Raw genomic sequence first — 72,089 nt, forward strand, 5'->3', positions numbered from 1 at the left:
TTGTTGTTGTTGTTGTTGTTGTTGTTGTTGTTGTTGTTGTTGTTGTTGTTGTTGTTGTTGTTGTTGTTGTTGTTGTTGTTGTTGTTGTTGTTGTTTGTTGTTGTTGTTGTTGTTGTTGTTGTTGTTGTTGTTGTTGTTGTTGTTGTTGTTGTTGTTGTTGTTGTTGTTGTTGTTGTTGTTGTTGTTGTTGTTGTTGTTGTTGTTGTTGTTGTTGTTGTTGTTGTTGTTGTTGTTGTTGTTGTTGTTGTTGTTGTTGTTGTTGTTGTTGTTGTTGTTGTTGTTGTTGTTGTTGTTGTTGTTGTTGTTGTTGTTGTTGTTTGTTGTTGTTGTTGTTGTTGTTGTTGTTGTTGTTGTTGTTGTTGTTGTTGTTGTTGTTGTTGTTGTTGTTGTTGTTGTTGTTGTTGTTGTTGTTGTTGTTGTTGTTGTTGTTGTTGTTGTTGTTGTTGTTGTTGTTGTTGTTGTTGTTGTTGTTGTTGTTGTTGTTGTTGTTGTTGTTGTTGTTGTTGTTGTTGTTGTTGTTGTTGTTGTTGTTGTTGTTGTTGTTGCAGGCCCATCATCAATGGGCTCATTATGGTAAATGTGTCACACATTCTTTAGAGAAAATATTTCAAACGAAACGACTTAGATACTCATCAACTGTAGTATATTTAACATCGGGATAAAGCTCCGAAGCCTCCACTCCGAATGATGGTTCAATCTCAAAGTTTGTTTGATCGCCCTTTACAAAGACCGTGTGCGAGATTGACATGATTAAGCTGTGTGGAAGAGGAGATTCTGCAAGATAATGAACAAATAGTTTATGTATATTCAACCTCCATAGATTAACCGAAAAGGTAGGATATTTTGTTGTTGTATTCATCCAACTTACCCTCTATGTTTTTCAATACTTGATCTTCAGATAGATAGACCTTCTCCAATGTTTTGCCAATCTTTTTCTCCCACAACGACACGAGTTCGTTGAACGAGTATATGTTACCCGGAGGGTTTATGTAGACACTTTTGTTGACGGTTCTTGGGTCATCAACGGTTTTAATGGTGTAGGTTGCAATGTCATGTTCCTCATTGAAAACAGCTACAATATAAAACATTAATTAGAAACATTCCCAAAATAAAAACGACACATGATCATAATGCTCGAATACTCAATAACTAAAGAAATAATGGATTTTAATAATCCAAAATATTAGCCGCTGGCCGGCAACGGTCCCAAATTCAAAAATAACCAGCGGTGGTCCCACCTTTTCACATATATTGTAAACTAATGGATCTTTATTAATAGAACCTTAATTTCTTTTTGTCCCCTTATCTTTTTCGGTTTAGTAAAAGTCCATTGGTTTACAATATATGAAAAGGTGGGACCACCACCGGTTATTTTTGAAGTTAGGACCATTGAAGGCCAACTACTAATAGTTAGAATTATTAAAATCCATTATTCCATAACTAAATAAACTGCAATAGTGTTTACCTTTCGCGTTTCCATCACCTAAGCTAACGACTTTGTCCCTTGGGGGAGCGGTGACCCCAGACTGAGCCAATGTTGGAAGCAAATAACCCGCAAAACAGTTGGAACTAATATATGTATAAGGTATGTTTTCAGCCTCAATGGCTCGGCGAACCTGAGCCTTGGTTGCGAATAACGTTTTGGCAGGTTCCACGGCGTGTGAACGATCCGCATCGTTTCCAAACTCGGATGGATAAAATTTCTAGATGAGCATGATAAGTTAGAACTCATAGCTACTTTTACACTCTTTAATTTGTTCATTGATATGGTTTATCTCTGTAACTAAATACCTTGATATTACCAGATTCTTTTATGGCAGCAATGATTTTGACTTGATCAGCAAGTTGTGTTTGACTCACTCCTACTGCCGAGATCACCACATCTACCTGCTTTATCGCCGTGGTCAGCCTCTCGTGATCATGCAAATCGCCCTAACATAATTACACCAAATATGAACAACGTTATGATATTAGTAAACTGCTAAAGAACAACAGATAGAGTAGATTGATTATTACTGACAGTGATGATATTAACGCCGGCTTTCTTAAAACAGTCGATCACTGAAGATTTGGAAGGATCGGAGAGCGTGGATTCCCTAACGAGGACGAAAGTAGGATGACCCATGTTAGCGCTGGCTTCGACTATGAATTTACCGATGTAGCCGGTTCCTCCGATGATCAGAATCTTACTCTTCTCCGCCATGTTCTGTGTAGAATGATGATTTTCCGGTGATTATATAAAAAGAGTCAACGAAAGCTAATTGTCAAGTGCTATGAGAGTGTTGTAGAAGAGTAAGCTTATGAGCCTGGTCAATTTATAGCTTGTCCACTTTCTATTATAAAAACGATGTTGGTATTGGTACCGGTACTTTTTCTGTATTTGTGGTACCGAAAATCTGGTACTGATGCCGGTAATGAAACGATCATTCGGTACAATATTTGATGTCCACTTCTCCTCGAACTTGGTATTGGTATTTTCACTATTCATACTAATACGATACGAGTATAATACCAATCTCATTCCTACTTTTGACCCTGTCAAATTTTGTAGGTGATCTAAAAATTATAAAAATTATAGTCTACGCTTAATGATGCAATTTTTATGATTAAAAACAAGAGGTAATAAACCTACCATAACAATTAATAATTATTTAAATGACTTTTAGTTTTACAACAATAAAATAGATGTCAACTAACGATTATCATTTTACACTCTTGATAGGTACATTTAACCTTCTAATTTTTTTATTAGATAATTGAATATATATGCAGGTGAAGGTTCATTAAGGGAACCTTAAAAATAGAAAACTAACGAACTAACTTTGGATTAAAATTTTCTACGACTAACATGCGATGATATCGTGATTTCTTTTTTAGGTTAAAAATATACAGAGGGGCAAAAGTGAAAAAAAAATAATAAAATAAAATACCTTCTTAACCTTCCATGTCTCTCTCTCAACAAATATGGAATCTATTAATTTTCAACCAAACACTAACACGTCATAGAAAAGATGACTTATTGGGGTATTGTATCGTAAATCGTCCGGCTAAACCCAGGTTAAAGGCGAAATCATGAGATGGCCCGACCAAGGGGTTCGGATGCTTTACAATACGCTAAACCCAGGTTAAAGGCCAACGTTTTCGTATTTTATTTTAGAGACCAACAATTCCAGCATTTTCGTTAACAAATAAACAAAAAACTTTATAAAATAAGGATGTTTAGCTTCATCTGATGAAGGAAAAAAAATGTAGGTATCGAACGGAACCAAACCATTTTTAGTTCATCTAATGGTGGTTTGTCGTTATCGGTTGCACTTTCATGTTATTTATAGACTAAAAATCTGGCAAATTTCCCTTTACCCAAAAAAAAAAAAAAATCTGGCAAATTATCAACGAACAGTCATTGATGAACAGGCTACCAACGCCAACAACTGAAAAGCCTGAGTGGACTCAACTTTTAAAAACTTGGCAACTGAATTTTGGACATATCCCCTGCCGAATATGTCATCGTTAACGGTATTTGTAGGCATAAAGGTATTTGTAGGCATAACCACCAACTTTTAAAAACTTGACAACTGAATTTTCGTTCCACAAAAAGCTAAGGAAAATAAAAGCTTCCTGCTACACCACCCATTGATAATCCGTTGGTATTTGTAGGCATAACCACCAAAAGGATATATGTCGATAATTAGTCAGAAATTGCCGAAAAATTACCAAGAACATGTTGACATGCAACTTTTTTATATATAATATTTAGTTGCTAATCAACTATTTATGGCGGTAGGCAACTAGCCTTCGGTGATACTCCTTTTTCAAGTAGTGGGAGTTGTGGTGGGCATGGCAGGGATGGTGGTGGCGCGGGGTGGATAAGGTGTGTTGGCAACGACGATGACGGGACAGAGACTAAGACGACGAGGGAGTCGGAGATTACGATTTCTTTGATTAAATTCCTTCATAATTAGGAATGTTAGGCTTCCTTTACATGATTAAAGTGTATTGAATTTAATTCAAATCTACTTCCATCGTTATACTTGGAATTCAATGTAACACCTCAATCCAGATGGGTCGATGTGTCACTATAACAGGGGATCAGAACAAAAGTTATAATTCCATTAATTAAATCAAATTTGGAAATACATAACAAAAGTTAGAGTAAGCCCGAATGTCTAATACAGATTATTTAGAATCATAAATTTAACAACATCTTCAAATTATTCCTAAGCATTATTCTTCTCTCACCTGATCCCGCCAAGGTATCCTATGAACCTGAGGTATACAAAAAGTTTACAAAATGAGCCAAATGCCCAGTACAGAATAATAGGCTCAAGTAGCAAATACGTTATCAACTAAAATGATATCACTTTATTTCGTAATGTAAACTTACACGAAGCAAAACAAAGCAAAGAATAACATATATCTAAACTGAACCATATCATACAGATATAACCATAAGCTAAACATAGGTGATAACCACAAAGTCTGTCACATGAGACGGTGCCGGTTACCCTACCTGTCATCCATCTCCAGAAACATTCCTAGGATATATCCATAGCCTCCTAGTCATTATGTACCACACTTTTACCTAGGGACGTCGTGAACTGATAACTCCTTCATGGGAGGAGCCAGAGAACTTAGGGTAACAGATATCAGATAATCAGAACTAAATATAACACTAACATTAACAGATATTATAAGTATCAGAACATGCGATAATGAGCACAATATATCATAAACTTATCGCATGTTGTCAAACCGAGTAACAATTGTAATCAAAGTAACAAACGAACGGACAATCAATTGAATCGATGCTTAAAGACGTTAGTTTTCAAAAATAATATATATATATATATATATATATATATATATATATATATATATATTGGACTACTAGACCATCATTTTAGACTAGTACGCCCATGGCTTTATAACCTAGTGGCATCTTAAGGGTGAGATCAAGCTTTGGGACCAAAATGTATTGGGTTCAATTCCCACAAAAGGGGGTTTTCCCATATTTATTGAGTTTCCCCCTAAATTGGTGTGTAGGCATTATGCCTAGTGGAGATGGGTATGATCGGGTGGTTCCACTGGTGGCACGATGATACTCCAGTGGTCCTTCAGTGATACAAATTTTCCGTTCAAAAAAAGTATACTATATGTTTTACTTTTCCCTTAAACCCCTTGGGTCTTATTGTGCATATAGTTTTGACTTTTGATTATTTATGAAAGATAGGTTATTACCTTGGAGTACTCTCCGGGCTCGAGAAAGTAAGTTGTATTAAAAATTATATATGATTAATACATACTTAAAATCATGCAAAAATAACGACATATTAAATGTGTTGGGTATAAAAGACTTATAAACTTTTTATAAACGTAACTATTTTTTATGATTAATCACTAGAAAAAATAAATTTTAAAATGAACTTGAAACTGAATTATGATTGAGATCATATTATTTACTTTTTATATTTTCTTTTAATCCTATGACAAATAGAATAAGTGTTTTGTGAGTAAAAGGATATTTGATTGAGCTATGTTTATAAAAATAAATAGAGTATAAATGATAACTGCTATTTCGACTATCAATATAGGTTTGGGCACGAAAATAAAACTAAGAAAGCACTACAACGCGACATGTGTGCCACATTTTTTTCATTTATTATCTCTATAATAATAGATAATAGATATGAGATAATTAGTTTTATGAAAGATATGACAATTAAATAAAAAATATAAAGGAATATCTCACACTAATATTAGGCTATAAGATGTGGTCATAACTTTTATGATCACTATGACCCTCATGACTAGTATAACCCTTTATGTCAGCACCATATCACTCTACTTTTATCCGTTATCCAAAACCACCACGCTATATATGGTGTAGTCATGACCCAAGCCACTCTCCCCCACCCCTAATTTATTTTTCAAAGTATCAAAAAATCTTACGAACATGGAAAAGGTTGACATGGTTTAATCCACGCGAACCACGGTAGATGAGGCAAGGGGGCCGTGTGGCGACCAAACCACCATCCGAGATGGTAATTTGCTGTCCAACCCACACCCCACACCCTTCGGCCTTAACATGTTCAAACAAAATTGGGTTGTTCGAAAGCAGCATGTTCAATCAGAATTGAACTATATGTTACATTCTGACGGCGCACATTGATTAAGAGACCAAGTTCTTCATTTCTAGATTATAATAAACCAAATTATTACTCAACCACAATACATTTGTTATGTAGCCATTCTCTAAATATGCACATTTTGGTATGCAGAAGGAATGTACTTGTGTTATGGCTAAAAACCAAATCAAGCTAAATCAAGTCGAGCTGGGTTAACTCAGAATTTTATTCGAGTTGAGCTCAAGCCTCAAAATAGCTCGATTTTGAGCTCGAGCTAAGCCAACTCGGTTTGAATTCGAGCTAAGTGTTTTTTGAGGTCGAGAACAATGCCACACAACTAAATGCCGAGTTTAGTTGGATCAACTAGAATAAAATCCGAGTTTGGTTGTGATCCCTTGTTGACATCCGTTTTCTTCTTTGTTGTTCTTTATTTATTCGATTGTAACACTTTCATAATTCTTTTTTCATTTCGTATTGTAATTTGTTTTGTTTATTTTGTACGTATCCGTACAAGATTTTACAGAATTTATAAACATTTAGATAATAATAAGCGATGACTATAAAATTGATTGGAGCTTGTATGAAGTACGAAAAATCAAATGATGCCACATGCTAATGCCATAATAAATTGTGCAATGGGAACGGTAAGCATGAAGTTTGGGAACCGGGAATTAAATTTAAATGTTTTTCCAAATTTCACTAACCCGCTCGGTGAGGATAAGTGTCCTAAAAAGGACATTAATCCTAACAAAAAGGTGTGTGCTATGGTTGGTAGGTTTGGAGAAATAAGGAAGAAAACGGTCAAGAAAAAGAAGGCGAAAAAGTCACCTCTAGAAAAGAAGAAGGAAGAGGAGGTGAGAAAGTTTGGACCGTTTGGCAACAAATGGTATACCGGTGGGTGATTTCGAGGAGTTTGTAGGCGGAAAGCATGTCATTCGACCACCATGAGGTGGTAAGGTAATTGTTGTTGTATATTTTATTTTGCATTTCGTTTTAGTTTTTATCCGTAGTTTAGTCAGTATTGTTGTTGTATAATTTTGTTATTTCATTTTAGTAGTTAAATGAACGTTGTGGGTGTGTTCCCTATATAACCCTCACGAGACCTACTCGTCCTCCCAAGCTATTGAGAGGTTTAAAAGTGCTTGTTACATACGCTAAATGCAACCGTGATTCCTACGAAAGTGAGTTAGGTTGTTATTATTGTAAAGAATTTTTCCACAGAAATCAAGGTAAATTAACGCATGATTTGGTAACACTTTCATAAAAATTGTAGAACTAAGTAGCTAACAAATTCCAATGGTTGTGAGAAGCATGCTTCTACACAAGGGTTAAGATTTGTAGGTACATTGTAACGTCCCAAAACCCAAATATTTAACTTACGCATGTGTTTCCTTGTTTTATGGCATGAAGTGGGTTAACCGGTTTTAAATAACTTAGTTAAAGTATGAGTTAAATGGTGAGGAAGGAAGTTTGTGACAAATAAGAAAAATGGCAAACTTGAGGGACTAAACTTGGTGGAATGGAATTAAGTTTATATAAAAAAAAAGAGAAAGAGCTAGAATGTGCATATGTGTGTGCGTGAAGTGTCTAGAGAAAGAAAGAGAGGAGAAAACCCTCTTACAAGAACAAGTATGCAATTCCAACTCAAATCAATGTCAATTGGATGTGAAATCAATGCATTAAAGAAGAATCCTTACCATCTAGACAAGATAAACATGTTGTAAGTTGTAATTTGTGATTTGGTGATCTTGTATGAAGTGGGTTTGTGATCAATCCTGAAATTTCTTGAAATTGAGCATGGATATGTGTTAGAATGACCAAATAGAACTTGTTTTATGTATGATATCAATTAATTTGATGTTTGAAGGTGAAACCCACTTGGGTTAGTGAAAATGGCGACATGGGTATAACACCCATGTCCAATCCGTGTTCAAAATTTGATGTAGTATGTTGTATGTGATGAATACTTGTTAGATAGGTTGAGTATGGTATGGAATTAGGTTGATTTTAGTTGTATTTGATGGATGAAGGAAATGAGTAGGAAGATGAGCATAAGATGCTTGTACAATGTGCTAAGAAAGTAGTATGCACACCAAGTGTTTGTTGAAACGCCTAGTTGAGATTAATAGATGAAATGGTATGCAAGTAATGGATGAAATCGTATAATATGGGGATATGATGTATTTGATGATAAATAAACATGAGAAATCTATTTTTAGATGGAATTCATGTAGGATTTGGTTGGCCATGTTATTTGGTAAAAATATGCATTAGAATAGTGTACTCTATGTTGGAGTGGTATGATGTTTACTACATGTTTGAATAATTGCTTAATCAAAATTGATAAGTAAAAGTACACTAAATGTGACGCATATGAGATCATTAGAACAAGATGAAGTTAGAATGATGTTGGGTTGTTAAGCATAGGTCATGGTGTTAGTTGTAGAATTATGTTACTAGAATGAACGGAATTAAATATGTTTGGTATGTGCATATAACTAGATGATCATGTAGTTGTATGCTTATTACATCGTGAGTATGAAATGTATATAGTGTCATTAGTATAGTCTACTATAATGACATGGATGTATGAGGTTAAGTCGAAAGTTCATATGATAAATTGTTGACTTTTTGAAAGTCAACTGTGCATAAGTAGCAATGTTAGACTTCTGTCACAATTGTGATAATATAGAAAGTCATATGATGCGTGTTATATCCATATGTGTTATATGTGATGACATGATGAATTATATGAGTTTGAAAGATTGACTTGTGGAAATATGCCTTATGCTTGTTAGAATTGACTAATGAAAGTCAAATGTGAAACATGAATTTGATATGATTGTTAATATGTACAATCATGTATGCTAACAAGAATGTGAATGCGATGACATGAAAGTATAGGGATCATGTCAAGATGGTGGATGGAAGCATGGAAGGTTAACGGGTCAAAAAGAGGCGAGGAAACGGATGCGAATACGAACACTTAAGGTAAGTGATTTCTGAAATCACTTCTTATTTATAAATGAAGTTTAGTATGTGGTATATAGGGAAACCAAGTAAGAATTTACAGGTAAGGGTAAGTACCAAGGTAAGTTCATATGAACTTCGTCTATCCTTAATGTAAATTAAGATGATAGTTTCATCATGTTAATGGAATGTGCATGATATTGCTGAATGTTCATTGTGTTAATGGAATGTGCATTATGTTGCTGAATGTTCATCGTGTTAATAGAATGCTCATTATGTTGCTGAATGTTCACCGTGTTAATGGAATGTTCATTATGTTGCTGAATGTTCACCGTGTTAATAGAATGTTCATTATGTTGCTGAATGTTCATCGTGTTAATAGAATGTTCATTATGTTGCTGAATGTTCACCGTGTTAATGGAATGTTCATCATGTTTGTTGGAAGTTAGTCGGTTATGTTTGTTTGTAATTGCATTGATTTATGTTGATATGTTTATAGATAAGGCTCAACTTACAATAAGTGAATGTGACATGTATGTAAGTACGTATGTGAAGACGTAATCATGTATGTATGTAAGTAAATGCGTATGTATGTATGTACGTAGTTATGTATGTATTGTATACGTGGTTTCAATACATTTAAGTATTGACCTTATTAACAGTGTGCCTCGAGAATGAAATGTAATGCAGGTACATTATTGGAGTTTCACCAAGGATTAGACACCCGGATGGAATGATTAAATCTAGAAAGATAACGGGATGGGAAGTATATGTGGATAGAACGTAACGAGACTACATGATTGAGAATCTTGTTTGTATATAATGTATGCTAATGTTGCGAATGTATGTGGTGGGTGCAGGTTGTACGAATCACAGATTATCATCACGAGGAGTAGCGATCAAAGACCGAGTCACAAGATAGATTGTACGGGAATGCTTGAGTATGTAATTTGATAAACATAAGTTATGCTTTTATTTTATTAAATGAGTACGAAGGATGCATATATTGTAAAAGAGTTATTTTAAAATGAACTTTCAAGTAAGTCAAAAAGTTTATAATGAAAGAAATTTTATGGTGCGTATTTCCGCTACGTCTTTTCAGTTAAAGCGTGTTAGGGTCTTACATACATCATGTTCGAGGGATGACCGTTTTGTGAAGAGAAGAAGAAGATTTAAGCATCTAGCGAGAAAAATCAGGTGCATGCGTTTACTTTTACCTTGATTCTTAGTTAGCGAATAAGTAGATTGTATTTGTATGTTATTTTCTGGGGTGGAATTTTTGGGAAGTTAGTCGTGTCACATCCCTTGTGCGTTTAATACTCTAGTTCTTACACATTGAGGAAAATGTTTACCTCAAGTGTGGGAATGGGGGAGTAGTAAAAGTTTTCGATTTTGACCCATTTCCATTTTACACCATTTTTATATCCTTACCCAAAAATTTATCCCTTAGTAGCCAATTTTGAGCCTAATCCTTTCGTTTGACCACCCTATAGCCCATAACCTTAAACCTTTTTCTTTTAAACCCGTGTGATGGAAATTCGATTATAGGAATCAAGTTTGTATAGTCGTGAATTGTTTGTGTGCATATATAAAAAAAGAGTAAAATCAGGGAAATGTTATGAAAAAGAATAGAAAATTGTCGAGAAAAGAATAAAAATATGTGTTTTTAGCTTGAGAAATAAAAGGCGAAAAATTGTTGCCTTCTAGTTTGATTTTGGTAGTTAGTCGTATTTAGAATAGTTGTTTTGTAATAAAAATCAAATTTTCATCACCTTAGCCACTTTAAAATACCTTATTTCCTACCCTTAGCCTAGCCCCGTTACAACCCGTATAAAGACCTTATGACTTGTGCTTAGTATTCGTGATCGGTGGTGGAGAATGATTGAGTTGCAAGCTTATGCGGGTACGTGTTCTAATCGGTTTTGAGCGATTATTCTTTGAAGTGCTAATACATTATGAAAATTAGCCAATTTATAAACCGAGTGGAGAGAACATTGTGAGGGATGTGCATGAATTATTGGATTCACGGGCGGGTTAATCTTGGATAACCATTGTGTATGTGAATGCACTTTACCGTTAAATATGTTGAAAATTGTAAAGAATTTGAACTTTAGTATGACAATTGACCTTAACCTTCGTCTCGGGAATGGGGAGTGTATTCTTTGTTCGACCCACGTGAAAGTGAAAAACAGATTTGCTTGAGGGCAAGAAAAAGACAAGTGTGGGGATGTGATACGTGGTTGAAAACCGGTGTTCATAATCGTGTAACTTGATGTTTTTACATAAGTTTTAATTCCGAATAGCCTACTCTTAATTAAAAATGTGTTTTGCAGGTTTGATGGAGTTTAAGGAGATTTTTGGGAGCTTTACGAGTCACTGGGACGAAAACCGGACAACCGGGAGGCGTTACGGATCAGCCGGGAGCGCAAAGTGAAGAAAATGAAGAACTGGAGTTGGAGAGGCCGTCGCCGATGGGCTCTAGGCCGTCAGGGACGGGCTCTAGAAACACCCGTCAGGTAACATTGGCCGTATCCAGTCAAACAAGGCGTCGACTGAATTTCAGCTTTTGAGAGGGCGTCGCCGACGGGGTCAGGGCCGTCGGCGACGGGCTCCCGTTTGTTCAATCGCGAATTTTCGTTTCTTGTGATTCTTGGACGAGTTTAAACGGTTCTTGGGCCATTAATTCGTAAGTTACACTCTAATTGGAGTTTGAATAGAGTTCTTGGAGCCATATTCACCTACCATTCCATTCCAATTCATCTCTAATCACCCAATCAACCGAATCATCAAGAAGATCATCATCATCATTCACAATCTTAACTCCATTCATAAACCCTAATATCCATTCATCCATTGATCCTTTCACTATTACAAACCCTATACCTCATCATTCCATCCTTCAAGCTTCGAGATGACTTCATTCAAGTTACAAGCATCCGGTGATCAAGTTTCATCAACCATGAGCGGCTAATCACCTTAGTTTCACCCCGGTGTAGGTAGTTGTTTAATTTAGGGCTTTGAATTGTTCTTGATTCAACTTTGTGACAATTTGTATTGATTTTTGAAACCTTTGACAATAGTTTACATTTGTTTCGTATTCGTAAATTGTCAAGCGATTATAAAGCTATGACTTTGTGAAATGGTTATGTGTAGTTATGCATTGTCTTGGTTAGGTTTTACTTGTGTTGATTACAAAGTGCATTCTTGTCCGTTTTTCGAAACGTTGATAGTTATTGGCACCTAAGTCACTGTACGCTAAATCCGCTAATCGTATACAATTGAGTTGAATCTAAAACTTATAGAAATCCTAGGTTGGCAATTACCGAAACCGGGTGTGAATCCTTTTTCTCATTATCGTTTATTAAATCAAGTTTTCGTGCAATCATTAATTCGTAGTCATTAATCAATTAAATCAATTCTTTTAGTCTAATTCATATTTTTCAACCAAACAAAAATACAAAAAGATATCATAGCAAGCTTCATAATTCGTGACACCTTTTAATAATTCAATCGAATCCACTCGCAAACCACATACTTTTCGTGGTTGGACCCCTTGCTACCACTAGCTATTTGTTAAGGGTAAATAAGGCATATAAATTTTATCTTTGATCGGAGCGCGACACTCCGATCAGTTACCCATTAAAACAACAAAAAAAAGCATCCTGCCTCACCACCCATTGGAAATTCGTCGATATTTGTAGGCTAACCACCGTAATGATATCTGTCAATAATTAGTAGGTAATTTCCGAAAAAATACCAACAACTGCTTAACATGATTTTCTTTTTATATTTTTTAGTTGGCCATCACCAACGAATTATGGGGTAGGCAATAGCCATCAATGATACTCCTTTTTCAAGTAGCGGGAGCCGTGGTGGTAGTGGCGTAGCTTAGTGGGAACCGTGGGTTGCATCCGTCCCTAATTATTTTGTCTGAATATATATACAATATATAAATTGGGTCCCTGACTTTTCACCCCCAAAACTTTTGGTAAAGCTCCGCCACTGCGTGGTGGGGCATGGCAGTGACGGTGCGGGGTGGGTAAGGTGTGGTGGCAGTGGCACTGAAGGTGGCGGTGCGGGGTGGGTAGGTTGTGGTGGCAGTGGCAATGACGGTGGCAAAGACTAAGACGATGAAGGAGACAGAGATTTCAATTCATTTAATTGAATTCTTTTCGAGCTTGGAAAGAATGATGGCTTCCTTTACATTAATCAATTTTATTCCAAATCCAGTTCCATTGTTATAAATGAATTTTGTAAACCAAGCACGTTATAAATGAATTTTATATCTCAATTCCATTGAGTTATATAAAATAATCGCACCTGAAGTCTTTTCAATTCGACATGATGACGAGTTTTGATTGCAATATATTTCTTGTACATATGCATCAGTTTAGTCTCGATGGAAAGAATATAGAATAATGATATACAAATAAAAACGATCCCAACGAAAATGTAGAAAATGGGATTCACATTTGCTAGTCTTTCCTTTTTTTAACGTCAAATTTCATGTAATCCCTGTCGTTTATAGAATTTTAACCCAAGACTTCTCTCTCTCAAACCTAGATGTTTAAAGTTTTGCCTTTACCAATAGACCACCATCCCATTGCTTTGTCCATCGTCTTGATATATTAGATATCTTATCAATTTTTTGGATAGTTCAGATTGAAATTTAGATCAACAATATTATAAATAAAACAATGTCTTTCCGTTCTCAAAATTTTGACGACATGGTAAGCAAACCAAAAGGTCTAAAAAGCCAAACAAACACACACAACAAAAAACAACATTATTAAGTATTATTATTGTTATTTTTATTGTCGGTTTATTACCAACAGCCATACTATAGTCACCGTGCTAGCACATTCTTAAGAGGAAATCTTACAACCATACGCAAAATATGATTACAACCACCAAAATTATATACAATCCACCAAAGCACCATCTAAACATTCCACCTTTAGCGCTTCCATTTCTCCCAGCTGATTGACTTCAGTGATGTCGGATCCAAAGTTGGCCAAGTACTTTCACCTCTTCAAAAATTGAACCGATCTCTTCTGAAACACAAATTGATAAATTAAAGGATTTTACAGATAAAACAATATTGTTGAATTCAATAAAGAATCTAGTGAAGTTTATTAAGTGAGATATAAAATCAAAGTAAAATAAATTTTATAAAAAAATGGAACATACATATAAACACCAATAGCACACACTCAAACATGTATGTCTCCAAGTGATAAGAAGTTAAAGTAGAGACATCCATTTTGTGAGGTTTATTGTAATATTTTCCAATTATAGAAGTTTTAACTAGGTTTACAAACCCTACAACTAATTTCATAAAATCTATTATGTTTAATATATCTAAGAAATAGATACACGGATCAGATTGTAACTATACCAAGTGTCGATATCCTAATCAATCAGATCGGTATGGATTGAATTTCCGCCTCAAGACACGGGAAAATTCAACTTGTTACATACAAACATAAACTGATATCAATGAAAAGGTAGAATAATTGGGATTTCAAGTAATACTCCTATTATACAATATTATACAATATTACACAATATTATTGTTGTTGTTGTTGCAGGCCCATCATCAATGGGCTCATTATGGTAAATGTGTCACACATTCTTAAGAGAAAATATTTCAAACGAAACGACTTAGATACTCATCAACTGTAGTATATTTAACATCGGGATAAAGCTCCGAAGCCTCCACTCCGAATGATGGTTCAATCTCAAAGTTTGTTTGATCGCCCTTTACAAAGACCGTGTGCGAGATTGACATGATTAAGCTGTGTGGAAGAGGAGATTCTGCAAGATAATGAACAAATAGTTTATATATATTCAACCTCCATAGATTAACTGAAAAGGTAGGATATTTTGTTGTTGTATTCATCCAACTTACCCTCTATGTTTTTCAATACTTGATCTTCAGATAGATAGACCTTCTCCAATGTTTTGCCAATCTTTTTCTCCCACAACGACACGAGTTCGTTGAACGAGTATATGTTACCCGGAGGGTTTATGTAGACACTTTTGTTGACGGTTCTTGGGTCATCAACGGTTTTAATGGTGTAGGTTGCAATGTCATGTTCCTCATTGAAAACAGCTACAATATAAAACATTAATTAGAAACATTCCCAAAATAAAAACGACACATGATCATAATGCTCGAATACTCAATAACTAAAGGAATAATGGATTTTAATAATCCAAAATATTAGCCGCTGGCCGGCAACGGTCCCAAATTCAAAAATAACCAGCGGTGGTCCCACCTTTTCACATATATTGTAAACGAATGGACCTTTATTAATAGAACCTTAATTTCTTTTTGTCCCCTTATCTTTTTCGGTTTAGTAAAAGTCCATTGGTTTACAATATATGAAAAGGTGGGACCTCCACCGGTTATTTTTGAAGTTAGGACCATTGAAGGCCAACTGCTAATAGTTAGAATTATTAAAATCCATTATTCCATAACTAAATAAACTGCAATAGTGTTTACCTTTCGCGTTTCCATCACCTAAGCTAACGACTTTGTCCCTTGGGGGAGCGGTGACCCCAGACTGAGCCAATGTTGGAAGCAAATAACCCGCAAAACAGTTGGAACTAATATATGTATAAGGTATGTTTTCAGCCTCAATGGCTCGGCGAACCTGAGCCTTGGTTGCGAATAACGTTTTGGCAGGTTCCACGGCGTGTGAACGATCCGCATCGTTTCCAAACTCGGATGGATAAAATTTCTAGATGAGCATGATAAGTTAGAACTCATAGCTACTTTTACACTCTTTAATTTGTTCATTGATATGGTTTATCTCTGTAACTAAATACCTTGATATTACCAGCTTCTTTTATGGCAGCAATGATTTTGACTTGATCAGCAAGTTGTGTTTGACTCACTCCTACTGCCGAGATCACCACATCTACCTGCTTTATCGCCGTGATCAGCCTCTCGTGATCATGCAAATCGCCCTAACATAATTACACCAAATATGAACAACGTTATGATATTAGTAAACTGCTAAAGAACAACAGATAGAGTAGATTGATTATTACTGACAGTGATGATATTAACGCCGGCTTTCTTAAAACAGTCGATCACTGAAGATTTGGAAGGATCGGAGAGCGTGGATTCCCTAACGAGGACGAAAGTAGGATGACCCATGTTAGCGCTGGCTTCGACTATGAATTTACCGATGTAGCCGGTTCCTCCGATGATCAGAATCTTACTCTTCTCCGCCATGTTCTGTGTAGAATGATGATTTTCCGGTGATTATATAAAAAGAGTCAACGAAAGCTAATTGTCAAGTGCTATGAGAGTGTTGTAGAAGAGTAAGCTTATGAGCCTGGTCAATTTATAGGTTTGTCCACTTTCTATTATAAAAACGATGTTGGTATTGGTACCGGTACTTTTTCTGTATTTGTGGTTCCGAAAATCTGGTACTGATGCCGGTAATGAAACGATCAATTCGGTACGATATTTGATGTCCACTTCTCCTCGAATTTGGTATTGGTATTTTCACTATTCATACTAATACGATACGAGTATAATACCAATCTCATTCCTACTTTTGACCCAGTCAAATTTTGTAGGTGATCTAAAAATTATAAAAATTATAGTCTACGCTTAATGATGCAATCTTTATGATTAAAAACAAGAGGTAATAAACCTACCATAACAATTAATAATTATATAAATGACTTTTAGTTTTACAATAATAAAATAGATGTCAACTAACGATTATCATTCTACATCATTAAATAGTTTTATCTTTAATAACGAATTATATTAAATTTGTAACTTATTTTTAAGATATATATATTTTTCACAAAAAAAATAAAAATAAAAATTTATTTATAGTGTAGGATAAATACGAGGCGTGTAGAATAAATTACGAGTTGTGTAGGATAAATTTCAATATGTGTAGGATAAATTTCGAAATGTGTAGAATAACTTTTGATGTGTGTAGGCAAAAATGTTTAGTGTGAAGGATTATAGTCTTAATGACTAATTAATTAGTCAAACATAATAATAAATGAGATGAGAAAAAAAAATATTTAATGTTTTACAATTGTACCCTTTTATTCTTTTTCTTCTCAATAAAATTTTCTTCTCAAATGACACTTCCCCTATATATATATATATATATATATATATATATATATATGTGATGGTTCATTGAGGGAACCTTAAAAAATTAGAAAACCGAGAAACTAACTATGGATTAAAAAATTCTAAGACTGAGATGTGATGATATCATGATTTATTTTTTAGGTTAAAAATATACGAAGTGGCAAAAGTAAAAAAAAAAAAAAGAAAAAAAAAACCCTAACCTTCCTTCATGTCTCTCTCTCAACAAATATGAAATCTATTACTTTTCAACCAAACACTAACACGTCATAGAAAAGATGACTTATTGAGGTATTGTATCGTAAATGTCCGGCTAAACCCAGGTTAAAGGCGAAATCATGAGATGGCCTGACCAAGGGGTTCGGATGCTTTACAATACGCTAAACACAGGTTAAAGGCCAACGTTTTCGTATTTTATTTTAGAGACCCACAATTACAACATTTTAGTTAACAAATTAACAAAAAAAACTTTATAAAATAAGGAGGTTTAGCTTCATCTGATGAAGGAAAAAAATGTAGGTATCGAACAGAACCAAACCATTTTTAGTTCGTTTAATGGTGGTTTGTCGTTATCGGTTGCACTTTCGTGTTATTTATAGACTAAAAATCTGGCAAATTATCGACGAACAGTCATTGACGAACATGCTACCAACGCCAACAACTGAAAAGCCTGAGTGGACTTGGCAACTGATTTTTGGACATATCCCCTGACGGATATGTCATCGTTAACGGTATTTGTAGGCATAAAGGTATTAGTAGGCATAACCACCAACTATTAAAAACTTGACAACTGAATTTTCGTTCCACAAAAAGCTAAGGAAAATAAAAGCTTCCTGCTACACCACCCATTGATAATCCGTTGGTATTTGTAGGCATAACCAACAAAATGATATATGTCGATAATTAGTCAGTAATTGCCGAAAATTTACCAAGAACATGTTGACATGCAATTTTTTAGATAAAATATTCAGTTGCTAATCATCAACTATTTATGGCGGTAGGCAACTAGCCTTCGGTGATACTCCTTTTTCAAGTAGTGGGAGCTATGGTGGGGCATGGCAGGGATGGTGGTGGCGCGGGGTGGATAGGGTGTGTTGGCAACAACGATGACGGCGGTAGAGGCTAAGAGGACGAGGGAGTCGGAGATTACGATTTCTTTGATTAAATTCCTTCATAATTAGGAATGTTAGGCTCAGGGTCGTCCCCGAGAATGATAAAATACTTTTGGGCCCCGTGCGAAACAAAAAAAATTGGGCCCCTCCCTATAATATAAACTCGCCAATCATATATCAAAAAACCACAATACGACTATATTTGCTATAAAATAAACAAAACAAAAGTAGCGTAGCAAAAAGAACTGAGTATATCTAAACATACCCAAATTAGTTTGGCAACACGAACCTTTTCATATAAAAAAAATGGAACTAGATACTGAGTTCTTTTAAGTTTATATTGTAAATGGTTAAATGAGAAATAAAAAGCCTACAAGAAAACATGTAAAGTTTGTTACGTAAATGATTAAATGAGAAGAAAAAATGAATGAACTTGCAAATTTGTGGATGTCACACCCCAACCGATGGCGGAATCATCGGGGCATGGCACTGAGCGAAACAGATTGTCCAGAAGTTTCCACAACAACTATTAATACTATTCAGTTAAATGATACGTCCCATACCGTATCCCAAATAATACAATATATTATTACAGATAACAACTAGGCAAATTTTAACACCCATTCTTATAAATTAAGGTTTAACGTATCATTTATGAAAAACAATCATGTAATTAAGATTACATATGCATTGGAAATTAGGGGTTTATTAAAACTTTTTACAATTTAAAAGTATACAACATATCATGTGTACGTTTGTCGTTTAACATAATAACGATACATAGTGCGGAAGCTTAATTCGTGATTGTGTTCGGTTCTTGCTCGTCGCTTGATCTTCATCCGGGCACTCTTGGCGATCACCTATAACCAAAACCAACTTAAAAGTTAGTTTTGATAGTCAAATATTAAGTTCAAACAAGTACAGGGGTTAAAATGACATAAATTAAAAATTTTCCGGAGTTAGGGGCGTCGCGTGACGCCAAGGGGCGTCGCGTCACGCTAGGCCCCCTTTTTCACAGACTGTCAGTTGTTGCTGTACATTCCCAGCCCAACCCGATTTCACGGAAACGACCATAACTTCTTCGTTATTGATACGTTTTACGCGATTCTTTTTCCTACGTGTCCGTAATTTAATTCTCCATCATATGGAGTTAAAATCCAACATCCAACATAATAAATTTTGAGACTTCTAAGCCTTCAACTCGTTCCCCTTTTACCGAATTTTAACCCGTTTATGCTTTTTATCAAACAAACCTATTTATTTGATTCCTATATCTCATACACTTCTTCTAATTAATGTTACCTACTATATTAGGTTCTAATCATAGGTTTATTACACAATTTAAACCCGTTTTCGCTCGTATGCTTATTTTGACCCGTTAAGGGTATTTTAAGCACCTTAAATCTTGAAATCGCTTTCATTCATTTCTAGCATCTTATTCCTACATTTCTTATCAAGTAATCTTCAACTACAACTCTTTGTGTGTTGGATTACAATGTGTATATCTATATGTTCTGAGTTTTGCACTTCGGATTGTTATTTTACGGCAAGACTCAAATAGAGCTAATTGACTAACATATTACATCTTTCAACTTCTATACTTATTCTAAGTATCTATCTAATCATGAAATTCGTTTCCTAACAACCCTTAAGGGTTGTTTGTTCAATTTAGCCTACAAGGGTGTTTTGGTCGACTTTGGTCCTTCTTTTACGACGAAGGACTCTCACCAATTATTCGACCAAAATAACACTTTTAACTACAACATAATTATGCGTACCTGGCTCGGATCAACATATTGACCTGTTTTAATACCTTTCGCTATTAATATCTAGATAATAGCAATGCTAACCATGTGTTCATTCCTGTGATCATAAACTCAACAAGCAACCATCAAATGAAGTTGTCAAATGGTGTTAACAACACCATTTGACCCATTTAGCCTAATCGACCATTTATCCGTATGAGATGGTATTTAGTTACCATTTCATCCCTTTAAACCTATCCCGATTTTCCTTTAAACCCGTTTTTCTCAAAACCATTTTTATTTGTTCGTCATTAGATGACTTATTTACCTTTTTACCCCTGTTACCATAATTCATGATTTCCTACCTTCTTATTCTTTCCGACTTGCATTGTATCATGCCGGATCATCGTATTTCAATTACTTAACATTAATCACGATCAATTTTCGCTAGTAAGTGTATAGTAATTAAAAAAGGGTGTAAGTTTAACTTACCTTGTATCCAAGTCACGCCTTTTCTTCTTTCTTGTTTCGTTTGACCCGCTTCCTCCCAAGCCTCCATCTAGCTTGTCCTGAGTCAAACTATCATCATAATCCGTAAGACAGTTAGTTTAGTCATTATTAGCTACGACTATTCCATCTTACAAATTTTATGTCGAATCTACCATTCGACTTCATTATTGGTTAGTTTAACTTTCTAAAAGTTAACTACCGTTATCCATATGACAAATACCATTTGACTTAAATCAACATCATGATTAGAATTCATATTACCCCATATCATACGGGACAAATCGAGTTTGGCAATCACGTATTTCATTTACAATTTCAGCACTTTAGTTTTCATTTAGGCATTTTAACAAACACCTAGTGTGCATAATTTTACATATTTACCAACTAGTTCATAACTAGTTATCTTTACCATGGTTGACATCAATTTGGCAATTTCACATCAATTTTAACATCAACAAAACCTGAAATTGCTTTATAGAGTTCAAATTACATTAGTACAACTATCATAATCCTAGTGTTTTCATACTTCTACATCACCCACTTAACACCTTCAATGGTGATTATGGAATTTTCAAGTATTGAGCATAATTTCAACAATCTAATGGCCAGGGTTTATTCCTAGACACTATTTTATTCTAATTTCATCCAAACAACATTCATGCAAGCCAAAATTTCGATTTCATATGTTTCATCAAAATTTCGAGATGCAACTAGGAGATGAAATTTGACATACCTTGTGATCCTTTCACTGAGGTGATCACTAATCTAAACTTAGATTTCGATTTGGAGTCGATTTGGCTTCTCAATTGCTTGATTTTTGCTAGTTAGGGTTTGAGCATGGAGTTCCCTGGCTCCTCTGTAATTTGCGACCAGAACATACACTTAGAGTGTGTGTTTTGGTGTTTGAATGTTTTATTTAATACAAACTTGTTTCAAGTTTGTCACCTTTGGTCCCTATACTTTACCAAGTTATTTAAAAGGGTATTTTAACCATATTTGCTCTATTATGTCAAGACACTAACTAACTAGGTTAATATTCCTAGTTACTTGGTGGGTCCCGGGAGTTATAACCCGTTTTATTTTAAGTTCCGTTAACTCGGGCCTTTTATCCATTTCATCTCTTGAACGTTCTTATCCGGTTTTTAATAAATATTAGGATTATTTATTTAAACCCTAATATTTTCCGGGTTACTTTTACCACTAACGGTACTTTACCCGTCTTTTAGTATTAACGGGGTTTGATTACCAAACCCGTTTTCGGGGTGTTACACAAATATTCTGTTCCGACAACTCAGATTTAAATAAATAACATAAATATTTTTCAAATGCTCCTAAAGACCCAGCCTGACAAGATCTACAGACAACTATGCTCTAGTTGCTCGTCCCTGACAGACAACTATTTGTTGGGGGCCTCTAGAGCTTTATTCTAGCCTCGCTTTCCTAGCAAGCAAACATCTTAAACACCTGTCACATACGTTAAAATAAAGTCAATACATGTAATGTAAAGGTGAGCATACAAGTTTGATAATAGCATATAGAGTTCGAAATAGTTTACGCATAACCAGCACGTACACAGAGGAAAACGAAGCATGTTAATTATCGACATGGATCTATCGATACCAATGACTGCGGGTTGACTGTCCGAGACAGTTCGCAATACATGATTACCACCGTAACCCATGCAAGTAATTATCCTTAACAACCCCCGTGAGAACGGGTGCTGAGTCTAAACTATAGTACTATGTCGTTAAGGCAGGTAGACAGCATTCCACGTGTAAACACAATCAACAAGCATTCATTTAGTCACGTAATACATGCATATTGGTTAGCGTTCAAATAGTTTGAGTAGTGTGATCGATTGTGTTTTGATATAAGTAACGTATGTAACACCCAAAAGTGCTAAAAGCAAAAAGGGATCGAGTATACTCACTGCGATTGATTGATGGATTGAAGGGAGCGCTTGAGAGTAGGGTTAGCCTGAATAGTTCGATAGCATAATGTTAGGAAACTTTATTTGTAAGTATTGAAGAAAATCTCAATCAACTGGATCTCTGAAGAAGATAACAGTCCTGAAGAACACAACAAGATGAAGAAAATCAGTTGGGACAACTGAAAAGCAAAGTATCTACTACAAAGAATCTCAAGTTGATAAAGAGTTGATTTGGATTATCAGAGAAGGTCGTTTCTTATGATCAGAAATATCATCAGTTTCTGACAAATTCTGATCATCAAACTTTCTGATGATTTGTTCACTAGAATTTCTGATGAAGTGGCTTATCAGAATTTCTGATGAAAGACCCACTTGTCTAAAAATCACAACTCTATCATGCCACCCATGACCGAAGCATGACATTATTGGTTTTCATGATTACAAATGCAACTTGAACGATGGATTCAATGAATATGTCAAATTGCTACTTTACGCAGGACTTATTGCATGAATAAACAATTGTTTATTCATGTCCACAGCCGTCTATAAATAGAAGGCTCGAGAGGCAGAAGATACTTGAGTTTGAAGCTTAGCATTCACATACAAACACTCAAACCCCAGTGCTCTTCTCACCCACAGAAATCAAGATTCATTTGTATTAGATAATAATCTTACAATCACCTTGTTAAACTAATTTGTTTCAAAGTGATATAAACTTGATAATTCTGTAGTCTTGTTTCTTGAAAGTCTGATTTCCATTTCCGCACATCTTTTTCACATATACTGAAATCACTTGCCATATTACGTAAAAAGAAGTTGTTAAGGCCATACTGGGTCCAACAATTGGTATTAGAGCAGATTGAATAAATTATTTTCGAACGATCAATCGCTCTTCTTCTTTTTTCTCAATATGGCCAGCTTTCAAACCTGGAAAAATTCTTTCAATATTGGTTCTATGTCAAAACCTCCGACCCTGGTCAGGGAGGAATACCCCCAATGGAAAAACAGGATGGTCAATTTCCTTAATGGTCATGATCGAGCTCTGTTTAGATCCATTGAAAGGGGTCCACATATACCAATGACTGAAATACCTGCAATTCCAGCAACTGACCAACTACCTGCTATCCCTGCCTCCCGAGCTCCCAAAAGTGAAATACTTTGGAGTGAGGAAGACAAGGAACTGGTAGCAGGGGATGAAAGAGCAAAATCACTCTTAATAATGGCCATCCCCAATGACATATTTTCACAAGTTGATGCTTGTGCATCAGCCAAGGAAATATGGGATCAGTTGGAAAATCTTTGTGAAGGAGGAGAAAGGATGAAGAGAAACAAGAGAACAAACAACGTCTCATCCTATGAAAGGTTTAAAGTTTACCTAATGAAAAGTTAAATGACACATATCAAAGGTTCACAAAACTTTTAAACGAGCTAAAGAAATTTGGAATAACTAAATCAAATGATGAAAGAAACATAAAATTTCGTGATGCTTTGCCTAGAGAATGGAGAAGTCTTACAATGACTTTGTCCTCAACCTTAGAACTAGGAAACATGAGTCTTCATGACTTATATAGCATCTTGATCCCTAGAGAGGAAGAAATATTTGAAGAAACCATTCAAAGAGGGGGATCTTTAGCTCTTATCTCAAATTTACAAAGACAAACAACTTCCAGTGATCCACAACCATCAAACAGCCAGGCCTTTGAAACTTCTGATTCATCATCAGATTTTTCAGCCTTTGCTGATGCAATAGCACTGCTCACCAAAACATTTGAGCAAAGGTTGAGGGGAGGAGGCCAGAGGTACCAGAGGAGTGATAGAAGGAGGATGGATGATAGATCTAAAGAAGATGTTAGATCTAATGATAAAGGAAAGGCTGAGGTGGTGTGTTACAAGTGCAAGCAAAAAGGTCATTATGCATCTGAGTGTAAGACCAAGAAGCTGAAAGATGTTGCTTACTATGAAAAGAAGCTTGAGGAAGCTAAGAAGCAACAACAACAAGTCAGCTTAATTGCTGGAACAGATACATGGCTATCTGATGATTCTTCTTCTTCTTCTGAAGAAGAAGAAGAAGAAGAAGAAGAAGAAGAAGAAATGGCCAACTTCTGTCTCATGGCACTTTCTGATGACATACCAGAGACTTCAGGACAACAGGTAAGTTTAGACAATCTTGATCTTGAACACAAGCTAAATGAGCTCATGTCAGATTTTTTAAACTTGCAAGTTAAACATCAATCAGATGGTAAAAAATATGATGAGTTGCAGAGGACCTTGAGTAAAATTGAGTTCTATGAAAATGAAAGAAGAGATCTTTACAAGAAAATAAATGATAAAGAAATTAATGTAAGAGGTTTTCAAGAAGCAAAAGAATTCATAAATTTCATAGAGTCCACTCCAAAGAACAAAGGAGAAAGATTGGGTTATGTAAGAACAAACAATAACAAACCTACTGTCTTTGTAAAAGCTACTCAACAGACTTCTAATAAATACTTATCAGAATCTGATTCTGAAACTTGCAAATCAACATGTTCTGAATACTCCTTTGACAAACCAAATTTTGAACCAAAAAGAAGTGAAAGCAGTCAAGAGTTTGTAAAAACTCCAGAAGCAGTTCCCTCATCTTTTCAAAACTATCCCTTCATTCCATCACAAGAAGGAAAATCAGAAATTTCTGATGATTCCTGTATGTGTGTTGAAATACTTGTCACACCCCCAAATTCCACCCGCGGATAACACCCGCTTCGAGGGCGTGACTGACCAGGATCCAGCCACCAATTATACTAAGCATTGGTTAATGTTAAAGTAATACTTACTAACCATAAGATTAGCAAATATCAAGTTCAGAGTTTTAAGTTCAGAGTAAATGTAGCGGAAGCATAATTAACAGTTTTAAACATTGTTCGCAAGGTAAACATAATAAACGCCCAACACACGGGCAGACGACCACTACACATCCCAAGCAGCTGTTCCAGTCACTGGCCACCTGCAAAGCATGCAGTAAGGGGTCAACAATAATGCTGAGTGAGTTCACTAGTTGTCCAGTTTTAATTACCAAAAACTCGTTTCACCAGTTAATTTATCCGTTTATACATGCCATGGGGAGCTACCCCAAAAGTTAGCGACTAAACTGTTTTTCCAATACCGAACACTAGGTAACCGAATGCGTTTCCGCAGGATGCCCCGATGTCAATGTTCTATCATCATTGACGGATGCCTGAGTACATTAGTTCACGACCGATCCCATACCATGGCACGGTGTGAGGCTGGTAAGACCTAAATAGCGCTATCAACTAATAACCCGTTCGCCTGGCACCGGCGACTAATCGGTATTATGTAGTAGGGACTTGAGTGATAGAGTTGCGTTTAGTGCCGTTAGTTGCATTCCGTATAAACAGTAATTAACTAAAAAGGGTTTCCCAATACAAGGGAAGATAAAGTAAGTTTGTTTCCCAATAACTAGGGAAGGAATGTAGACGGTATCCCCTTTACAAGGGGATAGGGTTGTTTCAGTCTCGTGTCCCAAACCACCGGGACGCATGCTTTTAAGTTGTGAACTCACCTTGGGTTGCTCGGTATGATACGTTACTTGGTTAAGTATGTTGGTCACCACGTCCTAGCATGGTTACCAAGTATGGGTCAAGTCGGGTACAAGTAGACACGTATAAGACACACTTAACATAAACGCAAATAGCCATAGTAGCAGGTATATATGCAGCCCAGTCAACAGAAAGTCCAACACACAACAGTGGGGTTATTGGGCCTAAACAGTTACACAAGCAATCCAGATAGCAGACAATCCAACAAGTACATTGGCCCAATAACAGCCCAGTCGAGACGGGGGTGACTCGCAACCAAGGTTGCGACTCGCAACCGAGGTCTCGGTTCGTCATGCTTTGGTTGCGACTCGCAATCAGAGATTCCGACTCGCAACCGGCGGTTCCGACAAAGCAGCTGTGGTTACGACTCGCAATCGGATCGATACGCGTTGATTGCGACTCGCAACCGGGAGGTCTCGACAAATCCTGCTGTGGTTTCGAGTAGCAACCAAAGGTTGCGACTCGCAACCGTGATTACGTGTGCATGAAGACCTTCTAGAACCTGTCATTTTGTACGAACCAATAAAAATGCATTTTCATGAAAATTATGTACCATTTCCACTAAAACATGTTTGTTTGTCTGATCATTAGCCAAAACAGATCAAATATACACATTTCAAAAATATTTCAAAGGCATTCAAATTGTTCTTCATGTTCATCATCATCATTTTACATAATATTTAAGCAATAATCATAACCAATCCTCCAAATAAGCTGAAATTCATTCAAACAAGACATACTACTAAAAACCCAAAACCGTGCACTTAAATCTCATAATCAAGCCCTTGATATGATCATTCAAGCAATTAGCACATATCCGAAACATACTTTTATAATGACCACAATCTATCTAAACTTCCTAACAAACCGAGATGCACACAAACCGGGATCAACAATAATTTGCAAAACAGGAAGCATCTTTTCAATCATCAACATCAACAAGCACAAACCAACAATCATGCTATCTAACATACCACTAATAATAATCAAGAACCATATTAATCAACAAAACACTAACCGGTTAGAGATTTAAGGTGTGTGGGTTCGATGAATGAGCTTCCGGTTGGTGGTTCCGAGCTAAAGCCGAGTATGTTCTTGATTTGGTTGAACCCGAGAAGAAGAAGAGGGATTGTAGTGTTGTGCTAGGGTTTTAGGGTTTAGTGAAGAAGATGAGAGGAGAGTGTGAGAAGAGAGTGTGTAAAATGATTAAGGGAGGTAGGGTTGGGTTTATATAATGTTCCGAATGGGCTTAGGGGTTTCCGGGTTGGGTTTCTTGGCTACAAGGCCTTAACCGGCCCAAGTGCTTCACTGCTCACTCGAGACCGTGGTCTCGAGTCGGGTCTCGGGGTTGGTTCACATATATATAACACTTATATATATATATACATACACATAAGTAAATCGGCACATAACACATAATAACAAATAGTTTCTCATACATTTTTACTGTTAGTCGGTTACGTACACGTTTGTTACATCGAAAGGTTATCCGGAAAGATCCGAGGTGTCACATTATCCCCAAGTTTTAGGAACTTTCGTCCCGAAAGTTAAGGCAGCCACTGTCAAGCTAGTGTGAGTGAAAGCGTTTCAACGGGGTGTCACATCATTCCCTCGTTAGTTTGGAATTTCGTCCCGAAATTCGTTCGTAGCTTCAGTGCTGGGATTTTCGTTAGGGAACAGCTGGGGATATTTGTGCTTCATCTGGTCTTCCCGCTCCCAGGTATACTCTGGGCCACGTCGCGAGTTCCAACGAACTCGTACAAGAGGTATCTGGCTACGTTTGAGGGTTTTGGTCACTCGATCAGTGATCTCAATCGGTTCCTCAGTAAAGTGTAGCTGTTCGTCAATCGTTAGTTCCTTAAAAGGAATCACAAGTGTTTCATCCGACAAGCACTTCTTCAGGTTGGATATGTGAAAAACGTTGTGTACCGCACTCAGTTCTTCAGGCAGGTTCAATCTATAAGCGACCTTACCGATCTTCTCGGTAATTTCGAATGGTCCGATATATCGCGGATTAAGCTTGCCCCGTTTGCCAAAGCGAACCACACCCTTCCAGGGTGAGACTTTAAGTAGAACCCGGTCACCGACCTGGAATTCCAATGGTTTCCTACGCTTATCAGCGTAACTCTTCTGACGGTCACGAGCTGCCGCCATGCGCTGTCTGATCTGGGCAATCTTTTCCGTTGTATCTACCACCATCTCTGGGCCCGTGATTTGACTATCACCGATTTCCGCCCAGCAGAGAGGTGACCGGCATTTACGACCGTACAATGCCTCAAAAGGTGCTGCCTGAATACTGGTGTGGTAGCTGTTGTTGTATGAGAACTCTACTAACGGTAGATGCTTCTCCCAGTTCTTGCCAAAATCGATCACACACGCTCTAAGCATGTCTTCTAGAGTTTGGATGGTACGTTCGGACTGTCCATCCGTTTGCGGGTGATAAGCAGTGCTCATATCCAAACGTGAGCCAAAGCATTTGTGCATAGCTTGCCACAATTCCGAAGTAAATCGAGCGTCTCGGTCGGAAATAATCGAGGTTGGCACTCCATGCCTCGAAACTACTTCCTTTAAATAAATCTCCGCCAGGGTAGAAAACTTGTCTGTTTCCTTAATAGCCAGAAAGTGTGCGGACTTGGTCAATCGATCTACTATTACCCAAATAGCATCATTTCCGCGTTGAGATCTAGGTAACCCTGTAACAAAATCCATGGAAATTTGCTCCCATTTCCATTTCGGGATTTCTGGTTGTTGAAGTAGACCCGCTGGCTTCTGGTATTCTGTCTTGACTCTCGCGCAAGTCAAACATTTGCTGACGTATGTTGCTATGTGGGCCTTCATACCAGGCCACCAATACGTAGTCTTCAAGTCATGGTACATCTTGTCCGAACCAGGATGTACTGAGTAACGGGACTTGTGGGCTTCGTCCATCACGAGTTCACGTAAACCTCCAAAGAGAGGAACCCAAATGCGTCCTGTTACATAGTAAGCACCATCTTCTTTCTGTTCTAGTTGCTGTCTCGACCCTCGCAGAGACTCAGCCCTGATGTTTTCCGGCTTCAATGCTTCAACTTGAGCATTTCGAACCTGGGTAGGGAGGTTAGACTGGATGGTAAGTTGTAGTGCTCGCACGCGCTTTGGTATAGTGTCCTTTCGGCTGAGGGCGTCTGCCACGACATTGGCTTTGCCCGGATGGTATTTGATGGCGCATTCGTAGTCATTCAAGAGTTCGACCCATCGACGTTGTCTCATGTTCAATTCCTTTTGCCTAAAGATATACTCGAGACTCCTGTGATCGGTGTAAATAGTGCACTTGGTACCGTACAGGTAATGTCTCCATATCTTAAGAGCAAAAACCACTGCTCCTAGTTCCAAGTCGTGAGTCGTGTAGTTCTTTTCATGCGTCTTGAGTTGTCGAGAGGCGTAGGCAATAACTTTCTCGCGTTGCATTAGCACGCAACCGAGCCCATGAATAGACGCATCGCAGTAAACCACAAAGTCGTCAGTGCCTTCAGGTAACGAGAGAATAGGAGCGCTACAGAGGTTATCCTTAAGCCTCTGAAAAGCAGATTCCTGTGCTGCATTCCACTTGTAGGCGACGCCTTTCTGAGTGAGTGTTGTGAGAGGTTGTGCAATCTTCGAGAATCCCTGAATGAATCTGCGGTAGTAGCCTGCTAAACCCAAGAATTGGCGAACTTCAGTGGGGGTCTTAGGTGTAGGCCAGTTCTTTATCGATTCGATCTTAGCGGGGTCGACGTGAATTCCGTTCTTATTAACTACATGGCCGAGGAAATGGACTTCTCGAAGCCAGAAGTCACATTTAGAGAATTTGGCGTACAGTTGCTCGTTACGAAGGAGTTCGAGGATAAGGCGTAGGTGCTGTTCATGCTCTTCTCGACTCTTCGAGTAAATCAAGATGTCGTCGATAAACACAATCACGAATTTATCGAGGTAAGGCTTACATACACGGTTCATAAGATCCATGAACACTGCCGGCGCATTGGTCATTCCAAAAGGCATGACGAGGAACTCGTAATGACCATAACGAGTCCTGAATGCAGTCTTAGAGATGTCTTCGTCACGTACTCTCAACTGATGGTAGCCTGATCGCAGGTCAATCTTAGAATAGTAACTCGATCCTTGCAATTGATCAAACAAATCGTCGATGCGCGGGAGAGGGTAACGATTCTTGGTGGTAACCTTGTTCAGTTCACGATAGTCGATGCACATGCGGAATGTGCCATCCTTCTTCTTGACAAAGAGTACTGGGGCTCCCCAGGGTGATGAACTAGGACGGATAAATCCTTTATCCAATAGTTCTTGTAGTTGCGTAGAGAGTTCCTTCAGTTCTGCAGGGGCTAAACGGTACGGTGCACGAGCTATAGGTGCTGCTCCGGGAGCTAGCTCGATTTGGAATTCGACCTGACGGTGGGGAGGGAGTCCAGGTAGTTCCTCAGGAAATACCTCGGGATAATCGCGTACTACAGGAAAATCTTCAATCCTCTTTTCCTTATCGTGGGTGTTGGTGACAAGTGCTAAGATAGCGGTGTGCCCTTTCTGTAAACACTTCTGGGCTTTTAGGAGCGAGATAATGCCTGTGACTTCTCCACCTTTGTTGCCTTTAACGATGAGGGGTTGACCAGAACGACGAGGTATACGGACTGCTTTCTCTTGACAGAGAATCTCAGCGCGGTGTTTGGATAACCAATCCATACCAATGACGACGTCGAAGCTTCCAAGTTTGACAGGGAAAAGATCGATACTAAACGTGTGGCCAGACAATTCTAAGGTGCAGTCGTGGATCATGTGCGTGGCCTCGATGTTCTTACCATTAGCTATCTCGACGATGTGCTTAGAACTTAATAATGCAGGCGAGTGCTTAAGTTTCTTACTAATGCGAAGGGATACATAACTGGCATCGGCACCGGAATCAAATAACACAGAAACATAACGATCATCAAGTAGGAACTTACCCGCCACGACGTTGGGATCGTTCCTCGCTTCACCAGCTCCAATCACGAAAGCTCTGCCCCTCGCATTCCCAGCATTGTTGTTCTGCTCATTGTTCCCAGCTCCCTGATTGTTGTTGCGATTCTGATTCAGCTCAGGGCAATCCTTTCGCATGTGCCCTGTTGCCCCACATTTAAAACATGCTCTGTTGTTTCCCTGCTGCTGTTGCTGTTGGGGTTGTTGCTGATTCTGCCTCGCCGGGAACTGACTTCTACAATCCTTTGCTTCGTGCCCCATCTTGTGGCATCGCTGACACTGACCCTTGTTGCATGCCCCATTGTGGTGCCTGTTACACTTGTTGCACTTAGGGTAGTTTCCCCGGTAGCCACCCTGTTGCTGAGTGCCTTTGTTGTTGTCAGTCTTCCTTTGCTGAGCTGGGGCTTGAGTAGGGTTAGCATCCTTGCCCTGATTTCCATCCCACTTTCGTTTGCCATCACCAGAAGTTCCTTCCGCAGCACTGATCCTTTTGGGCAACCTGCCCTCTTCCACAGCCTGATCCGTGAGTTTGTGAGCAAGTCGAACGATCGGCTGAATGGTAGTGTGGTTAGCTGAAGTTACATGGCTTCGAATTTCTGGAGCCAGACCCTTGATGTACAGTTCGATCCTTCGATACATAGGTCGAGACATGTTTGGACAAAGAGCAGCATAGTCGTTGGACAGCTTGGTGTAGGTCTCAATCTCTGACCCAACCATCTTGAGTTCATAGTACTCATTCTCCAGCTTGTGGATGTCATCCCTGTGACAGTACTCTTCCTTGATCATCTCCTTGAAATCTTCCCACGCAGTAGCGTTTGCAGTCTCCAAACCAAGCATTTGAATTTGCGCTTTCCACCATGAAAGTGCGCTTCCCTCCAGAGTACCAGTAGCAAACTTCACCCAATTAGCAGGGGGACACTCGCAGACAGCGAAAACAGCTTCGACCTTCTCGATCCAGTGCAGGAGTCCTATGGCACCCTCAGTGCCACTGAACGGAAGAGGCTTGCAATCCATGAAGGTCTTGAAGGTACAGACACGCGGTTGCACAGGTGCAGGCTGACCTGTTGTGAGGAGCGAAATAGGTTTAGAGGCGAAAAGACGCTGTGGCGGTAGGATCTAAACATCCTAAAACAACGAGTTTACCTATCGGGTGAGCTGCGAAAGCTGCAGCCACAGTGTTGAGCAGGCTAGTGAACTGAGCCTGAGTCATGTTGATGTTTCCTCGTCCGCGTCCACTCATTGTCTTCATAACCAGAAAACATAGTATGAGTGCGTGATAGCGAGAATAAGATAGAAGAGAGAAGATGTATCTATCTAATCAGGCAAACTAGTACGTATAGCAAAACGGAAAGCATAAAACAACCAAGCAAGTAAATATGGGTCCGAGCTATGAGGTCAGATAAGTCGAGCCTTGTACTTGGAGTGTAGTGTCGTCACGAGTCACGGGTTATAGTCTGGTTTTTCTCAAAAAGATTTTTCCCTTTTTAAAACCAAGTTCACTATAACCAATGGCTCTGATACCAATCTGTCACACCCCCAAATTCCACCCGCGGATAACACCCGCTTCGAGGGCGTGACTGACCAGGATCCAGCCACCAATTATACTAAGCATTGGTTAATGTTAAAGTAATACTTACTAACCATAAGATTAGCAAATATCAAGTTCAGAGTTTTAAGTTCAGAGTAAATGTAGCGGAAGCATAATTAACAGTTTTAAACATTGTTCGCAAGGTAAACATAATAAACGCCCAACACACGGGCAGACGACCACTACACATCCCAAGCAGCTGTTCCAGTCACTGGCCACCTGCAAAGCATGCAGTAAGGGGTCAACAATAATGCTGAGTGAGTTCACTAGTTGTCCAGTTTTAATTACCAAAAACTCGTTTCACCAGTTAATTTATCCGTTTATACATGCCATGGGGAGCTACCCCAAAAGTTAGCGACTAAACTGTTTTTCCAATACCGAACACTAGGTAACCGAATGCGTTTCCGCAGGATGCCCCGATGTCAATGTTCTATCATCATTGACGGATGCCTGAGTACATTAGTTCACGACCGATCCCATACCATGGCACGGTGTGAGGCTGGTAAGACCTAAATAGCGCTATCAACTAATAACCCGTTCGCCTGGCACCGGCGACTAATCGGTATTATGTAGTAGGGACTTGAGTGATAGAGTTGCGTTTAGTGCCGTTAGTTGCATTCCGTATAAACAGTAATTAACTAAAAAGGGTTTCCCAATACAAGGGAAGATAAAGTAAGTTTGTTTCCCAATAACTAGGGAAGGAATGTAGACGGTATCCCCTTTACAAGGGGATAGGGTTGTTTCAGTCTCGTGTCCCAAACCACCGGGACGCATGCTTTTAAGTTGTGAACTCACCTTGGGTTGCTCGGTATGATACGTTACTTGGTTAAGTATGTTGGTCACCACGTCCTAGCATGGTTACCAAGTATGGGTCAAGTCGGGTACAAGTAGACACGTATAAGACACACTTAACATAAACGCAAATAGCCATAGTAGCAGGTATATATGCAGCCCAGTCAACAGAAAGTCCAACACACAACAGTGGGGTTATTGGGCCTAAACAGTTACACAAGCAATCCAGATAGCAGACAATCCAACAAGTACATTGGCCCAATAACAGCCCAGTCGAGACGGGGGTGACTCGCAACCAAGGTTGCGACTCGCAACCGAGGTCTCGGTTCGTCATGCTTTGGTTGCGACTCGCAATCAGAGATTCCGACTCGCAACCGGCGGTTCCGACAAAGCAGCTGTGGTTACGACTCGCAATCGGATCGATACGCGTTGATTGCGACTCGCAACCGGGAGGTCTCGACAAATCCTGCTGTGGTTTCGAGTAGCAACCAAAGGTTGCGACTCGCAACCGTGATTACGTGTGCATGAAGACCTTCTAGAACCTGTCATTTTGTACGAACCAATAAAAATGCATTTTCATGAAAATTATGTACCATTTCCACTAAAACATGTTTGTTTGTCTGATCATTAGCCAAAACAGATCAAATATACACATTTCAAAAATATTTCAAAGGCATTCAAATTGTTCTTCATGTTCATCATCATCATTTTACATAATATTCAAGCAATAATCATAACCAATCCTCCAAATAAGCTGAAATTCATTCAAACAAGACATACTACTAAAAACCCAAAACCGTGCACTTAAATCTCATAATCAAGCCCTTGATATGATCATTCAAGCAATTAGCACATATCCGAAACATACTTTTATAATGACCACAATCTATCTAAACTTCCTAACAAACCGAGATGCACACAAACCGGGATCAACAATAATTTGCAAAACAGGAAGCATCTTTTCAATCATCAACATCAACAAGCACAAACCAACAATCATGCTATCTAACATACCACTAATAATAATCAAGAACCATATTAATCAACAAAACACTAACCGGTTAGAGATTTAAGGTGTGTGGGTTCGATGAATGAGCTTCCGGTTGGTGGTTCCGAGCTAAAGCCGAGTATGTTCTTGATTTGGTTGAACCCGAGAAGAAGAAGAGGGATTGTAGTGTTGTGCTAGGGTTTTAGGGTTTAGTGAAGAAGATGAGAGGAGAGTGTGAGAAGAGAGTGTGTAAAATGATTAAGGGAGGTAGGGTTGGGTTTATATAATGTTCCGAATGGGCTTAGGGGTTTCCGGGTTGGGTTTCTTGGCTACAAGGCCTTAACCGGCCCAAGTGCTTCACTGCTCACTCGAGACCGTGGTCTCGAGTCGGGTCTCGGGGTTGGTTCACATATATATAACACTTATATATATATATACATACACATAAGTAAATCGGCACATAACACATAATAACAAATAGTTTCTCATACATTTTTACTGTTAGTCGGTTACGTACACGTTTGTTACATCGAAAGGTTATCCGGAAAGATCCGAGGTGTCACAATACTGAAGCTTGTTCAACACCATCTCCAAAAGAAAAACAAAAATTCTGTTAATGGTTCAGCATTTAACAGAAATTCTGATGAAAGGTCATCTAGAAGAAATAATAGAACCAGAATATCATCAGAAAGTGTACCCAAGCATGCCTGGGTACCTAAAACCCTCTAATCATTTCATTTCAGGACCATCATGTGCAGCAGATCTAGTACTGCGACTCTGGAAGCTCCAAGCACATGACTGGAGATAGGAGCTTACTCAGCAACTTTGTCTCAAAGCTGGGTAAAATGGTGAACTTTGGAAACAGAGTGAAAGGAAGGATAATGGGATACGGATGTATCAGGTATGGATGTTTGACCATTGAAAGAGTAGCTTATGTTGAAGGCTTAAAGTATAATTTGCTGAGCTGTGGTCAATTCTGTGACAAAGGTTTTCAGGTAACATTTTTACCAGAAAAATGCTTGCTAATAGGAATGGATGATAATAAAATATATTTGAGTGGGAAAAGGATAAGACAATCAATCTATTACTTTGACTTCAAAGAAGAAAATGAACATCCTAAACTATGTTTATTTTCAAAAATTAACAAAGGAAGTAGTTGGTTGTGGCATAAAAGATTGGCTCACTTAAATTTCAAAAACCTAAACAAATTAGCAAGTAAAGGTCTGGTAAAAGGGTTACCTTTCATATCCTCTAAAAAGGATAAAATTTGTGATGCTTGTGAGATGGGAAAGTCAAAAAGAAGCTCTCACAAGTCAATTTCTGAATCTTCCATTACACAAAATTTGGAACTTTTACACATGGATTTGTGTGGACCCATAGGTACAGAAAGTTTTTCTGGAAAGAAATATATACTAGTAATAGTTGATGATTTTTCCAGATATACATGGGTTGAATTTTTGAGAAAGAAAAGTGAAACACCTGATTTGATCATTAATTTTATAAAGAAAGTTGAAAATCTGTTAAAAATAACAGTAAGAAGGATCAGATCAGACAATGGGACAAAATTCAAAAATTCAAAAATTGAAAGCTTTCTTATAAACAAAGGAATCTCTCATGATTTTTCTGCTCCCAGAACCCCTCAACAAAATGGGCTTGTTGAAAGAAAAAATAGAACCTTAGTAGAAGCTGCCAGAACAATGCTTGCATATGCCAAAATGCCCTCTCACTTTTGGGCAGAAGCAATTGCAAATGCATGTTTTACTCAAAACAGGACTCTCATCAACAAAAGGCTAAACAAAACACCCTACAACATTATAAATAATAGAATTCCAAGTGTAAAATTTTTACACACATTTGGCTGTAGATGTTTTGCTTTCAATGATTTTGAAAGCCTTGAAAATTTTGACAGAAAAGCAGAAAAAGGTATTTTTCTTGGATATTCTTTGTCCTCAAAAGCTTATAGAATTTTTATTCTAAATACAAGGACAATCAGAGAAAGTTTATATGTCTCATTTGATGACTCATCAGAGACTGAAGTTTCTGATGAATACATGAAAGAAATAAACTTTTCTGAAAAACAAGAAAATTATGAGCATCTCTTTGAAATGATATTAGAAGATTTTTTAGAACATGATAAAGCTTGTACATTTAAATCATCAGAAATATCATGTACTAACCCTGAAGAACAAGTAAATAGCACAACAGAAAATCAAAATTTTGGTGCTTTACATGAAACAGAGGTAACTGAACAGGGGGAAACTTCAAATCCGTCAGAACCAACAATTGTTCAAAACAGGTTAAGATGGATCAAAGGGCATGTTCATTCTGATATCATTGGCAATCCAGCTGATGGTGTGAGAACAAGATCTGCAACTGCACATGAATGTGCATATGCTGGGTTCTTAAGCATAATAGAACCCAAATCTGCCAAAGAAGCTCTGAATGATCCAGATTGGATACAAGCTATGCAAGAAGAGCTAGATCAATTCGAAAAGAGCAAGGTATGGGATCTGGTACCCAAGCCCAAAGACAAATCTGTCATAGGCTCAAAATGGGTATACAGGAATAAATCTGATGAAAATAGCATAATCACAAGGAACAAAGCAAGGTTAGTAGTCAAAGGTTACTGTCAACAAGAAGGTATTGATTATGATGAAACCTTTGCACCAGTAGCTAGATTAGAAGTTGTAAGAATTTTTCTTGCTTATGCTGCATCCAAGGATTTCAAAGTTTATCAAATGGATGTAAAATCAGCTTTCCTAAATGGTAAAATTGAAGAAGAAGTTTATGTGCAACAACCTGAAGGCTTTGTTGATCCAAAATTTAAAAATCATGTTTATAGATTAAACAAATCCTTGTATGGATTGAAGCAAGCTCCTAGAGCCTGGTATGAAACATTATCAAACTTCTTACTCAATTCTGGATTTACCAAAGGTACTATTGACACCACACTTTTTCTCAAAACACAAAAAAGCCATACCTTGTTGGTTCAGATATATGTTGATGACATTATATTTGGATCAACAAATGAAAAATTTTGCAAAAAGTTTCAAAAATTAATGACCAGCCATTTTGAAATGAGCATGATGGGTGAATTAACCTTTTTCTTAGGGTTACAAGTCAAACAAAGAATTGACAGAATATTTTTGAGTCAATCAAAATATGTCAAAACAATTCTACAAAAATATTCACTTGAAAATTGTAACACCTCGAAAAATTTCGTCCAATAATGTCTTGACACGTGTCATAAGGTTCCGGTATGTGAAAACATACTTTAGAGGGACTAAAATTGACAAACAGTGAAAACTATGGAACGTAAGGGTCCAAAGTGTCAACAATGGATAAATAGAGTCTATGATAACCCTACATAATGTTCATAACCTTAAACGGATGATTCATGGATCATACGACGCGGAAATTGCACAAAAGTGAGGAATTACAAACTATAGGGGCCAAAAGTGTCAACATGTTGAATTTATACCTCTGAGTGAACTTTTGGCAGACCCGAAGCTTTATAATGCTAAAATATACTCACTAGAATATGTGGTAAAAATTTCGTGAAGTTTCGTTAACGTATGAGAAAGTTATGGCCAAAACCGTACTTGAGGGGCTAAAAGCGTTAACGTCGAATTTCATGGCTTTTCGGTTGAGCGCAAAGTTATCCGAGGACATTACCATGTTGGTAAATGTCCCAAGGTTCTTAAAAACCAAGTTTGGGGGTTTACGAGTCAAAATAACTAGCCGAAACATCGCGTGCAAGAACAGGGACCAAAGCTGCCAAGTTTGAAACATTTTTGGGCCTGCAGACCCCAGGCGACCCGCCTGGGAATCCTTAGGCGGGCCGCGTGACCCCGCCAGCATCAGAACTTTGCGAAAATTGCAATTTGGGTCCGAATTTGAAGTGGTAAACAGCTCATATCACCTCCTTTTGCACCAATAAACTTCCTTGCATGCCTAGGCCTACTGGGAGCTTGCTATAACATCTGAATTCCTCCATAAATTGATCAAAAGGCTCATTTCTTTGGCACTTGCATTGTGATCAAGAACACACACATCTTGCAAAACTCTCAAGACTTCTCCAGGAGCTTTCTGATCATCAAGGCAGACTCCAAGTGCTTGCTAGGCTTCATTAGGACCTTGGTAATCCTTTATATCATCCTATAATCCGTTCTAGCATAGATTATTAGTTAAAAGTCAAACCGTTGTTCTTATAATTTGACTTTTCGATTAAACGAGATTTACTCTGTCATTTCTCAAATTGAAACCACTGTTATGTTGGTATTTATGTGGGAAACAAACCCTCAAAAGGGTATTCTCTGATTCCCACTTTATGCATGCTAATTGTCGAGTCAAAGGCGTTCTTAAAAAGTCAACAGAAGTGGTTTTTGCAAAAATAAGCTTAAATGGTAATGTAGAGGACATGCAATCTGTTTGATCATCATAAATAACTTATAATATATGTAAGAATGTGTTTTATCATAATCAACTCGACAATCTTGAGTATAAATACGAATCGGAACCGAAAGTCTTATAAAAAGACTTTTTCGTAGACTATCGATTCGGATCCGTACATGCATGTTTGAGACCTGTATTGGAGAGTACTTTGAACCATTTTTATTTTGGTAAAACTCTCTGGAATTTTTATATCTCGAGTCTATTCTTAGCCGATTCATTTGCATGTTCCGATTTATGCTTAAAGTTGACTATTTTGCCCTTTTTGATATAAACGTGATTTTTGGAAAAGTGAAAGAGTAGAAATCTTTATTTCTAATATATAAACTTGCAACGAAAATTTGAGACCCGTTGGTGGTCCAGATTTTGAATTATGGCCGATAGCGTAAAACTATATCTTAAAGTTACATAAACGGCGCATTTCGCATATGACCCATTTCAGGCCACGTTTTGATACAAAACTTTTTACACACTGATGTTATATAATATTTTGGGATTTTTGATGATTTTTATTTGATTTTTGGCTGAACGGATCATACGTCGCTAAGTCGATTCGGTGGATGCCGGTTTTGACCGTTTAAGCCATAAAATGAGTTTTATACATTCTTTTGACCTCAAACCTTTTTCTACTGATCTTATTTGTTAAATAAATTATTTTGAGCGTTCTGGAAATATAAAAATCTCAGCTTTCTTTTGAAAACCCGGAAACGGCTCTAAATCGCATTTTTAGCGTTTTTAGCGCATAGTAAGCGTTATACTCATTTTAAACATATAAGACTCATACCTACTGATGTATTTGGTATATTTTCATATAATAACAGTAAGTATAAATGTTTGAACTCAGATTTCCAGTTTTGGCATTTTTAGCCCTTGTGAAATTACTAAAATACCCCTACGGTGCATAGATTGATTTTAAATGTTAAGTTTGGTATATGGGTCATACCCTACTGTTATAACATGTTAAATGAAGTATATTTACTGTATAATTCAGACCCGTAACTCAGATTTCCAAATTGACTCTTTTATAATCTTTTAAATGACCAAAATGCCCTTCTAAGGCATAAATTGAGTTTAAAATTATTCGGGGCATAATAGAACATAACTTACTGATATTATATCACATTTAAAGCATATTATCTCAGGGAACTTGCATATGACCCTGTTGCCTACCCGTAACGCTCTTTTAGCGCTCGGTTCGGTTTATGTAACTAGTTTGCATAAATTGACCGAATCGTGCCAAACGTTATCATTTTTGTCTCAAAATCCAGAATGTATTTAGTATACCCATATTATACAAGTATTCAAACTTGCCGGGTCTAAATCACATTCTATCCGGTCTTTCGCTTAATCGTGCGCTTGTACCGTATCGCCCTTAAAACTAACCGGTCAAAGCTTAGGCTTAATTAAAGACCCGTTAGTATTCTAATTGGTTATTTATACCATTGTTCCAGACTAGAGCTTTCCGGTAAATTGTACCTACGCTTACTTAGGAATACGGCTGAGTTATTATTCTTGCTATTTAAGACAGGAGCTAGCTCAGGTAAATACTTTTAACTTATTTTCCCTTATACGGGCTTGGGATACGGTATTATAAAAATACCGCTTGGTCGGGTGTAGAAACTGTTTAATCGGAGATGATTAAATTGCATAATCCCGTTTTAATCTGTGTTGATTGATAACAAATAACATTGGGGGTTAATGACCGTGTCCTGGATATCCTTGGCTCATTTTAAAAAGTGAATGACCACGACGTAAGCACAAGGTGTAGGCAAAACACCTCCTGTTGCATATGTATAACGTATACTCACTCGTGAGAGTATCTTCTTGTGAGATTATATTTGTGGTGTGTCGATTAATCTTGTCCGGCTTGTATTGTATAATCACCGGCCCTAAATGTTGGACAACCATGTAAATCGGATACAAGATTTTTATTAATAAAATTGTCCCAAGTATAAAGATTAATTTTGCCTCTGTGCATTTTAATCAATGTGTCAAGATGTTTTGTGCCGTTTGCACTCGAATCACTTTTCAAACTATTTTTCCAAAATGAGTCAGTTAATTGTATTTACCAGTGTAAACTGACGTATTTTCCAAAAGGTTAAGTGGCAGGTACTATGCGTAATTGGCTGGGAGCTCGGGGCGTCACTAGGGAATCTTGCAAGTTCTAGATGCCTAAAGCCTATTGAACAGTTTTCTTTTATTGATCCGCCTGTGGATCCTTTACCTTCCGTTGTAATACTTTGACATTACTTATATTCGGAATGTAATATATTTATCTTTTGCTTCCGCTGTGCATTTATATATTGTGTTGTTTGTCTATGATGATGCCAACTACGTCACTATACTCCCCACCGGGCCCACCGGTGACACGTGGAAAATTGGGGTGTGACAGGTTGGTATCAGAGCCAACATTGAGTGAATTAAACACTATCCTAATGTGTTTAATCTCAGTGACACAATTGCACATACTTGAGTCTAGACTTAACATAGGAATACTCCCGATTCTAATATGGAATTTACTGCTTCTGATTATTTTTATATTGGATACGTCGCCAAGCGAAGAAGCCGTAATAGGAGTTCTCCACACCGGAGCCCGAGATGCTGAGTCTCGTACCGCGGCTAAAATAGAACGAACATCCAAGGAGAAAGCATTCAGAAATAAGATGAAGAAGAAACTCCTTTTACTGAAAATCGTTTTCCTTATTAGTCCTTATAAGGACATAATTATCTTTTAATGCCTACGGGCCAAACTTATTAAACATCCAATAGTGATGTAGCGCCTACGGGCCATACTAATTGTCATATAAGACAAAAGGCAGTGGTGGTCTATGACTCCCTGTCAAGAAAAGGTAATGAACTTTGATTCACACCTAAATGCCTCGATCCCAGACGATCATGGCTTATAAATTAAACTTGTCCACGTGACTAAGACTTTTGTGCTATTACTAAATGCCTCGATCCCAGACGATCATGGCTTATAAATTAAACTTGTCTACGCGACTAGGCCATTTGTGCTATTATTAACTTATAAATTAGGATTTATGATAAAATCCTGAATAAAATAAATATCCTTCCTTCCCTGCCAGTAGGCATTTTTAAAAAGAATCTTAAAGGTGAAATCTAGCCTACGCGGCCAAGATGGTGAAACCTACCCAAGGGATTCAGATCCTTGTTAACGCCTAAGAACGTGTTAGCACTCCTGACAAATGTGATTCGATAAATCACAACAATCAAACTTATATTGGATTCTTCCAATTTTCTTATCTAGCCTAGTGATTTAGAAATCATGGCTTGTGTCATCCTATAAGATGATCACATTATAAACATCCGATAGTGATGAAGTGCCTCCGGGCTAAACTGGTTGTCCGATAAGACAACGACAGTGGTGGCCTTGACCTCCTGTCTAAAAGTGTTGGACCAGGTCCAAGCATAATAGTCGGTAGGATCCATACGATCTCGACTAATAACATCTGAGAAGATGATCATATTATAACCATCCCTCAGAAGGGGAACGACCACGGGCTATGCCTGTTGTCCTAAAGGACAAAAGACAGTTGAAGTCTACAACTCCCTATCAAGAGAAGGTAATGAACGTGATTCGAACCTTAAATGCCTCGATTCTCTGAAATCATGGCTTACCAAAATTTAGAACTGTCCTTGTGACTAGGCCTTATGCGCCACTTTAATATCCTTAATGTTTTATAACTAGGATAAATTATAATGGAAAATGCTAATTAAATATAACTAACAAGTTAACCAATATGGTTTATATTACCATGGTTGATAAATCGTCAAAGATGATGATTCCATAATAATCTCTGAATAAATCATTGTTAATAATTATGTAGCAATCAAGCTACATGGCTGGATTAGATGAAGTTAACAGTCGTTTGAAGGAGAGCAATGATACTACCGGAATTAATGTAACTGGAGCAGAACTGCAGGCAATAATAGATTATGCTGTTACTCGAGCTCTTGATCGACAGAATGATGAATCAAATGATACCCACTCCAAGACTCTATCTATGGCTCGTAGTAAGCCCCCTCCTAAAACATATGAGTCAAGGGGGGACGATGATCATGACTTGTCAAATCAAAGGAGTATTCCGTCTAGACAAGTTGTGTTTCATCAAGAGGCACCAGTTAAGACCTGTTCATATAAATATTTTATCTCCTGCAAGCCCAGAGACTTTACAGGAGAAAATGGAGCCATCGATTGCATGACATGGCTCGATGAGATGGACGCTGTTGTTGACATCAGCGGTTGTGCGGAGCAAGATGTTGTGAAATTTGTTTCACAATCATTTAAAGGAGAAGCGTTGGCATGGTGGAGATCATTGCTCCAAGCCACGGGGAAAGTTCTACTCTACAACTTATCTTGGGGACAATTTGTTGCTTTAGTCAAGGAAAACTATTGCCCTCAGCATGAAGTAGAAAAGATAGAATCAGACTTCTTGACTTTTGTCACACCCCGGTTTCCACGTGTCTCACCGGTGGGCCCGGTGGGGGATTACCGTGACGATGTTGGCAACAATATAGTCAAACCACACAATTATATAATGCACAGCGGAAGCTTAAAGATAAATAAATATATTTCAACCTCTGATTGTAATATCAAATGTATTACAGAAGTCGAATGTATCCACAGCGGATCGTAAATAAACATAAAGTATTGTTCCATCAGATACTGCAATCAAGCTTGCGAGACTTATCATGACGCTAGGGAGCTAATACCAGCCAATTTACGTTTAGGTACCTGCACTTAATCTTTTTGGGGAAAATACGTCAGTTTACACTGGTAAATACATTCAACTGACACATTTGAAAATGTTTATTAAAATTGATTTGAATGCACAAGGCACAAACTCTTTTATAACTTGGGAAAATTATAATAAAATCTTGTGAACGTTTTACATGTTCTTTTATGCGTTCAGTAGCCCGGGTCGTGCCGGGTTAAAGATTTATAGACACACCACGTTTGCGTAAAACCGTAGTATAAAAACCAACGGCTACGTCTTTTAATTTAATGTCGACACTTTATACCGGGTGTACGCCTACACCGGGATGTCGATGGTCGTGGCCATTTCGTAAAATGATGCCAAGGATATCCGGGACAACGGTCATTAAACCCCCCAAAGGCTTATAAGCAACAAAACTGTTTAAATGAGCCGATCATATTTAATCAATTAACCACCTAAGCGATGGAATTATATAATGCTCAATCAAGCGGTATTAATATACCGTAACCCAAGCCCATATAGGGGAAATAAGTTAAAGTATTTACCTTTGCAAGTATATTTCCTTAATTTGGATTAAATCACCGATAGCTTTTACTGGGGCTCCTAGTCTGGAACGAAGGTTTTAATTAACCTCTTAGAATCCTAACGAGTCTTTATAATGGCCGTAGCCTAGACCGGTTGGTTCCGATATATATAGATATGGTTTAATCGCGCGAAAAGGCGAAAACCGAGAATGGAGTGTGATTCTGACCCAACAAGTTCAGAGACTTGTTTCATATGGGTTAATGGTTCACACTCTGGAATTTGGGGTTCAAATAATATAATTTGACCCGTATCGGCTAATTTATGAAAACTAGTTTCATAAGCCGAACCGTGCGCGCAATAGGCGAAACGGTTAACCATGAGAGTCGTACGCTTATTTCCTAAGTCAATATGCCTTAAATGGGTTGTGGTATCAGTAGGATACCTTCCGTGACGCCCGTAACGAGTTTAAGTTAATATTATGCCCCGTAGGGGCTTTTCGGTCATTTTAAAGACTTTAAAAGGGCTTTTCGAGTTCTACAGGAAATCTGAGTTTCCCGAACAGCTTATAAAGCTTAAAATACTTTATTTATTATTTAAAACCAGTAGCAACTGGTATCGGGTCAAAAGACCTTGTAGAACTCATGTTTTGGCCGAAAAGGGCATATTCGGTATTAACCGAACCGTAGCCATAACCGCAGGTTATGAGCGAGGTAAAAATTATTAAAAATCTTTAAAATTCCCAAAATATTATTTTAATACAGTGGGTAAAAGTTTTGGTGACGAAATCTTGGTTTAGATAGGTGTTATGCTAATTGCGCCGTTTATTACAAAAGTTTATTTAAATTGCGCTAATTAGCATAACTCTCATTCTAGACCTCGGATTGACGTGAAACTTTAAGGACATGCTTATAATTTAATAAGCAAGGTTTTGGTCCGTTCACGTGTCCGAAATACTCGTTTTAATTTTAAAAGGCCGTTACGGTCAACTTTTAGGCGAATGACGGAATTGCGCAAAAGACTCGGATAACTCATGAACCGATCACAGAGGTTTATACCGACATGTGACCTGGTCCTAAGAGAGTCCTAAGGTATATTCATACCTCACTAAAACGGGTCAGAACTGAAGTCAAAGCAAAAGTCAAACTTTTGCGACATACGGCTCCGAACCGGTTCAATATAGCAAATGGTCGATTCAAACGAGCGCAAACAAGTTTATATACTCATTATCATGTTTTATGATTGTCAAAACAGGTTCCATAACATATACATTACAGATTATGCATAAATCGTTAAAATAGCTTTCTGTTGACTTTTTAACCGCACGTTTGACTCGATATTTGACATAGTTAGAGTGGTGATCAGGGGGAACCTTTTTAGAGGTTTATTACCCACATAAATACCATCTCATAACCACCTTTGATCCGTCATAAGACTGAACCATTTGCAAGTTATTGTAATGACAACCGTTAGTTACGACGGTTGCGTTTATGAGCTATAACTATGGAAATGCAGGACCAAAATGGGTATGAACGACTTACAGAAGTGTGTTCTTGCTTATAGAGCAGAGAAAGATGCTTGGAGCTTCTTTAGAATGACCAGAGAGTTGATTTGTGTTGTGTGAATTGTTATGAGCCAATGTGGCTATTTATAGTGAAACTTAGGCTCTAAGATCATTACAACTCATGCTACACTGAGTGTGGATGATGGGCAGATGTCCCCTAAGTGTTATGGGTCGAGCATAGAGTGCCCATGCCCCATTAATTGGTTGTTGGTCGTTCAAAGGGTCCAAAGGTCAAGTAGTTACAATGTTTCTGCATCTGGGCGTCCCACGCGGCCCGCATGGGAGTTCCATGCCGTTTTAATGCGGGTCGCCTAGGATTTGAATATCAGACGCGTAATACAGGAGGCTCGCGGCCCGCCTCAACTTAACCGTAACCTTCACGCGGGTCGCGAGAGGTTAAGATTTCAGAAATTTTAAATCTTTTGTCATGATTGCGAAATCCTGGTAATTAATAACGAAATCTTTCGTAATGATTTACCTGACCTTTCGGGTTTGAAGGGGTAACTTTGCGGTTTGGCCCTCGGTTATTTACCGATAGGGGCCTTGTGTTATTTACCCGCGCTATTAAGTCCCCGGTTAGTTAATTTAATTATTTGGAAAGCCTTAACTTTCACTGTTGACGCTTTTAGCCCTTCTCATACGAATTAGAGTATAACTCTTTCGTTTTAAGACGGAACTTCGCGGAATTTATACGATATATTCTAGTGAGCGTATAATACTGTTACGAAGCCTTGGGAACGTTAAAGGGTCACTCAGAGGTATAATTAAACATGTTGACACAGTTAACCCCTGTAGTTCGTAATCTCTCACTTTCTTCCGCGTTTCGCTTCCGTACGATTTATGATTTATTCGTTTGAAGGTTCAAGCATTATTTAGGGTTACTATACAGTATATTTACCCTTGTTGACATTTATAACCCTCGAATTTATATACTTTCAAGGTTTGTCAAAATTGGTCCTTTATTTAATATCAATGCCACGTGTAAACAAATGACACGTGTTAACACATTATTGGACACAAAAATTCGAGGTGTTACAACTTTGGTCATGGAAGATTTGAATTGTCCGGCATATGTGACAAGTTTCAACACTATGTCCCGCCTAGTTCCTTATTTAGTCACCCCTGAACCTAAACGCATAGCGCGTTTCATTGGAGGCCTAGCACCAGAGATAAAAGGAAATGTTAAAGCATCTAGGCCAACCACATATAGGTCTGCGGTGGACTTATCCTTATCTCTCACCTTAGATGCAATCAGAATTAAGTCTGTTAAGGCTTCTGGCGAGAGAAGAAGAGAAAGAGAGGAGGAAAACTCTCATCAAACTAACAAGAAGAAGAAGGGAAGCTCGGAGCGTGGGAAAGATTCCGAGTTTAGGAAGAACTCGAGTCAGTCTGATAACAGACCCAAATGCAATAACTGCAAAAAGCAGCATTTTGGAAAATGTACAATAGACCCACGCGCTAAATTGTGTGGAATTTGCAAGACCAAAGGCCACAAAACCTTAGATTGCAAGGGGTTAAAGAACGCCACATGCTACAACTGTAACGAGGAAGGGCACATCAAAACCAACTGCCCAAAGCTTATAAAGAAGCCTGAGAGGCCAGGAAAACAAATGCATGAGTCTTCCGGATGAATGCCAGGAAGGATAACTATATAGCAGGTACTTTTCCTTATCAAGCAGTTTATGCAGAAATTTAATTGATACTGACACATGTGATTCAATAATGAACGATCACTGTTGAGAACTGTTGTCTCCGTCTTAGTAGGACTTCGGTCATTTTATACGAAGTAGAAATTGGCCGATGATACCTTAGAAAATGCTCCAACAAACCTTAGATGGATATTTTATATCTAAATAGGAATCACTCTTTTCTGATATTCCTATGGCAAGCTTTCAAGCTACCTAAATTCTTTAATATAATAAAGACAGATATGACGTTTTGATTCTCTGTCAGAAAAGTAATGGACTAGGTCCAAATCTTTAATGCCATTGATGGTCTTTTGCGACCTAGGCTAAGTAATATTAATATATTTTAAATAACGTTCATTAATAATGTTAGTGCTATAATAGCCTGTATAGGTGATTGACCCCATGGTTAGTATATATTAAGGCCATCAGTGTGAAAAATAGCAGTTGTGGATTTCAACTAAGAAATTGTTTTATTGGTATTAGGAACCAATATCGAGTATGGCAAACTCGGGTAAGATAACAGTCAATCGCGCCATTGATGACGCGACACATGCTAATGATGCTGAAATTGTAAACCTTAGAATTCCCAAAGATGTTCTTCAAAATATGATAGACGCAGCCGTTGGAAAAGCTGTGAAGAAGGCTGTGAAAAAGTTAAAGGAGCCCCATGCTGCTCGGTCCAAGTTTTATCTAGGACCACATTTCCTTGCTCTCAAGGAGGATCTCGTTCATGCCTCGGATGCAAAGGATGAACTAAAAAGGAAAAGGGAGGTAGATAACTCCCAGAGTTCTAAGAAAAAGAACAAACAAAAGTCTGACAAGAAACCAGTATGTGAGACCTGCAAGAAGCGCCATCATGGGAAATGCAGGTTCGAACCAAGATCCAAATCACAGCCCAGGGCTTGTGGGATCTGCAAGTCTAAGGGACATAAAGCATTGGACTGTAAGGACATGAAGAATGCAGTTTGTTTTGGCTGTAATGAGAAAGGCCACATCAAGACTACGTGCCCTAAATATGTCAAAGGAAATGCGGCGGAGGAAGTAAAGCCAAAAATTGAAAGCGCCTAAAATGCCTAAGCTGGCCCATAAATAATGACATCAGGTACAATTCCTTGTTGTTATATCAGTAATTTAAATGCTAAGAGTTTTATTTTGGTTCGGATACCAGTAAACCCTTCGTAAACTATAAGTATATCAAATTTTAAAACTCTTCATAAGGACTATATATATATATATTAAGTGTAAGGTAAAACTTACAAGTAGAAAATTTACCAGGACTATTTTTCCGTTCCTGTGAGAAATCGATAAGTCGCAAAAATGGTAGAACCGGCCGTCCCCGGAATCGAATCTGGGTCTAGGCCGCACCCTTTCGCGTGCATAGCCAACCGAGCTAGGCGCCTAGTTTGTGAAAACTCCCATTTTGATTAAATATAAGCACATGTATAATAATAAACCTTCATAAACCATAAGCCTAGTAAACTTTTATATTAGCCACAAGGTATAAATTACCAAGGAAACCTTAGTAACCAATTCTTCTCATATCGGCAAGGGATCCTTCCGAAAGATCTAAGAGTACTCTTTCTTCGCATAGAATACGACAATATATGTTATTTTAATCATTTTTTTCTTTTTCTCTTTTCTTCTCATTGTTTTATATCGCCTGCGAATGCCAAACTATGTTTGATAAAAGTGCCATATGAGGATTTGCGTATCCTAGTGTGTCCCATAGATTGCTTCCATGTCTGATCAGTATGGAGGTTTAATGCATGGGATCCCCGAAGATATCCCAATAGTCATATTGTACTAAAGTCGACTAGTAGTATTCAAAGAAGATATCCTATATAAAAATGTCCTTATAAGTATCTCTACTTAGGGCATCTTTGCAATGGTAAGAGGAATGTGTCATTTATCTGACACCGACAACGATAGATGAGCCAAAGCCTGAGAGTACGGAAATCTCTGACATCTTTATGTGTCATAATTAGCTTCCTTATAAGAATTACCATGTTCACCTCTTGAGAGGCAAGTAGAGTTAAGATCTATATCCCATTTCAGGTTATTATATTATGAAACCTTCAAGGTAGCTAGTACCATCATTGGAAGAATCGAAACCCCAAATAAGTAAGTTTTAAAATAAAGGATCCATATAGCCTAACTCGATATCCTGAAGAAATCGGCATTGTTAATTAAGAAAGAAGGTTCATTCTGCTTATGCATTGAATACCACAACCCCAAATTAAGCAACAATTGAGAATTTCCATCAGCTGCCCAGGATCGTCGATTGTTCGACTAACTGAGAGAATTAACTATCCCTTAAGATTAGTTTTAAGTAATGGTTGGAAGAACCATCTCACATTAAGATAAGCATTTCTATAATAGTGATGTATAAGTATCAAGGCTACTCCTTTGGGGACCTTGCTTAGATGGGATATTAAATTATCTATTGCTAAATAGAAGATTGGTAAGTCCAATCATCCGGTCTGATAGTTGCCTTGGAAACAACGAATAAGATCAGGCAAATCCATGATCATCTGTAAGCTTGCCGGTTTTGGCAGAAAAATCAAAGAGTTGTGAAAATAGCAACCCTCCTAAGTCCTTGTTAAGAAATAAGGTTCATCAAAGACATCACTCTGGAAGGGTGTGCCAAATTAATAAGTATCAGGCTAGTTAAACTCTGATTATATATAAAAATCATTCGAAGGAATCGAATGTATCATAGATCATATAACTTATGAGCTAAAAGCCTATTTAAGGAGCTTGGTGGAACTCGCAATGTATTACACCCTAAGGATTAAGGGATATGTTTCGCCAATAAGCCAAGAAGCACTATCACATAACGGTTGGAAGACTTGTGATATAATGATAAACCCGTATCGAATGCGGATCCAAGGCGCAAAGATTTTCACGTCAAAGTAGGTGGAAAAGTGTTACTTAAGGTATCGCCCCGGAAGGGGGTGATGCGATTTGGTAAGAAAGGCAAGCTAAGCCCGAGATACGAAGGACCTTTCGAGATTTGTCGAACGTGTCGGGTCAGTCGCTTACAAGTTAAACTTTCCTGAAGAACTTAACGCCATGTGCTCCACATCTGTAATTTGAAGAAGTGTTTCGCTGACGAATCACTGGTTATACCGCATACAGATATACACATAGACGAGAGTTTGAAGTTCGTGGAAAAACCTTTGTCGATTGAGGACCGACAGGTGAAGAAGCTTCGAAGGGAGCATGTGCCTATTGTTAAGGTCAAACGGGATGCCCGTAGAGGTCCCGAATATACGTGGGAAGTGGAATCCACGATGAAAGAGAAATACCCTCATTTGTTTCAGTAAATCTCGGGGACGAGATTTCTTTAAGGGGGTGAGGATGTAACACCTCGAAAAATTTCGTCCAATAATGTCTTCACACGTGTCATAAGGTTCCGGTATGTGAAAACATACTTTAGAGGGACTAAAATTGACAAACAGTGAAAACTATGGAACATAAGGGTCCAAAGTGTCAACAATGGATAAATAGAGTCTATGATAACCCTACATAATGTTCATAACCTTAAACGGATGATTCATGGATCATACGACGCGGAAATTGCACAAAAGTGAGGAATTACAAACTATAGGGGCCAAAAGTGTCAACATATTGAATTTATACCTCTGAGTGAACTTTTGGCAGACCCGAAGCTTTATAATGCTAAAATATACTCACTAGAATATGTGGTAAAAATTTCGTGAAGTTTCGTTAACGTATGAGAAAGTTATGGCCAAAACCGTACTTGAGGGGCTAAAAGCGTCAACGTCGAATTTCATGGCTTTTCGGTTGAGCGCAAAGTTATCCGAGGACATTACCATGTTGGTAAATGTCCCAAGGTTCTAAAAAACCAAGTTTGGGGGTTTACGAGTCAAAATAACTAGCCGAAACATCGCGTGCAAGAACAGGGACCAAAGCTGCCAAGTTTGAAACATTTTTGGGCCTGCAGACCCCAGGCGACCCGCCTGGGAATCCTTAGGCGGGCCGCGTGACCCCGCCAGCATCAGAACTTCGCGAAAATTGCAATTTGGGTCCGAATTTGAAGTGGTAAACAGCTCATATCACCTCCTTTTGCACCAATAAACTTCCTTGCATGCCTAGGCCTACTGGGAGCTTGCTATAACATCTGAATTCCTCCATAAATTGATCAAAAGGCTCATTTCTTTGGCACTTGCATTGTGATCAAGAACACACACATCTTGCAAAACTCTCAAGACTTCTCCAGGAGCTTTCTGATCATCAAGGCAGACTCCAAGTGCTTGCTAGGCTTCATTAGGACCTTGGTAATCCTTTATATCATCCTATAATCCGTTCTAGCATAGATTATTAGTTAAAAGTCAAACCGTTGTTCTTATAATTTGACTTTTTGATTAAACGAGTTTTACTCTGTCATTTCTCAAATTGAAACCACTGTTATGTTGGTATTTATGTGGGAAACAAACCCTCAAAAGGGTATTCTCTGATTCCCACTTTATGCATGCTAATTGTCGAGTCAAAGGCGTTCTTAAAAAGTCAACAGAAGTGGTTTTTGCAAAAATAAGCTTAAATGGTAATGTAGAGGACATGCAATCTATTTGATCATCATAAATAACTTATAATATATGTAAGAATGTGTTTTATCATAATCAACTCGACAATCTTGAGTATAAATACGAATCGGAACCGAAAGTCTTATAAAAAGACTTTTTCGTAGACTATCGATTCGGATCCGTACATGCATGTTTGAGACCTGTATTGGAGAGTACTTTGAACCATTTTTATTTTGGTAAAACTCTCTGGAATTTTTATATCACGAGTCTATTCTTAGCCGATTCATTTGCATGTTCCGATTTATGCTTAAAGTTGACTATTTTGCCCTTTTTGATATAAACGTGATTTTTGGAAAAGTGAAAGAGTAGAAATCTTTATTTCTAATATATAAACTTGCACCGAAAATTTGAGACCCGTTGGTGGTCCAGATTTTGAATTATGGCCGATAGCGTAAAACTATATCTTAAAGTTACATAAACGGCGCATTTCGCATATGACCCATTTCAGGCCACGTTTTGATACAAAACTTTTTACCCACTGATGTTATATAATATTTTGGGATTTTTGATGATTTTTATTTGATTTTTGGCTGAACGGATCATACGTCGCTAAGTCGATTCGGTGGATGCCGGTTTTGACCGTTTAAGCCATAAAATGAGTTTTATACATTCTTTTGACCTCAAACCTTTTTCTACTGATCTTATTTGTTAAATAAATTATTTTGAGCGTTCTGGAAATATAAAAATCTCAGCTTTCTTTTGAAAACCCGGAAACGGCTCTAAATCGCATTTTTAGCGTTTTTAGCGCATAGTAAGCGTTATACTCATTTTAAACATATAAGACTCATACCTACTGATGTATTTGGTATATTTTCATATAATAACAGTAAGTATAAATGTTTGAACTCAGATTTCCAGTTTTGGCATTTTTAGCCCTTGTGAAATTACTAAAATACCCCTACGGTGCATAGATTGATTTTAAATGTTAAGTTTGGTATATGGGTCATACCCTACTGTTATAACATGTTAAATGAAGTATATTTACTGTATAATTCAGACCCGTAACTCAGATTTCCAAATTGACTCTTTTATAATCTTTTAAATGACCAAAATGCCCTTCTAAGGCATAAATTGAGTTTAAAATTATTCGGGGCATAATAGAACATAACTTACTGATATTATATCACATTTAAAGCATATTATCTCAGGGAACTTGCATATGACCCTGTTGCCTACCCGTAACGCTCTTTTAGCGCTCGGTTCGGTTTATGTAACTAGTTTGCATAAATTGACCGAATCGTGCCAAACGTTATCATTTTTGTCTCAAAATCCAGAATGTATTTAGTATACCCATATTATACAAGTATTCAAACTTGCCGGGTCTAAATCACATTCTATCCGGTCTTTCGCTTAATCGTGCGCTTGTACCGTATCGCCCTTAAAACTAACCGGTCAAAGCTTAGGCTTAATTAAAGACCCGTTAGTATTCTAATTGGTTATTTATACCATTGTTCCAGACTAGAGCTTTCCGGTAAATTGTACCTACGCTTACTTAGGAATACGGCTGAGTTATTATTCTTGCTATTTAAGACAGGAGCTAGCTCAGGTAAATACTTTTAACTTATTTTCCCTTATACGGGCTTGGGATACGGTATTATAAAAATACCGCTTGGTCGGGTGTAGAAACTGTTTAATCGGAGATGATTAAATTGCATAATCCCGTTTTAATCTGTGTTGATTGATAACAAATAACATTGGGGGTTAATGACCGTGTCCTGGATATCCTTGGCTCATTTTAAAAAGTGAATGGCCACGACGTAAGCACAAGGTGTAGGCAAAACACCTCCTGTTGCATATGTATAACGTATACTCACTCGTGAGAGTATCTTCTTGTGAGATTATATTTGTGGTGTGTCGATTAATCTTGTCCGGCTTGTATTGTATAATCACCGGCCCTAAATGTTGGACAACCATGTAAATCGGATACAAGATTTTTATTAATAAAATTGTCCCAAGTATAAAGATTAATTTTGCCTCTGTGCATTTTAATCAATGTGTCAAGATGTTTTGTGCCGTTTGCACTCGAATCACTTTTCAAACTCTTTTTCCAAAATGAGTCAGTTAATTGTATTTACCAGTGTAAACTGACGTATTTTCCAAAAGGTTAAGTGGCAGGTACTATGCGTAATTGGCTGGGAGCTCGGGGCGTCACTAGGGAATCTTGCAAGTTCTAGATGCCTAAAGCCTATTGAACAGTTTTCTTTTATTGATCCGCCTGTGGATCCTTTACCTTCCGTTGTAATACTTTGACATTACTTATATTCGGAATGTAATATATTTATCTTTTGCTTCCGCTGTGCATTTATATATTGTGTTGTTTGTCTATGATGATGCCAACTACGTCACTATACTCCCCACCGGGCCCACCGCTGACACGTGGAAAATTGGGGTGTGACAAAAACTGCTCTGTTTCAAAAATTCTCATGGCAACAAGGAACAAATTAGATTCTGATAAAGATGGAATAAGTGTAGATATTAAAACCTATAGGGGGATGATAGGGTCCTTGTTATACTTAACTGCAAGTAGACCAGACATCATGTTTGCTACATGCTTTCTGGCCAGATATCAATGTGACCCTAAAGAATCTCATTTAAAAGCTGTGAAAAGGGTTTTCAAATATCTAAAAGGCACTTCAGAATTTGGTCTCTGGTATCCAAAGGATACAAACCTTGAATTAATTGCATACACAGATGCAGATTATGCAGGGTGTAAGATTGACAAAAAAAGCACATCTGGTGTTTGTCAAATCTTGGGGGAAAAATTGGTATGTTGGGCAAGCAAGAAGCAAAACTGTGTTGCCACATCAACAGCAGAGTCAGAATATGTTGCAGCAGCAAGCTGTTGTTCACAAGTGCTGTGGATGCAAACTCAACTGAAGGATTATGGAGTAAATCTGACAAAAATACCAATTTTGTGTGATTCAAAGAGTGCAATTGCAATAACAGAAAATCCAGTTCATCACTCCAGAACCAAACACATAGATGTCAGATATCACTTCATAAAAGATATGTGGAGAAAGGTAACATTGAAATGTATTTTGTTCCAACTGAAAACCAAATTGCTGATATATTTACAAAACCTCTTGATGAAAATAGACATAATTTTTTGATCAGCAAACTTGGCATGGTCAACATAAGAGATGAAAATGTTTCAGAAATAAAGGCAAAACAAAATGAAAACCAAATTGATAATCACCAAGATACTGAGAATGAAAGGACAATTAAACAAAATTCTGATGCAGAAATTCATCTATCTGATGAAAAATCAGAAGATTTAATAAATCATCAATAAAATGTGATGATTTACCAGAAATTCTGATTTACATCAGGAACTTTTGTTTAATTGTACATAATAATCAGTAATCATCAAAAGTCCATATCTTCGTACATATTCCATTTGTATAAATTTATATTTTTTTATTATTTGAAAAAAAGGGGGAAAACATTGATGACATACATGAAGATAAAATTAAATCAAAAAAAAAAAAAAATTCAATCGTCACAAATGATTTTTCACAAAAAGAAATTTTTTTGAACATGCAACGTCATTCGGTTATAAGGAGTTTAACAGAAACACGTAAGCACCAATATCATTAGGAGCTATGAAAGTAGCCGCCCACCTATTGAATGCTTACTCACATAAAAGGCTTAGTAGACTGTCATATTCACTGCAATAGATATCGTCTTAAATGAAGAGAAGAAATTTTTTTGTTGTTAATAAGAAACTGTCACCTTCACCTATAAATATTAACAATCTGAAAAAGACATTCTTCACAACAAAATCTTCTCTTCAAAAGCCTACCATCAGAAAAACTTCTTATTTCAAATGAACCACCCAAAATCAATGGAATCCAACCAATTCCCTCTCAAACTTTACGAACATCATAATCTCAGACTAAGATCCAACTTAGAAGGACCTGCATGGGAGGACTGCAGGTTTGTATACAATATGATCATGAGAAGTCCCTTGGGCTTTGCCATGTCTACACATGTCACCATATATCCAGAACTTCTTCAGGAGTTCTGGTGGAATGCTCAAGTTGTTATGAGTGGCACTTCTATGTGGATAAGAAGTGAGGTTATGGGGGTAGAGATCACCCTAAAAGAGGAAACACTCAGAGATGTCCTCAAATTGGGTGATTATCGAAAGATCAGCATATTGGAAAAGGCAGAGGTGCAACGAACCTTGACTGAAATGGGCTACAACTCAAACAATGTGTCAAGGCAAATTTGCAAATCTGGGTTCTTACCACCTTTTCAATATTTGGTAACACAGCTGAGTGTCTGCTTTTCGAAAAAGACTGGACACTTTAATGAGCTGTCTTACAGGATGATGGAAGTGGCGCATGCTATTGTACAGGAAAAACCTTACAATTATGCTAAGTTTCTCATGAGAGACTTAGAAGGAAACGCCCATGACCGTAATCCTTTTCTGATCTACCCTCGTTTCGTAACCAAAGTACACAAGTCAGCTTGACTTTGATGGTGTGAGAAGTTGTTATACAAGAGCTGAACTGGCTCTTCAAGAAAACTTAAGAGTTGCTTCCCTGGTTCCATCAACCTTTCATACAGGAAGAATAACCAGTCTCTGGTTATATGTGAAGTGCATGTATAACGTGTTGGATGAAGAGGATGAGTAGTTAGGTCTATCGGTGTTTGTTTTTGCTTGCTTATTTTTTTTGTTTTGTGTGTGTTCTAACCCACTTTTGTTCAGTAATATATTCAGTTTTTCTTAATTGAATGTTAGTTATATATGTCAATAGGTCCAGGGGGAACTAAGAAATCTTGTCTGATGATAACAAGGAAAATCTGGTAAGAATCAAATGAAATCTGATAGGATATGATAAATCATCAGAATCTGATAAAATTTATCAGAAACTTCATTAAAACATCAGAATTTGATTCAAATTCACCTGATAAAACTGAGAAATTTGATACAAAACATCAAAAGTAATTTTTTTTCTTGACAAAACAGGAAGGATTGATTGCTTAAAGAAACTCAAAAAAAAAATTTTTTTTTGAGTCTTAACCAAGGTCGATCAGATACAAAGAAACTCAAAAAAAAATCTAGATTATTTTTAGATATGTTTCTTTCAATTTTTTTTCTGAGGACTGGAACAAGCTATATGAAAGAGACTTCCTGATACATCAGAACAAAGGTGTGGAGTTCACAAGGTAAAGGTAAGGAATTTTATCAAATTCCACTCATTCCCTCTCATCTTAAAAAAAAAAATCAAACTTCTATAAATGAATCAAATGTCTTCTGATGATATATTTGAAAAATTCAACTTTCCAAGAAATATTTAGAGAATTTTTCAGTATATATCATTAAAAGGACAACATGGGAAAGCACTCAATTGAAGAAAAGGCTTTTGATTGGACCAATTCTGAAATCAAAAGGGGTCCCACATAAAAAGGTGCAAGTTGGATACTAGTGTTTATCTTTTAAAAATCGTTGGAATCTCTAAATTGTTTTGAATGAGATATACATTAAATTAGAGATAAACCAAAGGTTTTTCAAAAACGGTTGCTTCTTTAAAAGATTAAAACATCATTAAGGTGTCATAAAACACCTTGAATACAAACAACCCACGAAAAACACTCAAAAATCTCTGTCTCAGCTCACTATAAATATCCCCTCCAACACAGAGACGTCCATCTTGAATCTCCATTCTCAAAACCCTAAAAACCTTTTTCAAAAGCAAAAAACCCAAATCCTAAATGGCTGCCACTAACAACAGTCCACCTCCAGCTGAACACTCTGTTCCCTTAATCACTGAAGCTGAATATCTTCCTTTGAAGAACAACAATGAAGCAATGAACACCAATATCGAACAATATGATGTGAAGTGTCAAATTCTCATTGAGTTTCTAATCAGAAGCCCAATAGCTCATGCTCTTACAAAGACCAGAGAGGTACCAGAAAGACTGCTACAACAAGTTGTAAAAACTCTCGAAGCTCATAGTACAAATATGGAGCTAACAACACATGTTTGGGATGATATCTTCATCATAATCACACCAGAGAAAATAAGGGAATGTTTGGAACTACCCTTAAATCAAGAGTATGAAGAAGCACCACCAAAAGAAGACGTGTTTGAACAACTTGATGCTGTAATGGGATGCAAGGCAAAGATTTCAAAAATCAATGAGTATAAAAGGAACAACCTACCTGCCTTCTGGCAAGTGTTGATGGAAATATTGAATAAGTATTTATCATCCAAGATCGGAGGTACGGATCAGATAAATATGAATATTCTAACAATCATGTTCAACCTTATAACTGGGTTGAATATTGATTTTGGAACAGAAATATTTAATCTGATCAAAAGATCAATTCTGACCAAATCTGGAAAGATAGATTCACATCTACCATTCCCCAGATTTCTATCCATCATAATTTCTGATGCTTTTTCTGAAAGAAATCTACAAACTCCAAAATCAAAATATATGTGGAAATCAGAAATTATGAGACCTTGGAGTGCTGCAAGGTCATGGAAGTCAGACTTTGATGTACATGTTCTGCCAGAAAATATGATGGATCTTGTACCAGAAAATTCATCATACAGAGCAGAATATATGAGAATGTTAAGTAGGCAAGCAGAAATAAAAGAAGGATTTGAAAAGGTGTCACCCATGGAGCATGATGCAGAAGAATCAAGCACACCAAGAATAGAGCAGCAGGATGAATCTGATCCAAATCTAGCTAATAAAGATGTGCAGATGACTCATGCAACAGAAGAACATCATGCTGAAGGCTCACATATGGGAGAAACAGGTGCAACAAAATCTAAACTCAATATATTTTATACTTCTGAGAGTGATTCTGATGAATCAATTCAACCAAGATATGAAATATTACAAAAAAGCACTTTTTTACAAAACAAAATGTGAGTGAAACAAAAGACCCATTTTCTGAGTCAGACTCTGAGGAGGAAAATGTGGTAACAACAGGTGGAGATCAGTTCACTGATCAAGGAAACCCGGATGAGAAAAATAAAAGTTTCTCAACAACTCATGGAGAACCTGAAAAGGTTCAAGGATGTGAGGAAAACCAGGACTTGAATTTGTTTCAAATTTCTGGTGAGGAAACAGAGAATTTGGATACTTCCAATCCTCTTAACCTCAGAACATCAGAACATGTGTTTTCTAGTGGTGTTAGAAGAGAAACATCTGTTGTTTCTCCTGTTTTCCAAGAACAACCATCTATGTCTCCAAAACAACTTCATAAAGAACTTGAAGATGAAGCTGCTACTGAGAAAACAGTCATGGATGAAAAACTTGATCTGATACTGGAAGAAATCAGAAATCAAAAATCAGAAGTCAAAGCTCTATCAGAGACTGTCAAAGCTGTGCAGAAACAAACTGAAGAAAATAGTGCAGCTCTCAAAGAAATACAAAAGTCATCAGAAAATAAAGGAAGTTCTTCAAAAATAGAGAAGGCTCTTAAAGAACTGCATGATATCAAGAAAAAGATGACAGAGATTGCAAATGCATGAGAAAGTTCAAGTTCAGGAAGGCTTCTTGAAGAAATACAACTTCTCAGAGCCAACAGCAGCAGCCTAACTGACGCTTTTGAAAAGTCGGTACTGGAATTAAGTGAACAAAGAAATAAAGAAAATCAGGAGTTTCAGAAGATAAAGAATCAAGAAGAAACAAACAGTCAAGCTCTTACTAACATTCACTTGCTAGTAAAAAGATTGCAATACAATGTTGCCACACTGGCAAAAGTTGATCTTCATAAACAAAAGACTCCAATTCCACAAGAAAGACAAGCAAAAGAGTCAGAAAGTCCCCAACATCAACCAGAAACCATCCAACAAGAACAAATGAAGCAAACAGAAGCTGTAACAGTTCAAAAACAAAAGCAGACCATGGGTCCACCACCAGATAAACAAAAGTTACCCATGGGTCCTCCACCAAGCATATCAAAGCCAGACACTTCAAGTATCCAACATAAAGAATACACTTCAGCTCAACCATCAACTACAACCATCAGTGGAGAAACAGAATTTAGCATAAGGATGGACACAAAAGAGAAGCGAAGAATGGAACATGAAGTGACCTCTTCAAAAAGGCCAAGAAAAATAATGAGAGAAGACTCAGACGGCAACATCAAAGAATCAGAAGTGCTGGAAGGCGATCTACACACAATCATGTATCTAGAAGAACATCTGAAGCACTACTATTGGAAAGGTCCAGAAGACAACCCAACAAGGCCACTCTCACCAATGAGTAAAGGTATTTATGAAGAAAGAAAAAATGGCAGCTGGGTAATATTGCACAACAAATTGACCAATCCAATAGTATCAATTGAAAGAGTTGATACTTTGACTACTGGAGGAGGCTTACTAGGGAATGAAAGTCAAAACAAGTACACCCTAGTCAGAAAAGACAAAGATGTTCAAAAGGTTACTGATGCAGACCTGGCAGATAAAATTCATCCAATGGACATAGTCAAGATGAAGAACATCATTGATGATTGGAAAGGTGGTTCAGTAGTGATCAGGAGAGCTCTTGACAGTGTTAAGAGTGCAGGAGCGAAATTATACAAAAGAGCAGCATTAGCAGACTTTGATCTGTGTATCAATTTCGAGTATAACACTAAAGTGTTAATACCTCCACCCAACAGAATGATTCCAGCTGAAATCCCTTCAAAATTAGCAAGAATTGGTGCAATCTTTGACACACCAGAAATCTGTGCAGTCTTCAAAGATGCTCATGATGAGAAAGCTCTATTCAGAATCAGTGAAATTTGCAGGTATTCAAACCAAACTTTAAAGTATATAAGAAACTGCATAAATGAGAAACAAGAGCAACTCAAGACGAAAGGAAAGAACAATGAACATCTAAGAAAGAAAATTGAAGATTGCATTGAAGATTGGATGGAAGCAAGAGAATGGTACAAATCAATGTACAAGGCAACTCAAAAGATAATTGATCACAAGAAAAAGCTGAAACCAGGAGACAAACACAGAGGTGGAGTGAAGATCAATTAAATGAATTGATGAGATAGTACTGTTTTTTTAACAATATTTAGAATTTGTTTTTCTGTTTCTTTTACAATGGTTGGATGGTCTATGCTTTAACTTTTATGCTTTATGCTTTATGTTTGTGGGACATAGTCACTTGATCTTTCTTTTTCAAGAATTAGTTAAAAGTTGTTTACATTTGGACATAGAGATAGTTCATTTTCTTACAATACTTAGGGGGAAACTGTTAGGAAACTTTATTTGTAAGTATTGAAGAAAATCTCAATCAACTGGATCTCTGAAGAAGATAACAGTCCTGAAGAACACAGCAAGATGAAGAAAATCAGTTGGGACAACTGAAAAGCAAAGTATCTACTACAAAGAATCTCAAGTTGATAAAGGGTTGATTTGGATTATCAGAGAAGGTCGTTTCTGATGGATCTGATGATATTTCTGATGAAATATCATCAGTTTCTGACAAATTCTGATCATCAAACTTTCTGATGATTTGTTCACCAGAATTTCTGATGAAGTGGCTTATCAGAATTTCTGATGAAAGACCCACTTGCCTAAAAATCACAACTCTATCCTGCCACCCATGACCGAAGCATGACATTATTGGTTTTCATGATTACAAATGCAACTTGAACGATAGATTCAATGAATATGTCAAATTGCTACTTTACGCAGGACTTATTGCATGAATAAACATATGTTTATTCATGTCCACAGCCGTCTATAAATAGAAGGCTCGAGAGGCAGAGGATACTTGAGTTTGAAGCTTAGCATTCACATACAAACACTCAAACTCCACTGCTCTTCTCACCCACAGAAATCAAGATTCATTTGTATTAGATAATAATCTTACAATAACCTTGTTAAACTAATTTGTTTCAAAGTGATATAAACTTGATAATTCTGTAGGTCTTGTTTCTTGAAAGTCTGATTTCCATTTCCGCACATCTTTTTCACATATACCGAAATCACTTGCCATATTACGTAAAAAGAAGTTGTTAAGGCCATACTGGGTCCAACACATAACGATGAGCAACACGAAAAGTGGAAACAAGTGATGAATGGTCGAACATCCTGGTCGATCGAACAGCAGGTTTGATCGGACGAGTGGTTCATTCGGCTAGACAATCCGTTCGGACAGTCTGTTCGATCGGCCGGTAGGCTCGATCGGCTAGACTGTTCGAGTGGATTGTTTCTTCCTTTGAGTAAGATGTGTTTGTATATGATGGTTTGACCTTTTGAAGTTTTCGTTGTAGTATTTGAGAACACTGAAGTGTCCTTACCTTTCAGGTCGATCGATCGAACGGTCTGTTCGATCGGCCGGCTCAACCGATCGGTTAGGAACTCCAGTAGTAGTCCTCAGCAGGATGTCACTCGATCGAACAGCATGCTCGATCGAACAACATGCTCGATCGGGTGGCATTCCAATACATCGAACGAATTGTAAAATCGACTAAGTGTTGAAGCATAGTATCTCATGATTCGAGGAGTAATGTTATCCAACAGCTCGTTCGATCGAACATCATCTCTTTCAATACTATACTTCATGAAATTGTCAAAGTGTGGGGCCATATGCTAGCCGATCGGCTGGCCTGGTCGATCAGCTGGCATGTCCGATCGGTTGGGCTGTTCGTTTGAACAGCCTAACCGTTCAGCCAGCATCCTGACCTGGTCGGCCTGTTCGTCTAACACTTGGCTGTTTTGATTATTTGACGTTATATTGAGGTAGTTTGACAACGAGTTAAACTATGATACTTTCGTTCTTACTTGTTTCTCCTGCTCGGACAGGAATCACCCAAATCCGGCCGGTGAACGGTTCGGAACTGTGGTTTAATGTTTAACCCGAAGTCGGTGAACCTCGTAGATAGAACCCGGATCTTGAATCACACAACTATTGGAATGATTAGTGAGTTGGCTCAAGCTCCGTTTCTACCAGTTTGAAGGCATTGAGTGTAAAAGAGTTGAAAGAAAGTTGGAATTCCTTCTTTCAATCCTTCACAACATGTAAATGTTTAGATCTTTGATAGATCTTAGCTTGTTTATGTCGAAATCGGTTAGATACGAGCTATTCATGGTGGATTGAGGCCAAAACATGTTGTTCTTGAAGAACACCATGATGACATCATCCTAGAATGCTTAGATCTTGATGATTTCACGGTTAGAAATCAAGATTTGAAAGATAGAAAGGTGTAGGAGCATGTTTTGACCAAGAAAGTACAAGATTTTGGATGAAAACTTACCAAAATCGGAAGAAATCTGAGAAAAGGTGAGGAGCACGAGCTGGTCGGTCAAAGAGTTTCCAAAAGTGGAAAGAATGAAAATGACAGCCCTATTTATAGGTTCCAAATGAGGAAAGGGCTAGCCGATTGGCCAGGCATCCCGATCGGACACCCTGCTCGATCGGACAGTCTGTTCGATCGGCTGGGTTGTTCGATCGGCTGACAGCCTGATCGATCAACAGCCTGGTTTGAGTGTTCGGTGCGACGATTTTCGATATTTCGATTTCGATTGGAGACGATACGAGTACGATAGAGTTTCCTTTTCAAATTACTTTTAATCCCAACCACTATATCTAACATACAATCATCTATATTTCACACTATCCTTACGTTACCATTCGTCATAATTCGATTTCGATTGCATTCGATTTGAGATTCGAGTTTCGATTTGAGTTTCGATTAATTCGATTGAATACCACACAAAACATAAAGTAAGCACGCACAGATAACACATAAGGCACACACACACGTATAACAACAACCAAAGTTTCGCGTAATTCGAGATTCGAGTTCGATTGCTGATTCGATTAGCTTGATTATTGATTAATTAACTTTATCGCATTGTTACTTCCTGCTATTCACAGTCGTAAGTCGGTTCGCGTTGATCAAACATTCGATTACTTCGATTCTTTCTTGATTACAACACTTACTCCACATAATACAATAAAACATAAAATATACTAATTATAGTCAAAAAAAGTGAAAGTTGACTTGGACTTTGACTTTGACTTTGACGTTTGAAAACACGGGGTGTTACAGTGGAGGCCCAAATTTAGATGTGAAAAATCAAAATTAAAACTAAAAAATAAGCATGAAAAGTTGCAATTGGTGTGAGCATAAATCAAAATTAAAACTAAAAAATAAGCTTGCAAAGTTGTCATTGGTGTGAGCACATGAGACTTTTCCCCCCTATTGATAAAACAATTAGAAATGAAAAACAAAAAAATGAAAAAAAAATCATCAATTAGAAATGAAAAACAAAAAATGAAAGAAGAGACAAGGGGAATCGAACCTGGGACATCCAGCTTTAAAATTAATTGCTGCATCCATTGAGCCAAAGGAGTAACATATACAATTCTTCCTACAGCAAATTTATATATAAAATATATATTAACTTTTAAACGATTTTGGGCCCCTAAATGTTTTGGGCCCTGTGCGATAGCACCTTGGCACAGGCCCAAAACCGGCCCTGGTTAGGCTTCCTTAACATGATTAAAGCGTATTGAATTTAATTCAAATGTAGTTCCATCGTTATATTTGGAATTCATTGTAACACCCTAATCCTTCGGATGGGTCGATGTGTCACTATAACAGGGGCTCAGAACAAAAGTTATAATTTCATTAATTAAACCAAAGTTGGAAATACATAACAAAAGTTAGAGTAAGCCCGAATGTCTAATACAAATTATTTAGAAATCAGAAATTTAATGGGCATCTTCAAATTACTCCTAAGCATTAACCTGAGGTATACAAAAAGTCTACAAAATGAGCCAAATGTCCAGTACGAAATAATAGGCTCAAGTAGCAAATACGTAATCAACTAAAATGATATCACTTTATTTCGTAATGTAAACTAATAAGAAGCAAAACAAAGCAAAGCATAACATATACCTGAACTAACCATATCATACGGATATACCCATAAGCTACACAGAGGCGACAACCACAAAGTCTGTCACATGAGATGGTGTGGGTTACCCTACCCATCATCCATCTCCAGAAACATTCCTAGGATATACCCATAGCCTCCTAGTCACTATGTACCACACTTTTACCAAAGGGACGTCGTGAACTGATAACTCCGTCATGGGAGGAGCCAGAGAGCTTAGGGTAACAGATCTCAGATAATCAGAACTAAATATAACACTAACATTAACAGATATTATAAGTATAAGAACATGCGATAATGAGCAAAATATAATCATAAACTTATCGCATGTTGTCAAACCGAATAACAATTGTAATCAGAGTAACAAATGAATGGACAGTCAATTGAATCGATGCTTAAAGACTTTAAAAGTTTTCAAAAATAATATATATTGGACTACTGGACCATCATTTTAGACTAGTACGTTGTGGTTCCTCTAAGTCTATTATTAGAAGAAATATATAACGTTAATTAATTAAACCAACCATCAGCTACCATACTATAACATTAAGTATACTCCATGTTTCACTTTTCCCGTAAACCCTCCTTGGGTCTTATTTAGGCTAGACGAACGTCCCCCACCCATCCAGCCACGGCGTTGACCCAAACACCATGCCCCCCCTCCCAGTCTTCGTCCTCCCCGTCGCATACAAGACGTTGGAGACGGAGCACAAAAAGACAAAATTTTGCCTTCTCCCAGGATTGTGACCGTTTGAAAATAAAAAAAAAATTCCAATTTCAAAAAAAAACCGGCTATATTTCCATTTTTTACAAAAATCCAACAAAAAATTATATATATTCCCCACTTTTACACCATTTTTCACACTTTTTCACCCATTACAACTCATCTCTCTCTCTCATTTTTTAAAACATTCTTCTCTTTTTATAAAAAAATTATTCTACCATGGATCCCTTCAACCCGAACAACCCTACAACTAATTTCATAAAATCTATTATGTTTAATATATCTAAGAAATAGATACACGGATCGGATTGTAACTATACCAAGTGTCGATATACTAATCAATCAGATCAGTATGGATTGAATTTCCGCCTCAAGACACGGGAAAATTCAACTTGTTACATACAAACATAAACTGATATCATTGAAAAGGTAGAATAATTGGATTTTCAAGTAATACTCCTATTATACAATATTATACAATATTACACAATATTATTGTTATTGTTGCAGGCCCATCATCAATGGGCTCATTATGGTAAATGTGACACATTCTTAAGAGAAAATCTTTCAAACGAAACGACTTAGATACTCATCAACTGTAGTATATTTAACATCGGGATAAAGCTCCGAAGCCTCCACTCTGAATGATGGTTCAATCTCAAAGTTTGTTTGATCGCCCTTTACAAAGACCACGTGCGAGATTGACATGATTAAGCTGTCTGGAAAAGGAGATTCTGCAAGATAATGAACAAATAGTTTATATATATATATTCAACCTCCTTAGACTGAAAAGGTAGGATATTTTGTTGTTGTATTCATCCAACTTACCCTCTATGTTTTTCAGTACTTGATCTTCAGATAGATAAACCTTCTCCAATGTTTTGCCAATCTTTTTCTCCCACAACGACACGAGTTCGTTGAACGAGTATATGTTACCCGGAGGATTTATGTAGACACTTTTGTTGACGGTTCTTGGGTCATCAACGGTTTTAATGGTGTAGGTTGCAATGTCATGTTCCTCATTGAAAACAGCTACAATATAAAACATTAAGTAGAAACATTCCCAAAATAAAAACGACACATGATCATAATGCTCGAATACTCAATAACTAAAGGAATAATGGATTTTAATAATCCAAAATATTAGCCGCTGGCCGGCAACGGTCCCAACTTCAAAAATAACCAGCGGTGGTCTCACCTTTTCACATATATTGTAAACTAATGGACCTTTATTAATAGAACCTTAATTTCTTTTTGTCCCCTTATCTTTTTCGGTTTAGTAAAAGTCCATTGGTTTACAATATATGAAAAGGTGGGACCACCACTGGTTATTTTTGAAGTTAGGACCATTGAAGGCCAACTGCTAATAGTTAGAATTATTAAAATCCATTATTCCATAACTAAATAAACTGCAATAGTGTTTACCTTTCGCGTTTCCATCACCTAAGCTAACGACTTTGTCCCTTGGGGGAGCGGTGACCCCAGACTGAGCCAATGTTGGAAGCAAATAACCCGCAAAACAGTTGGAACTTATATATGTATAAGGTATGTTTTCAGCCTCAATGGCTCGGCGAACCTGAGCCTTGGTTGCGAATAACGTTTTGGCAGGTTCCACGGCGTGTGAACGATCCGCATCGTTTCCAAACTCGGATGGATAAAATTTCTAGATGAGCATGATAAGTTAGAACTCATAGCTACTCTTTAATTTGTTCATTGATATGGTTTATCTCTGTAACTAAATACCTTGATATTACCAGCTTCTTTTATGGCAGCAATGATTTTGACTTGATCAGCAAGTTGTGTTTGACTCACTCCTACTGCCGAGATCACCACATCTACCTGCTTTATCGCCGTGATCAGCCTCTCGTGATCATGCAAATCGCCCTAACATAATTACACCAAATATGAACAACGTTATGATATTAGTAAACTGCTAAAGAACAACAGATAGAGTAGATTGATTATTACTGACAGTGATGATATTAACACCGGCTTTCTTAAAACAGTCGATCACTGAAGATTTGGAAGGATCGGAGAGCGTGGATTCCCTAACGAGGACGAAAGTAGGATGACCCATGTTAGCGCTGGCTTCGACTATGAATTTACCGATGTAGCCGGTTCCTCCGATGATCAGAATCTTACTCTTCTCCGCCATGTTCTGTGTAGAATGATGATTTTCCGGTGATTATATAAAAAGAGTCAACGAAAGCTAATTGTCAAGTGCTATGAGAGTGTTGTAGAAGAGTAAGCTTATGAGCCTGGTCAATTTATAGCTTGTCCACTTTCTATTATAAAAACGATGTTGGTATTGGTACCGGTACTTTTTCTGTATTTGTGGTACCGAAAATCTGGTACTGATGCCGGTAATGAAACGATCAATTCGGTACGATATTTGATGTCCACTTCTCCTCGAACTTGGTATTGGTATTTTCACTATTCATACTAATACGATACGAGTATAATACCAATCTCATTCCTACTTTTGACTCTGTCAAATTTTGTAGGTGATCTAAAAATTATAAAAATTATAGTCTACGCTTAATGATGCAATTTTTATGATTAAAAACAAGAGGTAATAAACCTACCATAACAATTAATAATTATTTAAATGACTTTTAGTTTTACAACAATAAAATAGATGTCAACTAACGATTATCATTTTACACTCTTGATAGGTACATTTAACCTTCTAATTTTTTTATTAGATAATTGAATATATATGCAGGTGAAGGTTCATTAAGGGAACCTTAAAAAATAGAAAACTGAGGAACTAACTTTGGATTAAAATTTTCTACGATTAACATGCGATGATATCGTGATTTCTTTTTTAGGTTAAAAATATACGGAGGGGCAAAAGTGAAAAAAAAAATAATAAAATAAAATACCTTCTTAACCTTCCTTCATGTCTCTCTCTCAACAAATATGGAATCTATTAATTTTCAACCAAACACTAACACGTCATACAAAAGATGACTTATTGGGGTATTGTATCGTAAATCGTCCGGCTAAACCCAGGTTAAAGGCGAAATCATGAGATGGCCCGACCAAGGGGTTCGGATGCTTTACAATACGCTAAACCCAGGTTAAAGGCCAACGTTTTCGTATTTTATTTTAGAGACCAACAATTCCAGCATTTTAGTTAACAAATAAACAAAAAACTTCATAAAATAAGGATGTTTAGCTTCATCTGATGAAGGAAAAAAATGTAGGTATTGAACGGAACCAAACCATTTTTAGTTCGTCTAATGGTGGTTTGTCGTTATCGGTTGCACTTTCATGTTATTTATAGACTAAAATTCTGGCAAATTATCAACGAACAGTCATTGATGAACAGGCTACCAACGCCAACAACTGAAAAGCCTGAGTGGACTCAACTTTTAAAAACTTGGCAACTGAATTTTGGACATATCCCCTGACGGATATGTCATCGTTAACGGTATTTGGACATATCCACTGACGGATATGTCATCGTTAACGATATTTGATGTCCACTTCTCCTCGAATTTCGTACTGGTATATTTTCACTATTCATACTAATACGGTACGAGTATAATACCAATCTCATTCCTACTTTTGACCCAGTCAAATTTTGTAGGTGATCTAAAAATTATAAAAATTATAGTCTACGCTTAATGATGCAATCTTTATGATTAAAAACAAGAGGTAATAAACCTACCATAACAATTAATTATTATATAAATGACGTTTAGTTTTACAACAATAAAATAGATGTCAACTAACGATTATCATTCTACACTCTTGATAGGTACATTTAACCTTCTAATTTTTTTATTAGATAATTGAATATATATATATATATAGGTGATGGTTCATTGAGGGAACCCTAAAAAATTAGAAAACCGAGGAACTAACTTTGGATTAAAAAATTCTAAGACTGAGATGTGATGATATCACGATTTATTTTTTAGGTTAAAAATATACGAAGTGGCAAAAGTGAAAAAAAAAAAAAAAAAAAAAAAAAAAAAAAACCTTGCTAACCTTCCTTCATGTCTCTCTCTCAACAAATATAGAATCTATCAATTTTCAACCAAACACTAACACACCATAGAAAAGATGACTTATTGAGGTATTGTATCATAAATATCCGGCTAAACCCAGGTTAAAGGCGAAATCATGAAATGGCCCCACCAAGGGGTTCGGATGCTATACAATACGCTAAACCCAGGTTAAAGGCCAACGTTTTCGTATTTTATTTTAGAGACCAACAATTCCAACATTTTACTTAACAAATAAACAAAAAACTTTATAAAATAAGGAGGTTTAGCTTCATCTGATGAAGGAAAAAAAATGTAGGTATCGAACGGAACCAAACCATTTTTAGTTCGTTTAATGGTGGTTTGTCGTTATTGGTTGCACTTTCGTGTTATTTATAGACTAAAACTCTGGCAAATTATCGACGAACAATCATTGATGAATAGGCTACCAACGCCAACAACTGAAAATCCTGAGTGGACTGAACTTTTAAAAATTTGACAACTGAATTTTGGACATATCCCTTGACGGATATGTCATCGTTAACGGTATTTGTAGGCATAAAGGTATTTGTAGGCATAACCACCAACTTTTAAAAGCTTGACAACTGAAGTTTCGTTCCGCAAAAAGCTAAGGAAAATAAAAGCTTCCTGCTACACCACCCATTGATAATCCGTTGGTATTTGTAGGCATAACCACCAAAATGATATATGTCGATAATTAGTCAGTAATTGCCGAAAATTTACCAAGAACATGTTGGCATGCAATTTTTTATATATAATATTCAGTTGCTAATCATCAACTATTTATGGCGGTAGGCAACTAGCCTTCGGTGATACTCCTTTTTCAAGTAGTTGGAGTTGTGGTGGGCATGGCAGGGATGGTGGTGGCGAGGGGTGGATAAGGTGTGTTGGCAACGACGATAACGAGACAAGAGGTGTTAAAATTATAATATATTCAGTTTAAATGTTCTATATATGCTATTTATTTGTTCCCTATTTTACATTCTAACCGTTGCCTTTATTTTGTTCCTGTATGAGGTTTTGGTTCGGTTCGAGTGCGCTTGGAGCTCTATTGCTGGGCTGATCCATGTTTCCGTTTCATGCTTGTGGGCTTAAGGGTTTGTGGCTTATGTGGTTATATAAGAGAGGCTGCCATGGGATCATAACACACTGCCTCTCATTATCTCCTTCTCAAAACCCTATCATCTGATCCTTCACATGTACATTCGTGAGGAATCATTTTTGTTCTTGTTTTTGATCTTTCGATTCATCTGTTCAAGCCTGTCAATTTGTGATGACTGGCTAGTGTTTTTGTACTGTGTTGTGAAGAAGGTTATTAATGAAGGTCCATTTTATCTTGTGTTGTGGTCCATTTTATCTTGTGTTGTGGTTTAATCTTTAATTTGTTAGACTCTCGCTATCTTCATATGCGAGTGTCCTTCAACTAAAACACTCATAAGAGTTAGTAATGTCAACTTCAATAATCGCCCGTATTATAATACAAGGCTTTTTCTACTATACGCGTCAACGCGCGTATTTTCGTCAACCATATCAATCATTTTAATTGAGGCAACGTGTGTCACACGATAGCCCTATGTGTTGTTTACAACACTTTTGCATGCTAAGCTATTAACATACATGTACTTACCGGATTTGCAATCAAGCCTCGAACCGAACACTTTATTCTTTTAACCTTGAGCTCTAATTACCAACTTGTAACACTCTTATTATTATTTAGCTGTTTTCGTATAGATTACGAAAATGAACGGGTAACTGTGATTTTAAAATTCATTGAAAATACGGGTTCATTAAACTTTTTACAGAATTAAAAAGTTGTACAACATTACATGGGTGAGTTCGTCATTTAACATAACAACGATACATAGTGCGGAAGCTTATTTCTTGAACGTGTTCGGTTCCCCGTTGCGCTTGATCGTCCTCCGGTGCTAAAATTATACTTGAAACTCATAAAACATGAGTTGGATTAGTCATACGTAACCTAGAACGTATTTAAACGAGTTCGGGAAGCGAAACTGATTAAAATACATTTTGTTACAGGGTCTACCGTAAATTACGGGCGGTAGCCCCTGAATGTTGATTTTTCCACCTAATTCAGTGGGTATGTGGCGTAAAGACTTTGAGGCTACCGTAAGTTACGGTAGCTATCGTAACTTACGGTGGCCTCTGCAGGATTTTTCCAAGTTTGCCGTTTTCTAAAACGAAAACCTTCATAACTTTTAATCCGCTTGTCCGTTTGACCTACCGTTTCTTCCTACGTGATTGTAATTTGATCCTCCATCATATGGAGTTAAAATCCCATCTTACATAATAGAATTCAGACTTTTAACTCTTCGGCTTACTACCCTTTTTACCAAATTTTGATCCGTTCGTGATTTCATCATCAAACATGTTTATTTGACCTTTACACTTATGAAATTCATAGTTTCAATGTC

At 37.4% G+C, this 72,089-nt stretch overlaps 3 protein-coding genes across 3 annotated transcripts; all 3 read right to left on the bottom strand.

Annotated features, from left to right (window-relative positions):
• Positions 1-605: 605 nt before the first annotated feature.
• Positions 606-2,404, bottom strand: LOC110929529 (isoflavone reductase-like protein). The gene is made up of 5 exons (XM_022172685.2): positions 2,021-2,404; positions 1,792-1,932; positions 1,466-1,703; positions 869-1,072; positions 606-774 (listed from the first exon to the last, which is right to left on the bottom strand). The coding sequence occupies exons 1-5, from the start codon at positions 2,201-2,203 to the stop codon at positions 608-610; spliced, it is 933 nt and encodes a 310-aa protein (XP_022028377.1). The 5' UTR covers positions 2,204-2,404; the 3' UTR covers positions 606-607.
• Positions 2,405-14,589: 12,185 nt separating this feature from the next.
• Positions 14,590-16,473, bottom strand: LOC110929527 (isoflavone reductase-like protein). Its single transcript, XM_022172683.2, has 5 exons — positions 16,159-16,473; positions 15,930-16,070; positions 15,604-15,841; positions 15,007-15,210; positions 14,590-14,912 (listed from the first exon to the last, which is right to left on the bottom strand). The coding sequence occupies exons 1-5, from the start codon at positions 16,339-16,341 to the stop codon at positions 14,746-14,748; spliced, it is 933 nt and encodes a 310-aa protein (XP_022028375.1). The 5' UTR covers positions 16,342-16,473; the 3' UTR covers positions 14,590-14,745.
• Positions 16,474-66,057: 49,584 nt separating this feature from the next.
• LOC110929526 (isoflavone reductase-like protein) lies at positions 66,058-67,992 on the bottom strand. Its single transcript, XM_022172682.2, has 5 exons — positions 67,614-67,992; positions 67,385-67,525; positions 67,067-67,304; positions 66,470-66,673; positions 66,058-66,375 (listed from the first exon to the last, which is right to left on the bottom strand). Exons 1-5 carry the CDS (start codon positions 67,794-67,796, stop codon positions 66,209-66,211), a joined length of 933 nt encoding a protein of 310 aa, XP_022028374.1. The 5' UTR covers positions 67,797-67,992; the 3' UTR covers positions 66,058-66,208.
• Positions 67,993-72,089: the final 4,097 nt, after the last annotated feature.

The sequence above is a fragment of the Helianthus annuus genome, chromosome 3 (assembly GCF_002127325.2).
Source record: "Helianthus annuus cultivar XRQ/B chromosome 3, HanXRQr2.0-SUNRISE, whole genome shotgun sequence".
In the NCBI taxonomy this organism is placed as follows: domain Eukaryota; kingdom Viridiplantae; phylum Streptophyta; class Magnoliopsida; order Asterales; family Asteraceae; genus Helianthus; species Helianthus annuus.

Bases quoted from the DNA above. Each gene is read 5' to 3' on its own strand.
- LOC110929526 (XM_022172682.2), bottom strand. From the start codon at position 67,796: ATGGCGGAGAAGAGTAAGATTCTGATCATCGGAGGAACCGGCTACATC. The intron at 67,526-67,613 runs GTCAGTAATAAT...TAATTATGTTAG, and splicing joins CCGGTGTTAATATCATCACT to GGCGATTTGCATGATCACGA. The intron at 66,674-67,066 runs GTAAACACTATT...TTTATATTGTAG, and splicing joins AGGTGATGGAAACGCGAAAG to CTGTTTTCAATGAGGAACAT.
- LOC110929527 (XM_022172683.2), bottom strand. From the start codon at position 16,341: ATGGCGGAGAAGAGTAAGATTCTGATCATCGGAGGAACCGGCTACATC. The intron at 16,071-16,158 runs GTCAGTAATAAT...TAATTATGTTAG, and splicing joins CCGGCGTTAATATCATCACT to GGCGATTTGCATGATCACGA. The intron at 14,913-15,006 runs GTAAGTTGGATG...ATTATCTTGCAG, and splicing joins AGTATTGAAAAACATAGAGG to AATCTCCTCTTCCACACAGC.
- LOC110929529 (XM_022172685.2), bottom strand. From the start codon at position 2,203: ATGGCGGAGAAGAGTAAGATTCTGATCATCGGAGGAACCGGCTACATC. The intron at 1,933-2,020 runs GTCAGTAATAAT...TAATTATGTTAG, and splicing joins CCGGCGTTAATATCATCACT to GGCGATTTGCATGATCACGA. The intron at 775-868 runs GTAAGTTGGATG...ATTATCTTGCAG, and splicing joins AGTATTGAAAAACATAGAGG to AATCTCCTCTTCCACACAGC.